This window comes from Lampris incognitus, chromosome 2, assembly GCF_029633865.1.
Source record: "Lampris incognitus isolate fLamInc1 chromosome 2, fLamInc1.hap2, whole genome shotgun sequence".
Lineage (NCBI taxonomy): Eukaryota > Metazoa > Chordata > Actinopteri > Lampriformes > Lampridae > Lampris > Lampris incognitus.
The window spans coordinates 6320203-6392291 of NC_079212.1; the positions used below are offsets into that span (position 1 = coordinate 6320203).

A 72089-nucleotide genomic window follows, 5' to 3' on the forward strand; every position below is an offset into this window, starting at 1 on the left:
AATGTGCGATAATGACATATTTAGGGTAACTGTGGTATAGATATCTAAATGTGCGATAATGACATATTTAGGGTAACTGTGGTATAGATATCTAAACGTGCGACAATGACATATTTAGGGTAACTGTGGTATAGATACCTAAACGTGTGATAATGACATATTTAGGGTAACTGTGGTATAGATACCTAAACATGCGATAATGACATATTTAGGGTAACTGTGGTATAGATACCTAAACGTGTGATAATGACATATTTAGGGTAACTGTGGTATAGATACCTAAACGTGCGATAATGACATATTTAGGGTAACTGTGGTATAGATACCTAAATGTGCGACAATGACATATTTAGGGTAACTGTGGTGTAGATACCTAAATGTGCGATAATGACATATTTAGGGTTACTGTGGTGTAGATACCTAAATGTGCGATAATGACATATTTAGGGTAACTGTGGTGTAGATACCTAAATGTGTGACAATGACATATTTAGGGTAACTGTGGTATAGATACCTAAATGTGTGATAATGACATATTTAGGGTAACTGTGGTATAGATATCTAAATGTTAGATAATGACATATTTAGGGTAACTGTGGTATAGATATCTAAATGTGTGATAATGACATATTTAGGGTAACTGTGGTATAGATATCTAAATGTGTGATAATGACATATTTAGGGTAACTGTGGTATAGATACCTAAATGTGCGATAATGACATATTTAGGGTAACTGTGGTATAGATACCTAAATGTGCGACAATGACATATTTAGGGTAACTGTGGTATAGATACCTAAATGTGCGATAATGACATATTTAGGGTAACTGTGGTGTAGATACCTAAATGTGCGATAATGACATATTTAGGGTAACTGTGGTGTAGATACCTAAATGTGCGACAATGACATATTTAGGGTAACTGTGGTATAGATACCTAAATGTGCGATAATGACATATTTAGGGTAACTGTGGTATAGATATCTAAATGTGAGATAATGACATATTTAGGGTAACTGTGGTATAGATATCTAAATGTGTGATAATGACATATTTAGGGTAACTGTGGTATAGATATCTAAATGTGTGATAATGACATATTTAGGGTAACTGTGGTATAGATACCTAAATGTGTGACAATGACATATTTAGGGTAACTGTGGTATAGATACCTAAATGTGCGATAATGACATATTTAGGGTAACTGTGGTATAGATACCTAAATGTGAGATAATGACATATTTAGGGTAACTGTGGTATAGATACCTAAATGTGAGATAATGACATATTTAGGGTAACTGTGGTATAGATACCTAAATGTGAGATAATGACATATTTAGGGTAACTGTGGTATAGATACCTAAATGTGCGATAATGACATATTTAGGGTAACTGTGGTATAGATACCTTAATGTGCGATAATTACATATTTAGGGTAACTGTGGTATAGATACCTAAATGTGCGATAATTACATATTTAGGGTAACTGTGGTATAGATATCTAAATGTGCGATAATTACATATTTAGGGTAACTGTGGTATAGATATCTAAATGTGCGATAATTACATATTTAGGGTAACTGTGGTATAGATACCTAAATGTGCGATAATGACATATTTAGGGTAACTGTGGTATAGATATCTAAATGTGTGATAATGACATATTTAGGGTAACTGTGGTATGGATACCTAAATGTGCGATAATGACATATTTAGGGTAACTGTGGTATAGATACCTAAATGTGCGACAATGACATATTTAGGGTAACTGTGGTATAGATACCTAAATGTGCGATAATGACATATTTAGGGTAACTGTGGTGTAGATACCTAAATGTGCGATAATGACATATTTAGGGTAACTGTGGTGTAGATACCTAAATGTGTGACAATGACATATTTAGGGTAACTGTGGTATAGATACCTAAATGTGTGATAATGACATATTTAGGGTAACTGTGGTATAGATATCTAAATGTGAGATAATGACATATTTAGGGTAACTGTGGTATAGATATCTAAATGTGTGATAATGACATATTTAGGGTAACTGTGGTATAGATATCTAAATGTGTGATAATGACATATTTAGGGTAACTGTGGTATAGATATCTAAATGTGTGATAATGACATATTTAGGGTAACTGTGGTATAGATACCTAAATGTGTGATAATGACATATTTAGGGTAACTGTGGTATAGATATCTAAATGTGTGATAATGACATATTTAGGGTAACTGTGGTATAGATACCTAAATGTGTGACAATGACATATTTAGGGTAACTGTGGTATAGATACCTAAATGTGAGATAATGACATATTTAGGGTAACTGTGGTATAGATACCTAAATGTGAGATAATGACATATTTAGGGTAACTGTGGTATAGATACCTAAATGTGAGATAATGACATATTTAGGGTAACTGTGGTATAGATACCTAAATGTGCGATAATGACATATTTAGGGTAACTGTGGTATAGATACCTTAATGTGCGATAATTACATATTCAGGGTAACTGTGGTATAGATACCTAAATGTGCGATAATTACATATTTAGGGTAACTGTGGTATAGATATCTAAATGTGCGATAATTACATATTTAGGGTAACTGTGGTATAGATATCTAAATGTGCGATAATTACATATTTAGGGTAACTGTGGTATAGATACCTAAATGTGAGATAAAGACATATTTAGGGTAACTGTGGTATAGATACCTAAACGTGTGATAATGACATATTTAGGGTAACTGTGGTATAGATATCTAAACGTGTGACAATGACATATTTAGGGTAACTGTGGTATAGATACCTAAACGTGTGATAATGACATATTTAGGGTAACTGTGGTATAGATATCTAAACGTGTGACAATGACATATTTAGGGTAACTGTGGTATAGATACCTAAACGTGTGATAATGACATATTTAGGGTAACTGTGGTATAGATATCTAAATGTGTGATAATGACATATTTAGGGTAACTGTGGTATGGATACCTAAATGTGCGATAATGACATATTTAGGGTAACTGTGGTATAGATACCTAAATGTGCGACAATGACATATTTAGGGTAACTGTGGTATAGATACCTAAATGTGTGATAATGACATATTTAGGGTAACTGTGGTGTAGATACCTAAATGTGTGATAATGACATATTTAGGGTAACTGTGGTGTAGATACCTAAATGTGCGACAATGACATATTTAGGGTAACTGTGGTATAGATACCTAAATGTGTGACAATGACATATTTAGGGTAACTGTGGTGTAGATACCTAAATGTGTGATAATGACATATTTAGGGTAACTGTGGTGTAGATACCTAAATGTGTGACAATGACATATTTAGGGTAAGAGTTTGTATTGTGCTGAACTGTTGCGGTTGGACCACCAGGCTGTGTTGGTATTGTGGGATTCTCTTAACTAGCCGACAGGGTGGGACGATACCGGGTCGCATTCCGAATCGTTCGACACGGTCTTCACGGTTCGATACGCCCCCCGTTTCTTCAGATCGTGTGTTATTAATTGGGCGAACGTACTCCACGCTTTGGTGACATTACTGTAACCGGTTATTTTCTTGCCCGATGCGGGATTCGATACGGGGTGTACTGCGCCACAAGGCCACATCCCTGACCGCTCGGCTAAAGGGTCAGACCCGTTAGCTTAGGGGGCTAACCCGTTAGCTAGGGGGCTAACGTGTCTTCTCAGTAGTTTACATTACGTAACCTATTTTGTAGTGACTTGGCGAAAATGCAAAAAAACAAACACCATAAATACAAATAGTACTTTTAAATCTTCCCGAATCATCAATAATCAATAAACACAGCTAGCCTGGTGGACAGGCCACTTCAACAAATTCGTTTGTGGGTGCGGAACCTCCTGACTGTTGGCGCGATTGACGGACGGACGCACGTTCAAGCGTTGCACCGGCTAAATAGATGGTCCGCATGAAGCGAAAAATGGCAAGCTAGACCTTAAGCTTAAGCTACCTACCTTCCTACTCCGGCTAGGCGAGCACATGTATTGTAGTTGTTTTGTGAGAAGGGGTCATTTTCTTGCGTATGAGCAAATGTTCCTTTTACGAAGTCAGAAGACTCGTCGCTAGCCAGTTGCTAATCGCTAGCTAGTTGCTAATCGCTAGCTAAATCGCTAATCGCTAGCTAACTGCTTAATATACTCTACCCATCGTATGTGGCGCTCTAAGTTCCTACACTTGACTAAACGAGAGAAGAAGAAGAAGAAGAAGAAGAGAAGACTTAGCCATGTGTTGCCAGCGCCGAGCCTTGCTTATTGTCAAACCGACGCTCGCTGCCACGTTGATGGACGGGACGGGAAGCGGAGTAGATGACGTCATTCTCCTTGGACGCTGGAGACCGAGTTTGGCCACCATCGGGTGCCCGGGAAGTGTAGCGGTCTATTCCGTTGCCTTACCAATGCGGGATCGCGGGTTCGAATCCCCGTGTTACCTCCGGCTTGGTCGGGCGTCCCTACGGACACAATTGGCCGTGTCTGCGGGTGGGCAGTCGGATGTGGGTATGTGTTGTGACTTCTCTTATGTACACTATTGTAGTGTTACTATTCGTGGGTTACTAACTTAATCACTATTATATATAAGTACACGGAGACGATGATGCGGCACAAGTCTGATCTTTACTGACGGAGACGTCACACACTACTAGGCTCGACCAGTGTATTACAGAACTCAGTAGTGGTGACAGTCCGACACAATCGAGCACCGAGTGCTCGATCCAATACACCACAGAATGTGTCCTGGTCACTGTACTAGCGCCTCCTCTGGTCGGTCGGGGCGCCCACCGGATCGGCGGAGAGGAGGCGGAGCAGCGAACGGGACGGCTCAAGAGGAGCTGGGTGATTGGCCGGATACAAATTGGGGAGAAAAAAGGGGGGAAAAATTGGAAAGGGAAAAAAAAAAGTTTGGCCACCATCACCTACTTGTGTTCTCGAGTATCGGAGAACATATTTCCTTACGCGACAACTTGAGGACGCACCACCGTCTTACGGGTCAGCTGTTTGGGGGCATTGTGGATTTAGTTTTACATTGGGTAAACACTTTTTTTACACGGGGGGGAGGAGGGGGGGGCAAGTGGATAGAAGGGATGCAGTGTGCAGGCAGTGCTCGACACGCGTGTCTTACACGGGCAGGAGCACGACGAACACGTTCGGCGGCGTCCCTCTGTGACGTCAGGCTTAGGCAGCAGCAAAACGACGCAGCCACTTAGTGCAGACAGAGCAAACTCAATCAGTAAAGCATCAGGACGGTTCATAGCCAAGGACACGCAGCCACTCGCAACAGAGGAACGACCGGGATTTCGCTCCCACCTAAAACGACCGTGGGCGGTCAAAATGACGGCCGGCTTTTAAACTCAATATTCTGTCAAGATAAATACCCACGTGAGATATTGATGCACTGCATACGTTAGTATGCCTGTTAGGAAACGACTGACACCAAAATTAACATTTTAACAACTATAAATACTATCTTTAAACAATTCAAATTTCAGAGAGACATGGTTGAAGTTGAATAGTAAAACTGAAAAAGGGAAAATGTGACTTGAAAAACAAAACGGAAAAACACATATTGCTCATCTAACCGATTTAACAAGGCCTATAAAACGTGAAATGCATAGGCGTTTCTAGCCCATTTTTGGGGGTGCTGCAGCACCCCTAAAATTGAAGATATTTTTTATGTTTTACTGTATGCCCATGTTTAATAAGCTGAAGAAATGTCAAAACCATATCCGGTATATGGTTTAAACGTAATATTTTAACAACAAAAATACAGCATCCCCCCATGCTTCGAAAATGGTTTGATCCACCTCCCCCCAAATGTATCTTGCCTGGCCGGCCAGCACTCTGGGTGCTCAGCACCCCTAAAGCTCTGATCCTAGAGTCGCCCCTGGTGAAATGTAAAAAAAAGAACCGAGAATAAACATTGAAATGGTCCCAAACAACGACCGGAACTTAAAAACTACTACAGCGTGGGCCCGGTTTGAATGAACGAGCGAATGCTCTGAATCGTGAGACGTATCGATCCGTGAGACCTGTGAGTCGTCCCACCCCTATTGAGCGGTGGGCCTGGCGGCTGTAAAATGAATTTGATGCCCAAAGAGGCCTAGCCGTAGGTTTGGCTGGTAAAACGTTATTCTAACAATCTGCAGTACATGCGAAATTATCAACGTTCTGTATCAGTTGATGAGACGATGACAGGAACTTGGGGGTGACAGCAGCTCGGGAGGTTCTTGCAAAAATGTTGAGGTGTCCGTGAGCAAAACATCTAACCCCCTAGCTGCTCTCGATGAGCTGGTTGTTACCTTGCATGGCTGACACTGCCATCGGTGTGTGTGTGTGTGGGGGGGCACTCATTAATTGTAAAGTGCTTTCCTAAATAGCAGCCGGATGTGGGCCACTTCAGGCAATGGTGCGGCACTGATGGTCTTCTTCTGGCCGTGACAAAACGGATGTGAGCCTGAAGTGGCCCACATGTATAATAGCAAATATGGCCCAAGTCAAATGTGGGCCTTTTTTGGCAAAGCTGCGGCGCTCTGGGCAACATGTGATCTGGATGTGACCCTGAAGTGGCCCGTGTGGTAAATGGTGAATATGGCCCAAATATCACAAAACAAATATGGGCCACCTTTGGCAAATATGTGGCACATGTTGCATTGCTTTGGCTCGGTTCTGGCCCAGATCTGGCAAACAGGAGTGGACCGCCCAAGTGCCACCATTCCACGCGGTATGTGGGCCGGATGAAAGTGTCGGGTGTGGGACGGGTCCGGGCCACAGCAACTTTGCTATCTAGGCTGGGTGGCTGTTGCAGCTAGAAAAGCACAATATAGATGAAAGGAATATATAACTAGATCAACGGGCTTTGACGGACTAACAGGGGAATGTTTAACACTATAAGTCACACGTCTCACTTTTTTAATCATTCACATTACATGTGTAATCAAAATGTTTCAGCCATGTAACAACATGCCACTGCAGACACAGCAAGCTGTTTTATCATACTCACTAATAATATCCAAAATTAAAGCACACACACTCACACACAGTGATAGTCAGACAGACAGATCTGACTGATAGATGATCAGATAGCTTCTTTATTGTCCGTCTTGAGGGAACTTGTTGTCATAGCCTGTATGTTAAAATACAAAGTTACCTCCAGACATGGTCACATATAAAGTGATACCTACCTCAAACACATCAACCCATTGCTTTGCCCAAATGGGTTGATGTGTTTGAGTCGACTGAGGTAGATGGCTGTAAACTGAATTTCCACTTCTTATTATCAATGCACGAATCGTAGAGGCGTCCGGGTAGTGTGGCGGTCTATCCCATTGCCTACCAACATGGGGATCTCAGGTTCAAATCCCCGTGTTACCTGCGGCTTGGTCTGGCGTCCCTACAAACACAGTTGGCTGTGTCTGTGGGTGGGAAGCCGGATGTGGGTATGTGTCCTGGTCGCTGCACTAGCGCCTCCTCTGATCGGTATGGGCGCCTGTTCAGGGGGAATAGCGTAATCCTCCCACGCGCTACGTCCCCCTGGTGCTGGTGAAACTCCTCACTGTCAGGTGAAAAGAAGCGGCTGGCGACTCCACATGTATCAGAGGAAGCTTGTGGTAGTCTGCAGCCCTCCCTCCCCCACCCCCCGGATCAACGGAGGGGGTGGAGCAGCGACTGGGATGGCTCAGAGAGCGGGATGATTGGCCAGGTACAATTGGGGAGAAAAGGGGGGAAATCCAACAACAACAAAAAATGCATGAATCGTATAAGGACTAGAAAAGTTCTCAACTTAAAGAAAAGAAAAGAAAGGTTGTGATCAAAGAAATTTCAGATCCACAACACAAGTGACCGAGTATTTCCAATCACATTTTGGTTGTCTTTCAGGAGGGAAAATGTCTTTATGTGGTTCTGCTGATGGCCACCTATTGGTGCACCGAGGCTCTTCCTCTGGCTGTCACCGCATTGCTTCCAGTATGCCTCTTTCCAACAATGGGAATTCTTCCATCCAAAAAAGTGTGCCCGCAGTACTTTCTCGACACCAACTTCCTCTTTCTCAGTGGCCTTGTGATGGCTTCGGCTATTGAGGAATGGGGCCTGCATCGCAGAATAGCCCTGAAGGTCCTGAAGATTGTTGGGGTAAAGCCGGCTTGGTGAGAAACCATGCATCTTGCAGCCACATTGGCAGGACATTACTCAAGTTGAAATGTTATAACAATTACAGTCTAATTTCCTCATATGAGACAAGCATTTTTCTGATGAGCAACTGTAGTGCTTTGTGCATTCAAAACTTCATCCATGACTGCTATGTTCCCAGGCTCATATTGGGAATGATGCTCACCACATCCTTCCTGTCCATGTGGCTTAGCAACACTGCTACCACGGCAATGATGCTTCCCATTGGTAACGCCATCCTGGAGAGCCTGTTTGGGGACCTGGAGAGCCTGAAAGCAAGAAGCAAATCCGTTGAGGACTCTGACAATGAAATAATAAACGGTACACCCTTATGGTTCTATCTTTATGACTAATAACAAGTACCAAGAAAGGGTTGCCCTAAGACTGCTACAAGTTCGCACCTTATCACACACACAGTAATCTGAACTCTTATTGCTACCTCGTCTTAATTTCACTTAACTGAAGGAAGATGTCGTTCTTACCTTGGCACAAACTGTTTACCCTTTTGTGTACACTCACAGGCAAAAACAGGAACGAGTCAAACGTGCAAAGTGCATTAGTGCATTGGAATTTCTTTATGAGAAAAACAAATCTTCCGGTCATATTTACTGAAGTGTCTACTCTGACACAAAATCTGTTGTTGTATTATTTTGCCCTCGTCTGCATGAGTCTTTAATATATAACCTGGGAGGTGAACTTTGCACTTCAACTTGTTCCAACATTTAGATTCCAACACAAGTAAGGCAATAATTAAGTGGTAATAGATTGATGATGTCTAGGCTCATTTCAAGTCAAACATTAAAAATCAAAGTTCTGCCAAAAGCCTCCCCTAGGAGAGCAAAATCTGGTAAATTGACCCGTGTTTATATACTATACATACTCTCCCCTTGTTCTACAAACTTCAAGTCTGCATGGAAATCTGACATGGCCTCTTTGCTTTGGTTTCTTACCAGGTCAGTCCAACATGAAGCTGCAGTCAGTGCATTCACTGCCCTCAGAAAAACAAATATTGTCCATAGACGGGTAAGAAATACATGAATAACGCTATAGCTAAAACAGAAATCCACCTACACAATAATTAGTGGCGATGCAAAGCCGCTGCACAATTAGTGTTAACACAGCTCTAAAGCTAACAAAGGTGGGCTGTCATTTATTTAGTTGGCTAGCTTGATGGTGTGTTAGCTAACTTTGATAGGGTTTGATCTTTAAATGATCTTTAAAACTTCCAAAGGCTGGAGGGAATGGATCAGATTAACATCAAAACGGCGGACGAGATTCAATCGGAGGCACAATATCAGATGAAGGTATGGAAAGGATTCTTGATCTGCATCCCATACGCTGCCAGCATCGGAGGGACGGCAACCTTGACAGGCACTGCACCCAACCTCATTCTCATCGGACAGCTTAAAAGGTACTTGCTTCAAAGACTTCTTGACTTTCATTCTAGATATTAACCTGCTCCATGTTTTCTTTTTACTTTTTTTGTTTTTTTTGGGGGGTTTTTCTTTGACAACTGTCCCTTTGTTTTTGTAGCTACTTTCCAGATTGTGACATTCTTAATTTTGGCTCTTGGTTTGCATTCGCTTTCCCCCTCATGGCTCTCTTTCTGTTCCTGGGATGGATATGGATTGCATTTCTCTACGGTGGACTGAACACACGGTACGTCAGTGTCAGATGTCTAGCTGTATAATTTTACAGAGATTTAGGGATCTCATTGGTCACACATCACATACTAGACCTGAATACCCTTATGGTGTTGATTAGATAAATCTACTGATATTCATTACATGGGTATAGCTAAGGGGCATACCCCAAAAGATGAACGGTCCAAGTCATAGCAGTAGCCATAGTAGCCATAGTAGATCAAAGGCTGCCTTTTATAAGGTATGCTTTACTCAGAATACAGTTAAATTTATTTGTATTGCCCAAAATCACAAGGTAGTGTCGAAGGGCCTTACACTTACTACAACATAATGATATAAAACAATATACAACATCCTCTATCCTTGGACTCTAGAAACAAATTATGTAAAACGCCAATAGAAGAACTTATGAGAAAAAACAAATGGGAGCGATCTCAGGAAAAGCAATAGAGGAGGGATCCCTCTTCCAGGATCGACAATGCACAGAATACACAAAAGTAAAAATTATAATGTATCATATTGTATGATTGTCTTTTGAGCAATGGAGTTACTCGAGCCTGCGTAAATGTGTTGGGAACTGTGCCAGTCTTCAGTGGTGTGGTGATGATGTGTGTGAATGAGGGTATAAGAGTGGGAGAGATGATCTGCAGAAGGTGAGAAGGGGTGTGGTTGAGGGGACAGGTAGTAGAGCGGCTAGAGAGGAAGAGATTAGATATGTCAGCATCAGAGAAGAGAAAGAGTGTAGAGTGGTGTTGTGCGCTGGAGGTTTGTGTGTGTCTTTGCCACCTTCTCAAATCATCAGCAGTCAGGGAAGAGGGAAGTGGAGGGGGTGGAGGTTGAGTTTTGAAAGTAGAGAACAGTTTATGTGAGTTAGTAGTTTTGCTAGTTTTGTCGCGATATTAAGCGGTTTTTGCATTAGCACTACTGGATTAAAAAGAGGATAAGAAGGATTGATACTTTCTCCAGACTTGTGCCACTTCCTCTCAGCCGACCTGAGCTTTGTCCAATGTTCTCAAAGAGTGTCTGACAGCCATGGGTTGGAGGGTGCTTCTCGCGCTGGTCTGGAGGATACAGGACAGAATTTGTCAAGACATGAGGTTAGTGTGGAGCAGTGTGTCTGTAGCTTTGTTAACATCAAGTGAGAAAAGATTGTTGGGTGGGGGGAGGGAAGAAGAGACCAGAGAGGAGAATTGATTGGGGAAGAGAGGGGAAAGGTTTTGATGGAAAGAGACACAAGGAGGGGAAACCATTGGACACTGAGGCAGCAATAATGAGAATTAAATAAAAAGTGATATGATGTGTATAGTGGGGTAACAAGAGGGTTATCGGTGAAGTGGAGGAGGAGCAGGTTGAAAGAGGACAGCAGAGTGAGGAAGTCAGCAGCTTGTGGCTTGTCAAGGGGGATGTTGAGGTCGCCCAGGTTAATGAAGAGCCATCCTCTGGGATGGATGAGAGCAGCATGTCCAGCTCCTCCACAAAGCTTCCAAGTTGTCCATATGGTGGACAATAGATGACAACAATGTACATTTTGACAGGATCAGTAATAGATTTTGCATAATAATCAAATGAGGTCTCATTGCAAAGGGAGAGGAGTGGAGTGCATTTCCAGTTCTGAGAGACGAGCAGACTTGTTCCTTCTCCTCATCCACTTGAGCGAGGATTATGGGGGAAGAAGTTGGTTGAAAGGGTTGCAGGGGCTGCTGTGTTCTCTATGCGAATCCAACTTTTGGTGAGTGCCAGAACTTGGAGTGCAGAGTGTGTGGTGAAAGCAGGAATGAAGTCAACCTTGTTGACTGCTAACTGGCAGTTCCACGGTCCCATGGAGGAGTTGGTAGCAGCGACAACCTTCTGAAATTGACAAAGGTTGGCAGGGTTGCAAGTTCTAGTGCGAAAGGAATGCAGTGAACAACAGGAATATACTAAAAGCACATGGTGTGTTTGAATGAACAACATGTGAGAGAAGATTATCTGTATTTAGCTGAGATTCAGTGTCCTTCGGGTCTCTTTGCTTAGTGGACTCATGCAGGTAGACTTGCAGGTCCTATGACTGAATCTTTACGCCACAAGGACTGCTGCATCCATCATTTCACTATAGCGGAGTCTAGATATGCTATCCCTGATAGGTAACAGCTGATACCACCTACTCAATTATCACAACAAATGGCTGGGATTACCCTCATCAACTACTGTGAAACTAATCAAAACAATGCGTGAGCAATTGCGTGACCTGGTGCTAAATTATGGTAAACAATAACAGCAATGTTTTATCCAACCTTCAGCTACCTTACAACAAGCAACTGCTAAACAAGGAAAAAGTTATGACTACTTAGATATTCTGGTGTTGGCTACTCTTAGTCTAATGGGATGCTTTTCCTGTGAATGAGCTCTGTATAATTTGGCCAAGTCTACAGAATCAAATTCTCTGGGATTCGCCGAGACCATTCCAAAGAAAGGGGGCGTGATAAGACAAGGCTCAGCAGCCTGCATGAGAAGGTACATAAGGCTATATAAGATCTGCCAAATATGAAGGGGTAAGCCTATTAAGTATTTTATAGAATAATAGTAGCACTGCCCTGGGATGGCCTGGCGGCCTGTCCAGGGTGTTGCCCTGCCTGCCGCCCAATGACGGCTGAGATAAGGCTCCAGCATCCCCGTGACCCTGAGAGCAGGATAAGCGGTTTGGATAATGGATGGAATGAATAGCAGCACTTTAAAGTCAGATCAAGCGTGAATGGGGAGCCAGTCAAGGGAGGCTAGAATCGGTGTGATATGATCCATTTTTTTATTTTTTACTTAATATTTTAGCGGCATCATTTTGAACCAACTGGAGGTTTTTAGTGCTTGTGTCTGGCAGGCAGGGAAAAAGGACATTCCAGTAATCTAATCTGGATGAAACAAACACATAGATCAGGGTCTCAGCATCAGTTGTGGACTGAATAGACTGAATTTTAGCAATATTTTGTAGGTTAAAAAAGGTGTTCTTTGTGATTTTTCTAATATGAAATCCAAAACACAGGGATTGATCAAAAATAATACCAAGATTTTTGGCTTTGGAACTTTGGGAGATCACACAGTTGTCAAGAGATATTGTTTCTTGGTCATAAAAGTAACTTTGTCTAACAAGGCCAACCAACATTTCATTTTTTTTCAAAATTAAGTAATAAAAGTTATATGACATCCAATTTTTCACTGCATACTTCCAGATATGATTCTGAGACTTATTGTCTGACTTAACAGGTACATACAGCTGAGTATCATCAACATAGCAGTGGAACTCTATTCTGTAGCTCTGTATAATTTGGCCAAGAGGAGATATGTAAAGAGAGAATAGCAAAGGACCAAGAACTGAGTCCTGGGGTACACCATGTTTAACTGCAGAGAATTTAGATGTAATATTACAACAGAAGACGCACTGTGCTCTATCAGATAAGTAAGACTTCAGCCAAGACAGAGCCAGACCTTAAACAGCTATGTAATTCTCAAGGCAGTTAAAAGTATACCATGATCAAAGGTTTCAAAAGCTGCACTAAGATCAAGTAACAGTAACACTGAGATGAAATTTGAATCCATATCAAATAAAAGGTTAGGGAAGCAATAGAGGAACTGGGAGGCCTGCATACATGTCGAGGGAGAGATACAGTTATGATTTGATGAGATGTTTTGTGATACACATTGCCACTGCCATTTTCCAGCGGGTAACGGAGTCCTCTATTACTAGTGTGTGTTGATTAGCAGTGGCCGCAGGGGTAGCAGAGACAGGCTGGCTAGCAGTACTACCAACAGGTCTACCAACATGGCTACCAACAGGAATATCAACAGGGCTGACAAGCACAGAAAAATGGTTTGCAGTCAGGAGGGGTGGCTGCAAACTGGGCTACACAACCTTTGGCCTGCTCATGTTTGTACTTTTCCCCCAGAGGACAAGAATAAACTCTGCATCATCTTCCAATAAGGTTATGCTAATGCTATCGCTAGTAGGCCCACTGTGAGGTCTGGGGTCTAAGCTACCCGGCCATAACACCTAGTGGAGAGAAGAGTGCTCTAGCTCACAGATATGTCGTTCTAATTAAGACACCCGATCTGAACGGACAGCACAGTTAGCACAAGACATAGCGCCACAGCAGGTGTATTAGCACCATTAGGACAGCTAAAAGCTAAGCATACCGCTAGTAGTAGAACAGTGGTTCTCAACCTTTTTGGGGCCAGCGGCCCCCCTATCCATTATCCAGGTCCCTTACCACCCCCCATCAATTAAAATTTAGGCTAATTACTTACCTGAATATTAATGTTGAGTCTGTGTTATATCATTAAAAAAGCTTGTCATTGAATGCCAAATAACAGATTTGATTTAACTGGACAGTTGGAATATCATTATCGTTAATTTCCCAGGGAGCAAAAAAGCCACGTGACTATAAATTATATTTATGCGTATTAAACAAATGCAACGGTTAGAAATTTGTCATTCAAACTGAAATTAGGTCTTGTTATTGATCACAAACAGCAGCCAATCAGAAAGAAGTAATTTTGCACTGGTGCCAGACAAGAAGCATTCTTATTAATTGTTCCAGAGGAAAACAAGCACTGCCTACCAAGGAAAAAGTCTGACGCTACTGGGAAAAAAAGCAGAAGTATATGTAGGCCAGGGCTAGTCAACCACTTTCTTATGAGGGCCAACTTATTCAAATGTAAATGGTAAGGGGGCCAAACTTTTTTCAGAGTAATTTTCGGATCTTAGCACTTACATGTGAACATGAAAAACAACACTAAATAAATACCCTTAATACTGTGTATCAAAAGTGTTTATTAACAATGTGTTTATGTAACATACAAAATAGGGCAGTCATTATGTATGAAATGACTGCTATCCATTCGTTATTAAACTGGCGATTTTCATTGCCAACTTTCCTCTTTTTCAGTGTGGACGGTGACATTTTGAGGTTCTTTTGTTTGCTAGTTAGCAGCAGCAAGCAGGTTGGCGCGGCCCACTCACTAGCTTGGCAGCTGGTGGCGCGCACATAGGGAGTGTCGGGAGCAGTTAGGAGCGGGACAAAGCAGTCTCCCATTGGAGGAGATGGAATGGGAGTGCATTCTTGCCCTAAAACAGATTTTTCTTCGTGGGAAAATGCATTAGGATTTTTAATGTTCTAATAAAAATTGATCAAAGGGCCGGAAAAAATAATACCCGCGGGCCGGATTTGGCCCGCAGGCCGCCAGTTGACTAGGCCTGATGTAGGCTGTCCTATGTTATAGACCTTTTATTTGAACGTTCAAAGGAAATAAGCTAAGTTGTTTGAAAGAGCCCTGCACTTGGTGGTTCTCTGTCAGTTTCTTCACTGCGGGTTGCAGAGAAGTTAGTTTCAGCTGTCGTGTGCCTGAGGCCTTCACGTTCAAGCTACTGTGGTACCTGGACTTCATGTGGAATTGCTGGATTAATCCCTGCTCAACGAAATACAGTGCTGCTTGAAAGTATGTGAACCCCTTGAGCAGTTTAGATTTTTCTGTTGTTCTACCATGATTTTCTTATTTTATCATCACCAGTTTTTATGTATGAAATGTCAGATATATGTTTATCAATTGCATGTACTTGTTTAGTGGGACTTGTTTAAGTAGCCCCAAAACTACATGAAACATGGAATTAGGGTATGTGCAAAAGTAAGTGAACCCCCAGCTGCATTGGTTAAGTCAAGCAGGTAACAGACTGTGGTGAAACACATTTGGGTGCTTAATTAATCATTTAAGCAGACCAATTAAATGAGACATCCTTGGGAAAGGGTTTGGCCTGCACTAATTAAAAGACAGAGGAAACCAACCAAACCACTGTGGTCCCATACAAATCAACAATGGCGACAGCAAAGGAGATATCCGAGGACATGAAGAAGAGGGTAGTGATAGTCCATCAGTCTGGGGAGGGCTATAAGACCATCTCCAAAAGATTCCAGCTCCATCCATCCACTGTAAGACAAATAATTTACAAATGGAGGGCCTTCAACATGACAGCAACTCTGCCTAGAAGTGGACGCCCATCAAAACTATCACCCAGAAGCACCAGAAAAATAATAAATCAGGTAAAGGCCAACCCACACATCACCTCTAGAGAGTTGCAGACCTCTCTGGTAGCATCTGGGACAAATGTGCATGCGTCTACAATCAGACGAAAATTGAATAGCCATGACATTCATGGGAGGGTTGCTAGAAGGAAGCCTCTGCTCTCAAAAAAGAAGAAAGCTGCCCATTTCAACTTTGCCAGAAAGCACTTGGACAAACCAGAGGTCTTCTAGAAGTCCATTCTCTGGACAGACGAGTCCAAAATAGAATTATTTGGTCACAATCAAAACCAACAGGTTTGGAGAAAAGCCAACACTGCATATGAAGAAAAGAACCTCCTCCCAACAGTGAAGCATGGTGGTGCAAATGTGAAGGTCTGGGGCTGCTTTTCTGCTTCTGGACCTGGACGACTCCATATTATCCAAGGAACCATGAATTCTCCGGCATATCAACAAATTCTTGACCAGAATCTCCTGCCATCAGTCAGGGAGTTGAAGCTGGGACGAAAATGGATTATGCAACAAGACAATGACCCAAAGCATTCCAGCAAAACTACAAAGGAATGGCTTCAGAGAAAGAGGATTCGTACTCTGGATAGGCCCAGTCAAAGTCCGGATCTTAATCCAATTGGAATGTTGTGGCGAGACCTGAAGAAGTTGGTACATACCAGATGTCCCTCCAACCTCTCTCAACTGGCTGAGTTCTGCAAGGAGGAGTGGGCAAAAAGCCCCATAAGCAGATGTGAGAGACTGGTTAGTGGTTACAGAAGACGTTTGGTTGAAGTAATGGCCTCAAAAGGAGGAGCCACAAGCTACTAATACAAGGGTTCACATACTTTTGCACATGTTACATTTTCAGTTTTTGTGAAATAAACCACCTTTGTTGAATTAAATAAGGAAAATATATCTCTTTTTGTGTGTGTGTCCATTATTTGGAAGGTGTGCTTTACAAATTGGGATTTGGATGTATGTATAATAAGCTTATTTTAATGTTTTGCTGATCGTCACAAAATTGAGAGAGAGGTCTGTGCTGCTGCTGCATGTGTTTGACATATTCCCCCAAGAACAAAATAAAGTAGCACGTCCCGCAGGCGTCCGGGCGATAATGCATGATGTTGGAAGTCAGAAATAGGTGAGTTCTGAGTTGTCTTGAACACAGCATTGCACTGACCTGCAAAACAAATTAATGTTTTAAAGGTCAAAGGTCACCATGTAGGTTTATATTTAATACCAATAAAAACTTTACCATTAAAAGGCACCAAACAATGCAATATTTAAACTCCTTATGTCTGGTTTCACTTATCTCAGTGTGTAAAATATCTGTTTTGTTTTTGTTGTTGTTGATTTTTGTTTTTTTTTGTTTTTATTTTTTGCAGTTTGTGTATCCAGAAACAGGACTTAAGAGCAGAAGCAGAAGCAAGAGCCAAGGCCGTCATCGATGAAGACTATGAAAAACTAGGGCCCATAAAGTGAGGACTCGTGTATGTCTTGAACTCTCATGCCAGTGATGGTAAACCTGTACATCCCTGCCGCACACCTTTCCACTGACATCTTTTATTTTATATGCCCCCTTTCAGTTTTGCAGAAGGCGCCATCTCTTTCTTTTTTGTACTGTTTGCCGTTCTCCTGTTCACCAGAGACCCCAAGTTCATTACCGGCTGGTCCGTCTTGTTCCTCAAAGGGTAAGACGATGCTCAGCAGCTTCTTCATTTGTTCACTTGACACTTTAACACTATTTGAAATATAGAAAAATGCTGTTGGATGTTCATCTCTATGTTGAGTTGTTGAAGAGAAGGGAGAATCGTTGTATAGTTCTGGGTGCAACGGTATTTAAGAGACCCATGTTTCAGTTCAAAGCCCATAGACACACCCCTCAGATAGGTAATATTCCTTATTATCTGACTCTTCATGCCAGTCACCAACAATACACACAATATAAGCAAAGAGTAAGAAGAAAAACAACAATCAATTGCCTATATTATGATCTACCACGTCACATACAAAACACAAGACAGCCAACAGTCAATTCCCTAAATATGTTGCATGCAGTGAAGAATAAATATCACATATGTCAACTCTCACCGCTTCTGGTGTGGGAAGATGGCGGCGCCATTCACGTTTGCAGCGGCCTTGCCCAGTAACGGTGTGGGACGATGGCGGCACGAACTTGCGTTTGTGGAGGCCTCGGCCAGTACTGTCTATGCAGTGTGTTTGTCCACGTCTAAGTTTGTGTCTTCGTTTGATGGCTGGGAGAGCAAAACATCAATCCAGGAAGGGCTTCTCAAATAAGGCCTGGTTTCCCCATCAAATGAGTAAAGACATATTACGTCCCATAAGGCTAACATTATCAGAGGAAACATCTGAGCTCGAACTCTACACCGGCTCCAGGTGTCAGATAATAAGCCGCATTGAAATTATGTGTCTGTGCTTTCTGTACGTGATTTCGTGGGAAGGCCGAAACATCGGTCTATCTAATACCACTGCATCCATCGCTGTGGACTGTGCGATTCTTTCTTTTCCCAGAATCTGCAGCTGGTGAGACATTCGTTGCACGTGGTCCTTTTTCCCTCCTACACACTGAGTCACCTGTTTGTCTGATTCTCCAGGTATGTTTCTGATGCAGTCACCGGTGTGGTCATCGTCTCCATGCTCTTCTTCTTCCCGTCACAGAGACCTTCTCTCAGCTGGTGGTTGAATCCACAGGGTCAGTAGGTGCAGACTTGACAAATGCTTTCTTCTTGGAGAGCGACATCCATCACAGACAGTTTCATCCATCTAACTGTTAGTGATAACAGTCGTTCAAATGTAGTGATTCCCGGACGTCCGGGTAGCGTGGCGGTCTACTCCATTGCCTACCAACACGGGGATCGGCGGTTCGAACCCCTGTGTTACCTCCGGCTTGGTCGGGCGTCCCTACAGACACAATTGGCCGTGTCTGCGGGTGGGAAGCCGGATGTGTCCTGGTCGCTGCACTAGCGCCTCCTCTGGTCGGCCGGGGCCCCTGTTCAGGAGGGAGGGGGAACTGGGGGGGAATAGCGGGACCCTCCCACGCGCTACGTCCCCCCTGGAGAAACTCCTCACTGTCAGGTGAAAAGAAGCGGCTAGCGACTCCACATGTATGGGAGGAGGCCTGTGGTGGTCTGCAGCCCTCCCCGGATCGGCAGGGGGGGGGGGGTGGAGCAGAGACCGGGCCGGCTCTGGAGAGTACAATTGTGGAGGAAAAAGGGGCAAAAAAGAAGAAGTGATGTCAATGTTCATTTTAGCTGAACAGATCACAGTTTGATTGCAGAACAACTCGTGTTAATAGATTTGTCCTACACTATTTTGATAAAAGAGACAAAAGAAATCATCATATCTGCCGTGACTCATTTTAACCGCTAATTTCAACTGGCACCGTATGAATCCTATCTGGCCAGTCAGAAGTTTCGTGGTGGCTTCCAAACGCCCTCGAAATACAGACGCCATTTAGTCGGTGACTGTTGTGCAGAATCTGCATGGCGGCTATCGAATGTATTGGAATTAAGATGACGAGGAATGTTAACGACCCAGATCAGAGCCTGGGTGAGTTCCCATCAGGACTGTAGTCCCTGTGTTTCTGTGATTATGTTAATCTCTTGAAACTATGTTGCCACATTGTTTTGCCTGTGTTTGTGTGTGTGTGTGTGGGGGGGAGGTCCTGTTTGTGTGTGTGTGTGTGCGTGTGCGCGTGTTATTTCAGCTGATCAAACAAACCGTTGGACTCAATGACAGAGGGAAATAAAAAAACAAATAGCCGGGGTCATTTTTCCCTCGTAGAAACCGAGTCGGGTCTGAACATCAAAAACTCCCCATCAGTCACATTTATTGGACACTCACTGTTGGTAATTACTATGAAAGAAAGTGTGACAGTATAAAAGAAAGTGTGACAGTTCATAGAAGTAAAGGCCGGATTGATTTTCAACCTGTTGGCTTGGGACCAGACAAGACAAGATAGATGAGAGTAATGACCTGCTGTAAACTGTAATTGTGGGCAGTAATCCATTAGAGATGGGTCTGAAATAGAGCTGGAGGTTGATCACTTACTTTTACTTTTGGACTGGCTCAAGTAAGTAAGTGAACAAATAAATAAATGCTTAAGTAATTAATTAGGTAATAGTGAATGAATGATTTATTCAACTTGCTGACTGTGTTAAATTGTCTACACGTGTAGGGCTGTGCAATATGACCAAAACCTCATATTATATAGGTCATTCATATCATGATAACGATACGTATCGCGATAACGATGCATATGATAATGACACATATCATGATATAGGTCATTCATATCATGATAACGATACGTATCGCGATAACGATGCAGATCACAATAACGATGCATATGATAATGACACATATCATGATACATATAACTATACATATCACGATAACGATACATAACGATACATACCACGATAACGATACATATGATATAGGTCATTCATATCACAATTATGATACATATAACTATACATATCACGATAACGATAAATATCACGATACATATCACGATGATATATATATATATATATATATATATATATATATATATATATATATATATATATATATATATATAACAATACGTATCACAATAATGATGCATATGATAACGATACATATCGTAATATGGGTCATTCATATCACAATGACAAAACACTGGGGCGTTGTACTTAATTTCGTTGTACAGCTGTGCAATGACAAATAAAGAAAGGCATTCATTCATTCATGTATTCATTCATTCATTATGTACCGTATGTGTTCCTTAACCACTAGTTGTGTATTTATGGTTAATTCATTGATGGGCAGTGAGCCAAACCCTCCATGTATGTCTTCTCCTCAGCCTCAAACACTCCTTGCGTTCCTCTCCTATCGTGGAAGAAAGCCCAGGAATGTGTCCCATGGAACATCATCCTGCTGCTCGGTGGGGGTTTCGCGATGGCCAAAGGCTGTGAGGTAAAACTGTTTAGACACATTCGGTTTTACACGGGTCCAAGTGAGTCCAGCGAGAGTCCTGTTTCACATGTGCAGCGGTTACTAAAACTCATGTCGTCCCTCTCTTCTGTTCTCTTCTGTTCTGGTTCATCGTGCGACCCTTGACCTACTCCTGTGGCGTACTACAGGAGTCTGGCTTGGCCTCTTGGATCGGAGGCCACCTCCAGCCTTTGGCCCAGGTCCCAGCGGCTGCAGCTGCGATGCTGATTACGGCCTTTGTGGCCTGTTTTACAGAATTTGCCAGCAACACTGCCACAATCATCATCTTCTTGCCCATCATAGCTGAGCTGGTAAGACCACACGCTGGGCCACACAACACAGCCACGGCAGCCGCCGCCGCCGTCCATTACTGCCTGGGGTCCGACCCTACGGCATGACAGGCACCACCTCATGAACACGATGATGCTGTTCGTCCTACTGTTCATCCACATTAACACAGATACACTTGGAAAAAAATAATAAAACGTGCATCTTTTGCTCTCCGTTTTGGCCTTCCATCCACATCTTCTCAAAACCGCTCTCATGGCGGCTAATGGCAACGTGATGCGGACGGCGAAACATGGGAGCTTTTTTTAAAACGCCGCCGTGTGGCCGCTCTGACGGCGGAGCGGAATAAACCGCCGTTCTCGCAGTCCGCTCGTCGTGCGGCTGGGAGGGTCCGTATCCCGGACTCGCCGTAACCGGTCCCGGCCAGAGCGTCCACGGGGTGAGGCCTTCATTAGGCCCCCCTTACCCGAGGGAGAGCGGGCGTAGATCGGTGTAGTGTTGGGGGACTCCTCGTTCTCCAGCGACCCCTCTGGTCCATCGGGGGTGGGAAGCCGGATGTGGGTATGTGTCTTGATCGCTGCACTAGTCGGTCGGGGCACCTGATTGGAGGGACGGGGGGGGAACAGCGTGATCCTCCCACGCGCTACATCCCCCTGGTGAAACTCCTCACTGTCAGGTGAAAAGAAGCGGCTGGCGACTCCACATGTATGGGAGGAGGCGTGTGGTAGTCTGCAGCCCTCCCCGGATCGAGGGGAGGGCAGAGGGGGTGGAGCAGAGACCGGGACGGCTCGGAAGACTTGGGGTACACAATTGGGGAGAAAATGGGGGGAAAAATACAAAAAGAAAAGAAATTTGCATCGTATAACGTGTTGATCTGATCCTGATTTCGCCGTTTGCTGTGCATTTCTGTACACTTTGACAGCCTGATGACGGTACATGTGGCACGTCGCTGGGTATGAAATCAGCACATGTGTGAGGCAAATATGCTTAAATGTGTGCGAGGCCAAACTGGCAGACGGGTGTTAGCGCCCGAGGTGAATCCACTCCAGACAGTGTAAAGCCATGCGGGGCGGGTCAGAGGTCGGCAGGCCCTGTACGTTCAGACATACGTTACGTGATCTCCAAGCCTGTCCAATCATTAGCCGCCTTGTTAAGCTGGGAAATGTTTGTATTCCTGTCGGACATTAACTGCCGCAGTCATTATTCATTATCTGAGGTCATACGTTACGGTGTTGAATATTGTTGCATGTGCTGCAGTTTTGTTAAAGAGAAGCGAGTCCGACCACTTACCGTCCACAGATCCCTAGAGTCGCTGTGTCTATGGCTTTACACGGGTCTGGTCCTAAACATGGGTTGTGTGTCTGTCTCCGCAGGCCATGCGTATTGTGGTGAACCCTCTCTACTTCATGATACCAGCAACAATAGGGTGTTCGTATGCTTTCATGCTACCAGTATCCACTCCTCCCAACTCCATTGCATTCGCCTCAGGACATCTTATGGCCAAAGACATGGTAAGGACCCCCCGTGAACATGTGAAACAACAAAAATAAAGTCCTTTTAGTAAAACTGCCAGAGGCAACGCAACGGCCATGTTGAGTTCTCTGTTCCACATCTTTAGTATGTTTAGTACTTGTATAATTGCTTGTGTATCTACTACTACTACTACTACTACTACTACTTTCGGCTGCTCCCGTTAGGGGGCGCCACAGCGGATCATCCGTCTCCATCTCTTCCTGTCCTCTGCATCTTCCTCTGTCACACCAGCCTGCATGTCCTCCCTCACCACATCCATAAACCTCCTCTTTGGCCTTCCTCTTCTCCTCTTCCCTGGCAGCTCCATATTCAGCATCCTTCTCCCAGTATACCCAGCATCTCTCCTCCACACATGTCCAAACCATCTCAATCTTGTCTCTCTTGCTTTGTCTCCAAACCGTCCAACCTGAGCGGTCCCTCTAATATACTCCTTCCTAATCCTGTCCTTCTTCATCACTCCCAATGAAAATCTTAGCATCTTCAACTCCTCCACCTCCAGCTCCACCTCCTGTCTTTTCATCAGTGCCACTGTCTACAAACCATACAACATAGCTGGTCTCACAACCATCTTGTAAACCTTCCCTTTAACTCTTGCTGGTACCCTTCTGTCACAAATCACTCCCGACACTCTTCTCCACCCACTCCACCCTGCCTGCACTCTCTTCTTCACCTCTCTTCTGCACCCCTCATTACTTTGGACAGTTGACCCCAAGTATTTAAACTCATCCACCTTCATCACCTCCACTCCTCGCATCCTCACCATTCCACTGTCCTCCCTCTCATTCACACATAGGTACTCCGTCTTGCTCCTACCGACTTTCATTCCTCTTCTCTCCAGTGCATACCTCCACCTCTCCAGGCTCTCCTCCACCTGCACCCTACTCTCACTACAGATCACAATGTCATCCACGAACATCATCGTCCATAATTGCTTGTATATAGTTAATACAGTTATCCATACCATCTATACAGTGCATATTTCTTTACACTTGCATTGACATTGCACATAAGTATATTATATAAACAGAAGTATATATATATACTTCTGTTTAGAACATGTATAGCAATATCTATTTGCATATGATGCACATCAGTATACACATTGCACATTGTGTATATATATATATATATACCATTTACAGTAACTTGGAGTATTTTTGGACTCTTTTTATTTAGATTGTATTATTTCTTGATTTCCTTCTTAGTTTGTGCTCTCTCTTATTCTGAGACCTTTTCTTGCTTGACGTGTCAAGTCAACTTTGAACTTTGAACTTGTGTGCAGGTGAAGACGGGCATTGTCATGAACATCCTGGGCATCCTGTCAGTTTCTCTGGCCATGAACACGTGGGGCATCGCCATGTTTAGCTTGAACACTTACCCGGAATGGGCTCACCCCTCAAATCTGTCTGTGTCCGTACGCGCCCCGGTGCTCAATGCTACTGTCTGATTACTACCTCTCCGAACGATGATCCACAAGGTAGAGGGATATTTTTCTTTCCTTTTTTTTTTTAATAAAATTAACACTAAACCTGTTATCAAAAACAATAACAGCCAGTGTCTTTGAATACACCTTTTATGTATCATGCAGAGCAGTGGCTCCCAACCTTTTTCTGAAGGGGCCCCGGTTTTACCATTGTACACGCTGATGACCCCCACCGCCCCCCACCCACATACAATTACAAAAAAAGGGGGGAAAAGCTCCCTGGGGTCGACCCACCTTCTCAGGGTGTTTAGTAGTCTGGTGTCACTGCAGTTTGCCGGGTTTCATACTTTCTGTCGCCAATTTTGTCACCGCAAATGACACATACAGTTCTACTTCTGTCCATCGCCTCTCGGAAGTCCAACTCCGTATGACTTGTCTTCCCTCTTTTTCAGTAATTCGTCAGTCTCTTCCCCCCCCTGACACTTGGCCATTTTCCCATCGGCTCTGTTTTTACTATGTACTTCTGTAATTGGAGGAGCAGGTCATTTAGCCGGCGCGCTCCGCTAGCTTAGCTTAGCGCTGGTGTTCACAGCTACACGCGCCCTTATCGTCACGAGATTTTTTTTCTAAAAGTTTATATCTTTATTTGTTTATTTCCAAATAAAGCAATAAAGATATAGACCTCTAAAATACTCCTTACATTTACTTGCGTTCTTCACAAAAATTCTTACACCCTTAAAATCGAGAGGGCTTCGCGACCGCCCGGTGGAGCTTTGATGACCACTAGCGGGGGTCGGGACCCCCAGGTTGGGAACCACTGATGTAAAGGGTGAACGTCATACCTGTGAATCAGCCTAACTTCACTGTCTCTCATCCTCAACGACGAGGATTGTGACCCATCTGCTCGCGTTGTGAGCTGTTAGTGTTGGCCGAGGCATAGCTCCACTCTCCAACACTGAGTTCAAAAACAAACCGCAGGGGGCCTCATTATTTTACTGTCTGCACCTCCTAAAACCAGGCACGAGGAAGTTGGAGGTGCGACATGTTGACCTCTGCTGGTCATGGAGAGCCCCCTCCATCCAGAATCCTCAGATTAGGAAGGTGGTGTGCCAATGCAGCCGGGCTGACATCTGCTGGCGAGATATAACTGTGCTGTTGTCCTACAACTATTGTGAATAATCCCCAAAACAATATTTGATGAAATCACTGACAGGTCAAACAAGTAAATTGTTATGTTTTGTGTATGTACATTGGATGCTGCTTGTTTAGGAGCCTAGGCCATTGTTCTGGCATATGTATAAATATAGAATATACACTATTCTAAATCGTTTCTGCTGTACTGAATTGTGAACTAAGTCCAATGAATCTGAACTTTTATGATGAGCTGATTGACCTAATTAATACAACACTTCTTATCTTTCAAATAAATTGGGTTATTGCATTGTGTTTGCATGTGTTGACTCCATTTGCCACACAGTAGTTACAGTATGATCTTACAGTAAGTCCTTAATTTAGGTTTGACAGTACGTAAAGGGGCTTATTACTAGCTAGTTAGCACTTTTAAATTAAGTTTATTACTTTTTTGGACACTAATATTTCATCATTCAACCTTCAGTCCTCACATTTGGGTTTACAATAGCTGCTGGTTCAGTTTCACGGCACACACCAGAGGTCCAGCGCAGATCAGTCCGATGTGACTTCATAACCGAAAGTGAGAATGAATGCTACTCGGCTGGCTTCACCCTGGTGTTGAGGCTCCTTTTTTGAAGATCTGTGCACAGCGCTTTAAATTCCTTGCGATTCCTGTTTGGTGTCGCAATTTCTCTGAAGTCACAAGGCCTGCCACAATGGTTAACCTGCAGAACCGATGTAGTTACTCAGTGCTAGACGGGTCAGCTCGGGAGGTCCCACCGTGTTTAAGAGCAAAACTATAAAATTGGAGAACTTGCCCAATACCCACGTGCCATACTGGGTAAGGAAGTGCCGCGTTTCCTTATCCAGAGCCTCTGTATGGTGTTAGAGACCAGAAGCTGCTATTAAGAACTGAATCAAATAAAACAAGAAGAAGGCGGTTGGGTTATTACAAAGTTTCATTTTGAGAAACATGGGGTGAAAACATGACTATCCGTTGTTACTCAGCAGTTTGGTTACACCCAACATAATTTGCTGACATGAATCTCTTGAATTGACAGACCCGTGGAGATGTTTAGGAGAGATGGCAGTGGGGTTTTTAACTAGATTGTTTAACACAATCTTGGAAAGTGAGAGGATGCCTGAGGCGTGGAGAAGAAGCCTACTGGTACCAGTTTTCAAGAACAAGGGTGATGTGCAGAACTGGGGCAACTACAGAGGTATAAAGTTGATCAGCCACAGCATGAAGATATGGGAAAGAGTAATAGAAGCTAGGTTAAGAGGAGAGGTGATGATCAGCGAGCAGCAGTATGGTTTCATGCCAGGAAAGAGCACCACAGATGCGATGTTTGCTTTGAGAACGGTGATGGAGAAGTACAGAGGCGGCCACATTTACATTGTGTCTTTGTGGATTTCCAGAAAGCACACGACAGGGTGCCGAGAGAGGAGGTGTGGTATTGTATGAGGAAGTCGGAAATGGCAGAGAAGTATGTAAGACTTCTTCCCACCCGCTTCCGGTGTGGGAAGATGGCGGCATGAATTCACGTTTGCAGTGGCCTCACCCAGTACCGTCCATGCAGTGTCTTTGTCCACGTCCGCGTCTAAGTTTGTCTTCGTCTGATGGCTGGGAGAGCTGGTGCTGGATCGGCTGGGAGAGCTTGACCTGCCTCATCCTATGGGCCCAGGGACCACGGCCCTGCCTGGAGCTGTGCCCAAAGAGGTAACACCGAAGGCGGTCTGACAGGACACGTAAGCGGGGCAGTTTAAGCTAACTGCTAGCCCATGCAGACCGGTAGTTCGCATAACACCGAGGGCGGTCTGGCAGCGGCCTCGCCTAGCGTTGACTGTTTTTAGTGTTGTTGTGTGGAGTGCAGAGAGGCGTGTCACATGTGTCTGGCTGGGAGAGCTGGCATTGGATCGGCTAAGGGAGCTTGGTCTGCTGCATCCGGTGGTCCCAAGGAGCATGGCCCTAACCAGAGCTGCACCTGAAGAGGTAACACCGAGGGCGGTCTGAACAGATGCAGAACCAGGGCAGGCTAACCTAACTATTAGCCCATGCAAATCGGCAGTTCTGACAGTCATCCTGACAGATGTTCCTTCTATTGGACAGTGATTTTTTCTTTTTGTTTAGTTTGCATATATGTGTTAGTTTGGGTATGTGTGTTCTTGTAGTTTTGGGATGGGTTTTTGTCTTTGTGTTGCACTGCTGTGGGCTGGGGGAAACGATATTTCGTTTCGGATGTGTTCCTGCTTCCTGAAGAGTGGTTCAGGATATGTATGAGGGCAGTGTGACAGTGGTGAGGTGTGCGTTAGCAGCGATGGATGGGTTCAAGGTGGAGGTGGGATTACATCAAGGATCGGCTCTGAGCCCTTTCTTGTTTGCGGTGATGATGGACAGGTTGACAGACGAGATCAGGCAGGAGTCTCCGTGGACTATGATGTTCGTGGATGACATTGTGATCTGTAGCGAGAGTAGGGAGCAGGTGGAGGAGAGCCTGGAGAGGTGGAGGTATGCACTGGAGAGAAGAGGAATGAAAGTCAGTAGGAGCAAGACGGAATACCTATGTGTGGAAGAGGGAGGACAGTGGAATGGTGAGGATGCAAGGAGTGGAGGTGATGAAGGTTAATGAGTTTAAATACTTGAGGTCAACTGTCCAAAGTAACGGGGGGTCCAGTAGAGAGGTGAAGAAGAGAGTGCAGGCAGGGTGGAGTGGGTGGAGAAGAGTGATGGAGGAGTGATCAGGAGTGATGTGTGACAGAAGTGTACCAGCAAGAGTTAAAGGGAAGGTTTACAAGATGGTAGTGAGACCAGCTATGTTGTATGGTCTGGAGACAGTGGGGCTGATGAAAAGACAGGAGGTGGAGCTGGAGGTGGTGGAGGTGAAGATGATAAGATTTTCATTGGGAGTGATGAAGAAGGACAGGATTAGGAACGAGTATATTAGAGGGACAGCTCAGGTTGGACGGTTTGGAGACAAAGCAAGAGAGGTGAGATGGCTTGGACATGTGTGGAGGAGAGATGCTGGGTATATTGGGAGAAGGATGCTGAATATGGAGCTGCCAGGGAAGAGGAGAAGAGGAAGGCCAAAGAGGAGGTTTATGGATGTGGTGAGGGAGGACATGCAGGTGGCTGGTGTGACAGAGGAAGAGGCAGAGAACAGGAAAAGGTGGAAACGGATGAGCTGAAAGAGGAAGAAGAAGAAGACTCTTGAATTCATCAGTTCTAACCTGAGTTGTGATCCTGTATTGTGTGACGTTTTTGTGATCCTACACATCCAAATGTGTTTTCATCTTTCATCTATATTTTCTGTTACGTTCTCTAGAATACCACATCTACGTGTGTGTGTGTGTGTGTGTGTGTGTGTGTGTGTGTGTGTGTGTGTGTGTGTGTGTGTGTGTGTGTGAGAAACAGAGTGAAGTCATACGTGATTTTTCGTGTTCCAGAAAGAGAAACGCGATGGCTAGTGAAGATGGATCGATAGCTAAACTTTAAGTCGTTATTTAAAGTTTTTTAAACGCTTCTTTACAGAGTTTTTTTTTTCCTTTAAAGAAAAAAGTTAAATGTTAAACTTCCCTCTCGTTGTCAACAGTTCAACGGAAACAAACTGGAGTGAGGGTGCAGGTCCCATCCTGCTGCAGATGTTCCCGTATTGAACCTGCCAGTGGCAGTAGTCTTAATGCACGCTGAGATGAAGTCTAAAAAAAAAGAGCAAAAACAAAATTCAACTGGTCACCTTTGCAGTTTAAGTTCATGCAACGTGTGACCATGTTCCCTGAAGGCCGCCATCCTGGGACACAGTGCTTATTGAGTCAAAACCATCGTGACAGATCACTCGCGTCAAAACCACCAAAAATGACTTGCTTTCATTGTGTTGTGGAGCATCACAATCACCTGAGTCACACCGCATGTGCATGTGTGTGTGCATGTGTGACAGCAGTGTCACGCACAAGGACCTTTTTTTTATCCACATGGGAACTCGGCAGCGGCCCAGTCGCTGACTTGATGCTGACTGTTCAGCAAGTTCCTTTTTTTTTTCTTTCTTTCTTTTCTTTTTTTTTTGTTGCACCCAGATTCCCTCCGAGCATTTCTCAAACCTGCTTTATTCAGCTGACATCTTCACAGGCTGCATGAAGTTCACCATGGAGACTCGGCACTCCGTCACCCCGTCCAGGTAAGATCATAAATTCTCCACGATTTGAGTTCTTCTATTTGTGGTTTTCTGAAAATAGAACAGAGTCGAGTCACATTCAGGGGATATAATGCCCAGCAAAGTGTCTACGCTATAAGTTACATTATGAAGTATACAGGTTCGTTTTTGCAGATTTATATTGATAACTATACATATATATATATATATATAGACAGCTGATGATTGCTCACGGCATGAAATAGGCTTGTACTGTCTCATAAAGAATTTACTTGAATCACTGAATTATATTTATATATTTTATGTTTTATTAATATTATTGTATATAATACTTATATTATTATATATTTTTATTATATATATGTGTCTAATTTATTCTCTCTATATTCTGTTATCATTTGAACTAGGGGAATTAAGACGGTCTATTCATAATGCACTTAAAAATATAAATCTTGCAAGCCCAAAACAATAAATGTCTCCATTATGCAACTTGCAGTTTTTCATTTAATAATAATAATAATAATAATAATAATTATTATTATTATTATTATCTGAATATAAAATAAGTACACATAGTGTCATAGATGTGAATCACAGCTGTTGTGTTGTGAACAGAATGATATTGGCTCACTGTCCCAAGTGTGTAATATGAAGTGGGTCTAGTGGTGACTGCAAACAGCATGTAGGCTGACCATGCATCATGGGTTTTGGAGAGAATTATGCCTCTGTCGGCTATATTAGTCACAGTTCACATCTGGAATTATGAAAATAGCCCAGCATCATGTAACACTGTGGTCATATTTGCATCAGTTTGTAGTGTTAGTCCAGTTTTGAAGAGCAGTAAATGCGTACTCAACCAAGCTGAATCTTTTTACACCAAGAACCGATCACCGATGCCAGTGTTCTCATTAAAGTCCAACAAAGTTGTGTTTATTTGTAAGTTATGCATATTTCTAAAAAGTGTGTGCTGTGAATTAAAAATTTCCTTGTACACAGTTTGCGTACTCGGTGTAAAATTAGGGGCGCCACTGCTCACAGACATTTTTAGAGGGGCCGCACCCCCAAACCTCCACAGCTGACACAGCTAAACATTCACATTCAATAATTCAGCAGATGCTTTTATCCAAAATGACTTGCGCAAAAGTGCGCAATTTAGCAGACACATTAAAATATCACCAACTGGCATTATGGCGCTTTGGCAGTGCCAGATGAAGTAGTAGTAGTAGTACATTTGCAACATAGCAATCCTGTGATAGTAGTACTACATTAAGTAGTAATAGTAGAATATTTGCAACATAGTAATTCTATCATAGCCGAGAGTGCATGTCATATCACGTGCATTTAGTGGAAGTCCTTCTGCGAGGTGGTGGAGTGGGTTTAAATTGACACAAGACAGAAAACGGGCAAATGAAGCTGCCAAGTGCAAGGAGAAAAGGACTTCGTAATAGAAACGATAATAGAATAATGGTGTGTTAAAGGTGTTTTTCCACTGGCAACTTTGGCCAAGCCGAGTGAAACCATGCTACGTTGACTTACATTTCCGTTAACAGTTTTTCAAGCTATAAGCAGAAGATGCCAAGCAAAATCCTAACAAAGGCCTGAAAATCTATGATGACCAGCGACTGGCCACCAGCATGATCACCAGTAGCTGGCCACCAGCATGGTGACCAGTAGCTGGCCACCAGCATGATGACCAGCAACTGGCCACCAGCATGATCACCAGCACCTGGCCACTAGCATGATGACCAGCAGCTGGCCACAAGCATGATGACCAGCATGATGACCAGCAACTGGCCACCAGCATGATGACCAGCAGCTGGCCACCAGCATGATGACCAGCATGGTGACCAGCATGATGACCAGCAGCTGGCCACCAGCATGATGGCCAGCAACTGGCCACCAGCCTGATGACCAGCAGCTGGCCACCAGCATGATGACCAGCATGGTGACCAGCAGCTGGCCACCAGCATGGTGACCAGCAGCTGGCCACCAGCATGATGACCAGTAACTGGCCACCAGCATGATGACCAGCAGCTGGCCACCAGCATGATGACCAGCATGATGACCAGCAGCTGGCCACCAGCAACCGCTGCACAGTGCGATAGTAAACAGGGTGCTGCTTTTACATGTCATCAACTCAAGACAAGCATGTCATCAGCTAAAGGATCCAGCTTCAAGCGGGTAGCCCTGTTGTCATGGAAATGCAAATCCAGCCGCGCTGGGTTGACATGCCGAGTCAAACCGAGTCAGGCCAAGCCAGCACACATGAATGGAAAAGGCCTATTAGTAACAGCCAACGTCTATTCAAACTCAAAGTGCCATCATCAGAGACTTCTTTTAAAATGCAAAGTGATTTAAATTGAATTTAAATTTAAATTGAATTAAATTCAAAGTAAATTTTAATTTAATTAACATTATTAATTATTTTATTTCATTGTTTTATTTAGTATTTTAATTTTATTTTGATTATTTTATTGTGTTTTGACTTTTATTATTATTAATTTAATTAATTTAAATTAAATGTAAGGATTTAAAGTGGGCTTTGATGAGGAGAGGCTTTTGGTCTTTCTTAAAAGAAGTCATCTCTGACGGAGACCAGTGACACTGAAAGTCAGGTCGTGAGCGTGTGAGTTCACGAGGCAAATCCAGGTTCATGAGGTGGTTTGCATCTAAAAACACTTTTTCAATCTAAGTTTGATAGTCAGAAAACCCCCATCTGTGTCATGCTCGTATGCTTCCTTCTCAGGAAAGGACCCTGCAGCAAGGCCCTCAAATCTGTCCTACGTTATCTGTGGGACGTTTACTCCGCCCCTGCACCGGCCAGCAAGGAGGTCCTCACGCTGCTGTCTCTGTGTCTCGTGATGGCCATGGTGACCGGTGGCCCCCTGTACTTGTGGCTCTCAGGGACTCTCCGATATGACCGCGAAACCTCCACGAAGACCGCCTGTGTCTACGGCGTGACCGTCTTCTTCCTCTCGTTCCTCTGCCACCCCCTGCGCTGTGTCCTGACCATGGCCCTGCCGACCCTCTGCAGCAAGCAGGGCCGCAAACTCGTCGTCTCCGCCTCCTTCATGGTCCTTGTGCTGAACGTGCTCCCCAACGTGATGGCCAACACGGGGGCGGTGGTGCAAATCTTCAAATGCACCTCCGAGGGCTTCGCCAGGACCCTTCTGAAGTCGTCTGACCTCTGGAACAGGGTCAAAGGAGACCTTGCGAGCGAGTCCATGAAGGTCAAAAGTGATAACATGAATATGGTCACGTATCTGCAGAAGTTTGATCATTTTACCCAAATCGACCTTTCGGAGGTCAGAAGCGTGTTTAGAAATGTCAGTAGACGGATGGAGACCAACTTTTCACACGCCAGGAATTTACTAAAGGAGTACAAGTTGCTGTCCAACCGGATTCTCGCCGCCATTTTTCTCGTTTTGTTGTTGCTTGAATCCGCCTGCTACTTGAAATCCTACCTAACGTCGCTTCAGTTTGACAACGCGCACCTTTCAAAAGAGGTACTGCAAAAAGCAAATGATGCCGAACAACAAATAGCATCCTCTGAACAGGTGATCCGTCCTGCAAACTGCAAGATAACGAATGAAGAATGCTCCTCGTGCTTCATATCTCTGGTTCTCGTGACTCTGAATTTCGCTGCCATGGCCCTCATGATCGTTCTGGATTACGTTGTGTATCACGTCGTTCAGATGAATGTGCCCTTGCTTCTGGATCTTCCCGCAATCTCCGCCAGGATCGGTGTCAGTTTTAAGGTAAAATGTTATTTGGATTTATCCCCAATGATGTAATGACAAGAATCTGGTGAGATTATCCAACATAACTCGCAAAGTACTATGAGGAATTCATAGGCTTTATTAGTGGTCACAAATTACTTTATCAATAGTTAATAACTTATCAATATGTTATAAAACAGCGTCAAGATGCAATAATGCATCAGTTAAAACCAATTTTGGGTTGCCAGGTTGGGAGCCCACATTTGATCAATGAGATTCTCCATAGACATTCTCTCAGAAGCCACGAGACAAGACGACAGCCGAACTACTAACCACTACCGAACCTTAACCCCAAACTTATCTGCTCCCTAACCTTAACCCTAAACTTATCCGCTCCCTAACCTTAACCCCAAACTTATCCGCTCCCTAACCTTAACCCTAAACTTATCCGCTCCCTAACTTTAACCCTAAACTTATCCGCTCCCTAACCTTAACCCTAAACTTATCCGCTCCCTAACCTTAACCCCAAACTTATCCGCTCCCCAACCTTAACCCCAAACTTTCCACTCCCTAACTTTAACCCCAAACTTATCCACTCCCTAACCTTAACCCCAAACTTATCCACTCCCTAACTTTAACCCTAAACTTATCCGCTCCCTAACCTTAACCCCAAACTAATCCACTCCCTAACTTTAACCCCAAACTTATCCACTCCCTAACTTTAACCCCAAACTTATCCACTCCCTAACCTTAACCCCAAACTTATCCACTCCCTAACCTTAACCCCAAACTTATCCACTCCCTAACCTTAACCCCAAACTTATCCACTCCCTAACTTTAACCCTAAACTTATCCGCTCCCTAACCTTAACCCCAAACTAATCCACTCCCTAACTTTAACCCCAAACTTATCCACTCCCTAACTTTAACCCCAAACTTATCCACTCCCTAACCTTAACCCCAAACTTATCCGCTCCCTAACCTTAACCCTAAACTTATCCGCTCCCTAAACTTAACCCTAAACTTATCCGCTCCCTAACCTTAACCCCAAACTTATCCGCTCCCTAACCTTAACCCCAAACTTATCCGCTCCCTAACCTTAACCCCAAACTAATCCACTCCCTAACTTTAACCCCAAACTTATCCACTCCCTAACCTTAACCCCAAACTTATCCACTCCCTAACCTTAACCCCAAACTTATCCGCTCCCTAACCTTAACCCTAAACTTATCCGCTCCCTAACCTTAACCCCTAACTTATCCGCTCCCTAACCTTAACCCCAAACTTATCCGCTCCCTAACCTTAACCCCAAACTTATCCGCTCCCTAACCTTAACCCCTAACTTATCCGCTACTTAACCTTAACCCCAAACTTATCCGCTCCCTAACCTTAACCCCTAACTTATCCGCTACCTAACCTTAACCCCAAACTTATCCACTACCTAACCTTAACCCCTAACTTATCCGCTACCTAACCCTAGCCCCTAACTTATCTGCTACCTAACCTTAACCCCAAACTTATCTGCTCCCTAACCTTCACCCCAAACTTATTCTATGTAATTGTAGTTGTTGTTGCCACTGCATGAAAATTGACGTTTGCATATGAATTGTGCAACATTTTCAAGCTGTTTTGTTTGCAGGCCACTTGCTGATAATGTCTTGATGCATACTCAATAATCCAGACAAGAAAATCAAAGACGGTTGAATCAGTATCCAGATGAACTGGTTCACAGCAGATCATCCATTTCCATTTCTTCCTGTCCTCTGCACCTTCCTCTGCCACCTCCAGCTCCACCTCCTGTCTTATCATCAGTGCCATTGTCTCCAAACCATACAACATAGCTGGTCTCACTACCATCTTGTAAACCTTCCCTCTAACTCTTGCTGGAGCCCTTCTGTCACAAATCACTCCTCACACTCTTCTCCACCCACTCCACCCTGCCTGCACTCTCTTCTTCACCTCTCTACTGCACTCCCCGTTACTTTGGACAGTTGACCCCAAGTATTTAAACTCATACGCCTACATACAATGTGGATATAGTAGATGTTTTTAATTGGATAGGCTGGGGGTTTTTCTTTTTAGTATGTGATTGTTTTCTAAACGGGCTGCACGGTGGCACAGTGGTTAGCGCAGTTGCCTCACAGCAAGGTTCTGGGTTCGAGCCCCGGGGTAGTCCAACCTTGGGGGTCGTCCCGGGTCGTCCTCTGTGTGGAGTTTGCATGTTCTCCCCGTGTCTGCGTGGGTTTCCTCCGAGTGCTCCGGTTTCCTCCCACAGTCCAAAGACATGTAGGTCAGGTGAATCGGCCGTACTAAATTGTCCCTAGGTGTGAATGTGTGTGTGTGGGCCCTGTGATGGCCTGGCAGCCTGTCCAGGGTGTCTCCCCACCTGCCGCACAATGACTGCTGGGATAGGCTCCAGCATTCCCGTGACCCTGAGAGCAGGATAAGTGGTTTGGATAATGGATGGATGGATGGTTTCCTAAATGTAAACTATCACTTTTTTTGCACTGCAGTGTTAAGTCTTCCATTACCAGATTGTATGGCTTAGTCTTACTCATAGCTGTAAAAGTATTTCAGGTTTTTGTTTTTTTTTGTCAGGGAGAGAATTCAGCTGAGGGGGCACAGTGACTTTTTTGGATGGGCCCGGACCCCCAAGGCCCGTCCGTAACGCCGATGCTGGCTCCCAGCCTGGCAACCCAGAAAGTCTATTTACCAATGCCTTATAACATCTTATTACTGATTTATAACACATCGATGAATGAGTTGCTAACCGTTTATGAAGTAATTAGCAACCACTTATGAAGCCTTTGTAAAGTATGCCCTGTTGTAAAGTGGACAACTGCATGGATTTGCTCATGGGGTGTCAGGGCTAGCCCACATAAAGGTGCACATGAAGCAAACCATAGTGTGGCAGTGTAACAACCTGGGATGTGTAGACTCGCTAGCCCTTGGTTAACGGGTCGGACCCTTTGGCTGACTGGTTAGCGCAAACACCCATGGTGCAGGGAACCCAGGTTTGATTCCAGGCTGCCCCCAGGATTCTGGCTATATTGGTGGGAGAGGTGGGATTCCCGAAGGAGGAATGTTGCGAGAATTAAGGGGGCAGCCAGGAATAGAACCTGGGTTCCCCGCACCACGTGCGACTGCACTAACCAGTCAACTAAAGGGTCCGACCCGTTAGTCAAGGGCTAGCGAGTCTAGTCACCCATGGCCGTTCCACTGTTACAAGTTTCTGTGTCACTAACTCGTGTCCTCGTCTCTTCCGATAGGTGTACTCGTTCGTCCCCGCCCTTTGCAACATCCCACAATACTGCGTCAAACATCAGCTGACGGACTTCCATAGGGACTACCTGCTGGCCTTCAGCGCCGAGGCTTCAGGCTGTGATGTGACTCGTTCGGCTCCAAACCTCATGATCCCGGTGCTGCTGGGCTTCCTGTGGCTGCTCAGCTACGGCCTGGTGTTTCTGGAGGTCTACGCCCGACGCGTGCGTCGACAGGTGTGCGCGTCCTTCTTCAAAACGCAGGAAGCGAGGAGAGCCGCGTTCTTGTTGAAGAAAATACGACTGAAGCAACAAGGAAAGGAAGAGGAGATCCTCTCTGTGCAGACTGCTCATGGATGAACAGCTTACGTCACCCTTTCTGCACTGGTTTTTTTTTCCCGCCTAATTTTTAATTAATGCAGTCTCGGAGTTTAAAGATACAATCCTGGAGCGTCCGGGTAGCCTAGCGGTCTATTCTGTTGCCTACCAACACGGGGCTCGCCGGTTCGAATCCCCGTGTTACCTCCGGCTTGGTCAGGCGTCCCTACCGACACAATTGACCGTGTCTGTAGGTGGGAAGCCGGATGTGGGTATGTGTCCTGGTCGCTGCACTAGCGCCTCCTCTGGTCGGTCGGGGCGCCTGTTCGGGGGGAGGAAGGGGGAACTGGGGGGAATGGCATGATCCTCCCATGTGCTACATCCCGCAGGTGAAACTTCTCACTGTCAGGTGAAAAGAAGCGGCTGGGGACTCCACATGTATGGGAGGAGGCATGTGGTAGTCTGCAGCCCTCCACAGATCAGCAGAGGGGGTGGAGCAGAGAGCGGGACGGCTCGGAAGAGTGGGGTAACTGGCCAAGTACCAGCACAATTGGAGAGAACAAACGGGGGGGGGGGGTCATAGGTCAGTGTCAGGAGCTAAAAGAGGTGCAGAACTCACACCAAAGTGAATTTAATAAATCAGTAAAGCCAGCAGATGACACAGAATAGTCTGGAAGTAAACCAATAACGGCGTGCCAGAGAAACCGTTCACTTAAAATCAGGGGCGACAATCTGATATCAACTTTGGAGGGGACAATTACATGACATTTTCTCAGCACAATTCCTGAGGGGGACACCGAAAATAGTGCTGTACATCAGGGGCGAAATATTGGGGGGGGGGATATCATTTTTCCCAGGATGGGGGGGGGGTCATGTCCCCCCGCCCCCTCCCCCCCTGGGATTTCCGCCTTTGCTTAAAATACACAAATATAATTTACCCAAGCCTTTACATGCTATACAACATGGCAGATAAGGGACTTGGATCCTCTGAGAAATCCCAACACACCCTGGTAGACAGCATCCAGGGCAGAAGGTACATGCCTAAATAAAACACCATAATCTGATGGGGTGAAAAGTAGAAACAAGTCTTGGTTAAGAAATGATATACATTGATTTTATTACAATTAATCCTCGCGGGGAAATTCATCCTCTACATTTAACCCATCCTGCTCTATAGGAGCAGCGGCAGCGCCCCGGGACCAGCTCCGGTTTTTCTTTCCGCTGCCTTGCTCAGGGGCCCAGGCAGGAGTGTTAACCCGAACATGCGTGTCTTGTTGATGGTGGGAGGAGACCCACGCAGACACGGGGAGAACATGCAAACTCCACACAGAGAGGACCTGGGACGGCCTGGGGGTTCGAACCCAGGGCCTTCTTGCTGCGAGGCAACAGCGCTGACCACTGGGCCACCGTGGCGCCCAAAACACTTTGTATTATTAGAATAGAAGCCTGATTTTATTCTCATTTTACTAAAAGACAGTGTTCCATCAAGCCCGATACTCCAGTCTCTGTAAGAATCACCCACTTCAATGGTTTTTGCCATTCTGGTTGTAACGGAAGGAGTGGAAAACTGCTTGTCACACAGACCTTCTTCTGCAAACCCACATCCCCCACCCGCTTTCTGCCTTCTCCACCCACTTTCTGCTGCTGCGCTGAAGACGTTCGAGTCCTACCTGACAGTAAACACTGAACTCAGCAACTACAAAATGGTTCATGAGTTACATGTTTGTAGTTCATATGTACTCGGACCACACTTGAAACACTTTTCTAACGTCACTAATGACTTAAATCATCATGTTTTGTCTTGTTTTTTACCGTCTTTTACTAAAAAATAAGTCGGCTCTAGAGGGTAGAATTTCTTTTGTTCTTTGAAGAAGAGCTTTCCCTAGTTCATCTCTTCTCATCTGATCTTTTTCCTGGCTCGTTTACATACTGCCAATCAGATCAACTCATTAAAATACGAAACCCCGCCCACCCTAACTGTTGTCTATACTTGTCACTCAAAGGTCAGCTCATGAATATTAATTAGGACCACACCACTCCCTCTCAGTTCTCGAGACAACTGTAAACAGTTATTTATAAAGGTATTAAAAACCCATATCAGCAAATGAATAAATGTTGCTGAATGTGTAATTATGTTGTGTGCGACCTTTTTATTACACACAAAAAACTGATCTACTGACTCGGGTCCAACTCTAAACCCACATGTCGTACATGTAATGTTGCAGGACTGATCCTCTCCCAGATCGTTCTCCTTTACCGTCCAGCTGTCGTGTCGTGAGTTTCCTTTTCAGGAAGCGACCTGTTGAAGTAAGAACTTCCTGTTTGTGAGTCACGGGACGTTTCCTGTGGAAGCGGCGCACCACTCGCCGGGCCCACTCCACCTCCCGTCAGCGACACACATCACGTCATGTGATTGGAACACAACGGACATCACTTCCCGTTCGACATGCAGCCAGCTCATTTGCGTCATACAAACAAGGTCCATACATGTAACATTACACATGTTGTTGTGATGTTACACATTTTGTTGTGATGTTACACATTTTATAATGTTGAATTGCCAAATTGTGCACTGACATTTGGATTTTTATTGGTATATGATCCTGTGTAGACTTACGTTTGTCAGTAAAAGACACTGCTGGGTGACCTAATAGCTGCAGTAGTGTTCAGCCACCAGCATGTTGAACTGTTTAACCTTGTTGTGTTGTCATCCCTGCTACTGCAAGGTCCACGATGGAAACAAGTTTTTTTTTTTTTACTTTGTGTTATCCACGGCAATGTGAGACTGTGTCTTCCCAAATGTCAAAAACAAATCAACTAACAAGAGGTTTTCAAAAACGAGCTGTGCCAGACACATCTGTTACAGACATTACAGACCAAGGCTGGATTACTGACAGGGCAAAGTGGGAAACTGCCCCGAGGCCTTAGACCCCAACGGGCCCTATAGGCCTAGGTTCCACCATGTGTCAATTGGTTTGTGGTAATCCGATTGAATGCAAATGGATTTGGGAAATATGCACCATTTAAACACATCCATCCATTAGCCAAGCCACTTATCCCAATCGGGGTCACAGGATGCTGGAGCCTATCCCAGCAGCCACTGGGCGGCAGGCGGGGAGACACTCTGGACAGCCCACCAGTCCATCACAGGGCCAACACATTCACACCTAGGGACAATTTAGCACGGCTAATTCACCTGATCTACATGTCTTTGGACTGTGGAAGGAAACTCACACAGACACGGGGAGAACATGCAAACTCCACACAGAGGATGACCCGGGACAACCTCCAAGGCTGGACAACCCCGGGGTTCGAACCCAGGACCTTCTTGTTGTGAGGCGACTGCGCTAACCACTGTGCCACCCATTTAAACACATTATCAAATGAATTGATAGGGGCCTTAAGACGGGCCCATAGCCACTCTTTGTACACACATACAACATATAGAGAATGGACAACTGGTCGTGTTGGAAGGAGCCCGTAGGACATTTTTCCCCCCTTCCCATAGCGAGCTAAAATGGCCATGTTACAAAGTCCGCGGTGGTGTAGCGGTCTAAGCATTGGCTTTGTGTCGATGCAGATGCCCACTGGGGACGGGGGTTCTCGCCCCGGTCTCGTCAGATCCGACTATGGCCGGACTCGATGAAGCAGCAATCACTGGCAACGCTGTCTTCGGGAGGGGGGCGGAGTCGGCTTGTGTTCGTCACGTGAACGCGTCTCCGTGTGTGTCGGAAAAAACAGTGGTTCGACCTGGAGTCGCCTTGTCACGAAAGTGGGGAGGCGTCTCCTTCGAGACTGCCGGCCGGAGAGATGCAGTTGGCGAACGCATGCAGTACGAGGGTGGGTGTTTGAATTAAAATAGGGATCGATTGGCCACTAAATTGGGAGAAATCAGAAATAAATTTTAAAAATGGCCATGTTACAGACATACCTTTTACCTCCAGATTTCACTTCATTCATTGGGAGACTTTGGGAAAGCTTATTTAGCCAGCACTAGCTGCAGTGCGCACCAACAACCACCAGGTGGCAAACGTGAGCAGTCAACAGTGCTGTCTCTATACATGGCGCTGGTTATACACGGCGCTGTTCAAGACTTCTATCTCTCTCTCTCTCTCTCTCTCTCTCTCTCTCTCTCTCTCTCTCTCTCTCTCTCTCTCTCTCTCTCTATGTAAACCCATCCAAGGCCATATTTGACGCACAGACCAACATGTTTCAATGATGAAAAATAAAGATAAAATACACTGTAAATCGGCAAGCATGGGATTATTGGAGTTAATAGAGGTTAGTGTAATCTACTTTATCGCCACTAGATGTCACCAGTGGGCTTTAGAAGCGCAATAAAAGCAGGGTGTATAATTTGTATTTGTTTTTAACACTTGTGTTTCTTCTCTTCGGTGTTTTGAGGGCATGTGTCATGGTCCCTGTAACGGTGTTCCCACCCCTGTAGAGGAAATGAGCAGGTTGCTGAGTCTGACTCCTTGGAGCACTGCTTACCGGCCTGGATAATTTTGGCTGAGGGAATAAAATTGTTCCATAAACTCATCAAGTAACTCAGCAGCCGGTTCCCTTGAACCCATCCGTGCCACCGTGTGAACTTCCTTCCGTTTAAAACCTCCTGTGTGTTTCATCAGAGCGCTCCGGCTTCGACGCCTCCTGAGCCTCAGAACACTATTTTTAAGTCCCCAGCCTGGAATAGACAAGATGCTTCATCTATTTTTAATCTCTCCGTTTTGTCCTCCTCCACGTGTTTATCCCGCAACTCGGCAGGCCGTCTGAAGAGGAGCCACTTTGTGGCGGTTGATCTAGAATCCATGAATTAATCATGCTTCTCTCTCGCGCGCGCGCGCGCGCTCAATCGTCACATCGCCGTGCTGCGCTCCACGTGTTCCACGTGTTCGAGCGGAGGTTTGAAACGCGCCAATTTATCTCCGGTATCTGGCACGCCGCCTCATTTGAAGTCCAATTAATTTAGAAAATCACACAAGTTACAGAGACGATATCTATGTAAAATGAAAGCAACAACTTCTCACATCGGGCGTCCGGGTAGCGTAGCGGTCTACTCCGTTGCCTACCAACACCGAGATCGCCGGTTCGAATCCCCGTGTTACCTCCGGCTTGGTCGGGCGCCCCTACAGACACAATCGGCCGTGTCTGCGGGTGGGAAGCCGGATGTGGGAGTGTGTCCTAGTCGCTGCACCTCTGGTCGGTCGGGGCGCCTGTTCGAGGGGGAGGGGTAACTGGGGGGGAATAGCGGGACCTTCCCACGCGCTACGTCACCCCCGGTGAAACTCCTCACTGTCCGGTGAAAAGAAGCGGCTGGCGACTCCACGTGTATCCTAGGAGGCACGTGGTAGTCTGCAGCCCTCCCCGGATCGGCAGAGGGGGCGGAGCGGCGACCGGGACGGCTCGAAAGAGTGGGGCAATTGGCCAAGTACAATTGCCCCCCCTCCTCCCCCCTTCCAAAAAAACATTTCCACAGTTCTCCTCACTTGGTCTCCCCAGAAATTGCTTTCAAAGTCCGTTAGGTAAGTGCGGGAGTAGGTCCGGCCATCTACAAACCAAATACCGGCTCAACACTTGTGTGCATATTCAAAAATGAATCAGCATAACAACAGAAGATACTGGAATGCCGTCTTATGTGTCCCTCCTGATACAAAACCAAGCCTCCATGCATGCCTGCAGTCCAGCAGCGTGACAGACAAACAAGACTGTCTGAGTCCAGATAAGCAGCTATGTACGTTCCATCCAAACCCCGTATAAAGGAAACACAATAGAAGGCAGTAGAACATTCCCTGGTCTGGTTGACCATACTGCTGCGTACACGCCAGTATCTGCCATGCATTAGTATTCAAACTGACCGCTAGTCGGAGGGGTAAAGAGCTCTCTGGGCTTGAAGTGGTTCATTAGAATGTGTTCTCTTGCTTTGGAGAGATGGTTGGATTAGGTTTTCCCCTGAAAAAAAATTACACTGCCCGAGGAGGAAATGGGGCCTTCGGATTCTGCCTGGACGAGGTGGGCTGGCAGGACGCTGATACTACGAACCCATCAGCCACATCCTCAGCTAGCCGGGAGCAGCAGCTCCTCTCTGCCAACGGAGAAACCTCCCTGTCCCTCTCCGTCCACACAAGACATGAAAACCTTATTCCCCTTTCGCCCATAATAGGACGGAAATATCTCCCATGGCTTAGATTTTGACTCTCCAAATCCCTGAATTACATACCCCTGCCTGTACACGTCTCTCACTCCTGCTCTACATTCCGGTGTGGGAAGATGGCGCGTCTGGGTTTTTGTGTCGGCGCTGGTTCAGCTGGGACAGCTTGGTCTGCTGCGTCCCGTGGGCCCGAAGGCCGCGGCCCCGCCTGGAGCAGTACCCGGAAGCGGGGCAGGCTAGGCTAACTGCTAGCCCATGCAGGCCGGCAGTTCCGGTAACACCGAGGGCGGTCTGGCGGCGGCCTCGCCTGGCGTTGACTGTTTGGTGTCGTCGTGTGGAGTGTGAGGAGGTGTGTCGAGGGTGTCTGGCTGGGGGAGCTGGCGCTGGTTCAGCTGGGACAGCTTGGTCTGCTGCGTCCCGTGGGCCCGAAGGCCGCGGCCCCGCCTGGAGCAATACCCGAAGAGGAAACACCTAGGGCGGTCTGACAGGACGCGGAAGCGGGGCAGGCTACGCTAACTGCTAGCCCATGCAGACCGGCAGTTCCGGTAACACCGAGGGCGGTCTGGCGGCGGCCTCGCCTGGCGTTGACTGTTTGGTGTCGTCATGTGGAGTGTGAGGAGGTGTGTTGAGGGTGTCTGGCTGGGGGAGCTGGCGTTGGGTCGGCTGGGGGAGCCTGGTCTGTTGCGTCCGGTGGTTCCAAAGACCACGGCCCCTGCCTGGAGCTGCGCCTGAAGAGGAAAGACCAAGGGCGGTCTGACAGGACGTGGCAGTGGGGCAGGCTTAGCTAACTGCTAGCCCATGCATGCCGGCGGTTCCGACAGTCATCCTGGCTGGCGTTCACTCTCTTGGACAGTGATTTTCATTTATTTCATTTTTTGGGGGGATATATGTGTTTTTGTAGTTTTTGCAGTTTTGTGTAGTTTGGATATATTTGTTCTTATAGGTTTTGAATATGTGTTTTTGTCTTTGTGTTGCACTGCTGTGGGCTGTGGGGAAACAATGTGACAAATAAATGTTCCTGATTCCTGACACTGCACCATGTACACAGACTAGTAGAGTAATGTCAATAGTGTTAGCTAGTTTCAAGCCATGAGACTGTTTGTACTGACCTTACCCTGTATATACATCCCTCTTTACTCTTGTATCATGTACTCTATTACTACGGCTAAACATATAGTATTAGTAGTATCAGTAGTTTTGTTTTTCTTTAATCTGTGCTGTCAGCAGGCTTGGCATACAACACAGGGAATTTGCATGCCAGTGTGTCCTAGACACAGTTAACCTGCAGGTGGCGTTCAGGTTCTCCACCTGCAAAGGCAATCTTTACTAATGATCAAGAACCACTTATAAAAGCCTCGCGTGATCTGTGGGATGACAAATGCAGTATTATTAGTAGCATTAGCAGTACATAATGGCTCCTTGGTTCTCTGATTGTCAGAGACTCCTCCACCAAAAAACGACCCCACAGGTCGTTTGTACGAGCAGCTTATTAGAGCCTACAGTTGGGTTTTAATCTACTTCCTCGCGGTCCTCCGTAATTATAACACGTCACTTTCCCTGTAACGTAAGCATCTCCTTCCATAAGCTGTGGTGAGGATGAATATTAATAAAAGCAAAGTTTAATGTCACATAGCGGTTATAATGTCCACGCTAGCTGACTTGCTAACTTGTGGCTAACGTTAAGCTAGCTCTTATAACGTCATTCATAGGTACACATACTGCCATTAGCATCTTAGCTACTATACAAGATGGCGAAACACAAAAACGCAGTGACTACATATTCTATTGTTCTCACGTTGTTTTACAAACCCACAATGCACAGAGGCAAAAAGTATCTGTGGCATATCTCCTGCCGCCGGTAGGGGGCGCTAATTTAGGAAACGCGCCTGTGGGTCGTATTAGAGGACAGACGACCTATGTGATTGTATGGGCTGCTGGAGGACTTGTTGGATTTTCGCTTACAGGACCAAATCTGCACGATGCTCAGGGGTACACAACTCCACTTTTCATTGTTTAATGTCCATGCACACCGAGCAAGGGCAGTGTGGTTGAACTGAACTGGAGTGAAGTGAAATGTCCACAGCAGTACAATTATCCTGGGCAAAATACACATGTTAAGTATAATGCCATTCCTGGTGAATGCCCGGTCGATGAAAGCGGCGACGTGCTTAATTGCAGGCTCCGTCTCCACGTGGCTGCAGTAATTACTGAGTTTATCATCACAATCAGGTTGGCTGCCAGGCTCCACGCCTGGACAGAGAGCACAAATTGATTTTGAAGTAGGTGGTCCAACGTACTGTACATAGGATACCGTGGTGCCTCGTATCCGTGGACGAGAGGGAGGGGTGCTGGTGTGTGTGTGTGTGCGTGTGACAGAGAGAGAGGGAGAGAAAGGGAGAGGGAGAGAGAGAGAGAGGGAGGGAGAGAGAGAGAGGGAGAGAGAGAGGGAGAGAAAGGGAGAGGGAGAGAGAGAGAGAGGGGAGAGAGAGAGAGGGAGGGAGGAGAGAGAGAGAGAGAGGGAGAGAGGGAGAGAGAGAGTGAGAGAGGGAGCTAGAGAGAGAGGGAGATAGAGGGAGAGAGAGAGAGAGAGAGAGGGGGGAGAGAGATAGAGAGGGAGAGAGGGAGAGAAAGGGGGAGAGTGAGAGAGGGGGAGAGAGAGAGAGGGAGGGGGAGAGAGAGAGAGAGAGAGAAAGAGAGAGAGGGGGAGAGAGAGAGGGAGAGAGTGAGAGAAAGGGAGATAGAGAGAGAAAGGGAGAGAGAGAAAGGGAGAGAGAGAGAGAGAGAGAGAGAGAGAGAGAGAGAGAGAGAGAGAGAACGGGAGAGAGAGAAAGGGCGAGAGAGTGAGCGAGAGAGTGAGCGAGAGAGAGAGAAAGGGCGAGAGAGAGGGAGAGAGAGAGAGAGAAAGGGCGAGAGAGAGGGAGAGAGAGAGAGAGAGAGAGAGAGAGAGAGAGAGAGAGAGAGAACGGGAGAGAGAGAAAGGGCGAGAGAGTGAGCGAGAGAGTGAGCGAGAGAGAGAGAAAGGGCGAGAGAGAGGGAGAGAGAGAGAGAGAAAGGGCGAGAGAGAGGGAGAGAGAGAGAGAGAGAGAGAGAGAGAGAGAGAGAGAGAGAAAGGGCGAGAGAGAAAGGGAGAGAGAGAGAAAGGGCGAGAGAGAGAAAGGGAGAGAGAGAGAGAGTGAGCGAGAGAGAGAGAGAGAGAGAGAGAGAGGGAGAGAGAGAGAGAGAAAGGGCGAGAGAGAGTGCAAGACAGATGTGCATGAGTAGAGCCGACCAGGCAGCTCCGGTTTTCTTCTTTCTCCTGGTCAGTTCCTTCTGGATCTGCACAGCGCTGCTACAACCGCATCCTCCACCCGGTCCTGCTGACCCACGCCCGCTGCCAACTATGGTGAGCCATCTCTCAGGACACATTTGCACATCATTTATATTGTGCTCTCCTGCATCTCCTACCTTCCTGACCGAGCAGAAGGAAAACATGTAAACCACTGCTCCTTCCCGGTGTTTGATGGGAACCTTGTTATATCACACAGATGTGAAATATACAGAAATGAGAAATCCTGCAATACACGGTGGACACTTTGGGGGGTCTAACGAGATCTTTTGTCCTGCGTCTCCTGTTTTTTCTCTAGGGCTCTTGTTCGAGGATCAACTGAGGTGTGCCGACGGGACTTTCGACACGATGGAAAATCACACAACCCCCGATCAGAACGACAGTCTCGCCCACGTTGTGAATTTGACGGAGATGCCGCTGAACCCCGTCGAGGAGCAGGTCATCACCATACTGCTGACGACGGTCATCTGCGGGGTCGGGATAGCCGGGAACGTCATGGTGGTGCTGGTGGTCCTCCGCACCAAGCACATGGTGACCCCGACCAACTGCTACCTCGTCAGCCTGGCCATAGCGGACCTCATCGTGCTCCTGGCCGCCGGTTTACCCAACATCTCCGACGCCGTGTCCTTCTGGATATACGGCTACACCGGCTGCCTGTGCATAACCTACCTTCAGTACCTGGGCATCAACGTGTCCTCTTGCTCCATCACCGCGTTCACCATCGAGCGCTACATCGCCATATGCCACTCCATCAAGGCCCAGTTCATATGCACCATCTCCCGGGCCAAGAGGATCATCGCCGGCGTCTGGATCTTCACCTCGCTGTACTGCATCATGTGGTTCTTTCTGGTGGACACGGACGAGACCGTCTACGCCAACGGCGTGGTGGTCACCTGTGGCTACCGGGTGTCCAGGAACCTCTACATGCCCATTTATTTCCTGGACTTCACTTTGTTTTACGTGGTCCCCCTCGTCGTGGCCACCGCGCTGTACGGGCTCATCGCCAGGATTCTGTTCATGAGCCCCCTGCCGTCGCATCTGAGCGAGCGGGCCGGCGGAGGGGGCTTGGTCCACCGGGGGCATTCGCACGGCCCCGTCACCTCCAACAAGGGCGCAGTCTCGGCACGAAAACAGGTAAAGACTGGAAAACGAGAACAACACCAATGATAACAGTAATAAAATATGACCCTTTAACCTTTCATACATGAGTGGCAGCTCAAAAGGGCTAATTTACATCAGGGCGTCGGGGTGGCGGGGCGGTCTAGTCCGCTGCCTACCAACACGGGGATCTCCGGTTCGAATCCCCGTGTTGTCTCCGGCCTGGTCGGGCGTCCCCACAGACACAATTGGCCGTGTCTGTGGGTGGGAAGCCGGATGTGGGGATGTGTCGCCTCGGTTGGGGCGCCTGTTCGGGGGGGGGGGGGGGTGGCGTGATCCTCCCACGCTCTACGTCCCCCTGGGGAAACTCCTCACTGGCTGGCGACTCCACATGTATGGGAGGAGGCACGTGGTAGTCTGCAGCCCTCCCCGGATGGGCAGAGGGGGTGGAGCAGCGACTGAGACGGCTCGGGAGAGTCGGGTAATTGGCCGGATTCAATTGGGGGAGAAAAGGGGGGGAGGGGGTGCATTACATTATGAAGAATCAGACAAATGAAAACAGAAATCCGCGACTTTTCTTCGCTCGTAAACTTGTTATTTAACCGTCTGTAACGTGGAGCCAGGCTCCATAACACCACCGGTCATCTTTGCCAAGGTTGGAGACGCTCTCCGCCCACCCGGCATCACAACGAAGCGCGTAATACACCCGCCGGTCTAACCCGCCGGCGCCACGGTTTGCCTCGCTCAGGCGGGAAAAGTACACGCGTGTATGAAGGTGCAGTGCCAGCAGGGGGCGATGATTAAGAGGTGAAGGCAGGTTAGGGTTAGGGGAGGGATTTTGGAAAATGCTGTACTGCTTCTTCTCCTCCTTCGGGAAGTTGCCGGCGTTGAGTTAATCATCGCCCCCTGCTGGCACTGCACCTTCATACACGCGTGTACTTTTCCCGCCTGAGCGAGGCAAAGCGTGGCGCTGACAGGTGGGACCGGCGGGCGCACTACCCATCTTGGCGTGATACCGGGCCGTCCGTGTACCGCTGTTGAAATGTTTTGATCGGGTAGGACGAACACTGGCGCAGCGGCAAACCCGTTCCGACTGAAACGGGAAACAAGATGAAACGTGATGCTGATGTCTCCATGACAACCAATATGACTGTACAACGGTGTTCCCATATGGTGTGCTGTAGTATGTAATACATCAGACAGTCTGTGTTGGCTTTGGTCCCAGGGTTAGGGTTAGGGTTTTACAAGGGTGGGAACTGTTTACTGCTGAGCTGACGGCACACCACCCACAATGGCCGCTGCACCCGGTTTGTAGTCCCAGAAAATCAGTGTCAAAATGCTGAATGGACTGCATTTTATATTGCGCTTTTCCAGCTGCAACAGCCACTCAAAGCTCTTTACAACCAATGAATGCCTCACATTCACCGCCCACCCCCCCACCCCCACACATAACAATGCTGGTGTCAACCACGCAAGGTAACCACCAGCTCATCAGGAGCAGATTAGGTGTCTTGCTGAGGTGCACCTCCGCATTTTTGGCAGGAGGAGCCGAGGATCAAACTGGCAACCCTCCAGTAAGCGGATGACCTGCTCTTCCTCATGAGATACTGCCATCAAGAGGTCTGTTTCCCTCTGCCTCCTACATCCACTATATCGCAACGCTGTTCTGCTGGAATACTGACTGTCTGTCCAACACAACCGCCACATCATCATCATCACGTTTCAAATGGATCAGCTATAAACTTATTAAATGGGAAAAATCACTGATTGCAGCTTTAAAATAATCATAAAACTACAGTAAGAAGTGGCGCCCTTAACAACAGAGAATGATAATTACAAAAATTAAGAGCCTATAAAGTCATATGCATATAATATAATATGAACTACAGAGGTATAAAGTTGATCAGCCACAGCATGAAGATATGGGAAAGAGTAATAGAAGCTAGGTTAAGAGGAGAGGTGGTGATCAGCAGCAGCAGTATGGGTTCATGCCAGGAAAGAGCACCACAGATGTGATGTTTGCTTTGAGAATGTTGATGGAGAAGTATAGAGGAGGCCAGAAGGAGGTACATTGTGTCTTTGTGGATTTAGAGAAAGCATACGACAGGGTGCCGAGAGAGGAGATGTGGTATTGTATGAGGAAGTCGGGAGTGGCTGAGAAGTATGTAGGAGTGGTGCAGGATATGTATGAGGGAAGTGTGACACTGGTGAGGTGTGTGGTAGGAATGACAGATGGGTTCAAGGTGGAGGTGGGATTACATCAAGGATCGGCTCTGAGCCCTTTCTTGTTTGCGGTGGTGATGGACAGGTTGACGGACAAGATCAGGCAGGAGTCTCCGTGGACTATGATGTTTGCGGATGACATTGTGATCTGTAGCGAGAGTAGGGAGCAGGTGGAGGAGAGCCTGGAGAGGTGGAGGTATGCATCGGAGAGAAGAGGAATGAAAGTCAGTAGGAGCAAGACGGAATACCTATGCGTGAATGAGAGGGAGGACAGTGGAATGGTGAGGATGCAAGGAATAGAGGTGACGAAGGCGTATGAGTTTAAATACTTGGGGTCAACTGTCCAAAGTAACGGGGAGTGCAGGAGAGAGGTGAAGAAGAGAGTGCAGGCAGGGTGGAGAGGGTGGAGAAGAGTGTCAGGAGTGATGTGTGACAGAAGGGTACCAGCAAGAGTTAAAGGGAAGGTTTACAAGATGGTTGTGAGACCAGCTATGTTGTATGGTTTGGAGACAGTGGCACTGATGAAAAGACAGGAGGAGGAGCTGGAGGTGGCAGAGGTGAAGATGATAAGATTTTCCCTGGGGGTGATGAAGAAGGACAGGATTAGGAACGAGTATATTAGAGGGACGGCTCAGGTTGGGGGGGGGGCAGTTGGGAACTGCCGCAGCCGGACGCGAACCCGGGTCTCCCGCACCACGGGCGACTACATTAACCAATCAACTAAAGGGTCTGACCCGTTAGCCAAGGGCTAGCGAGTCTGCACATCCGTGGTCCGTTACACCACAACCTTCCTTCGGGAAGTGCTTCAGCCTATCAGCTCCCTCACGCCTCTGGACGCACGCGCTTCCGACGGCCTCACGGTTTTACCATCCCACGTCTGACACCAGTGTAGCGAATTCGGGGGGCAGCGGGGAACCGCCGCAGCCGGGACGCAAACCCAGGTCGCACTAACCAGTCAACTAAATGGTCCGAGCCGTTAACCAAGGGCTAGCGAGTCTACACATCCGTGGTCGAGTCTACACATCTGTGGTTGTTACAGTATGATTTCAAAATGTTGTAACGTCCACTGATAAATAGACTCGCTAGTCCTTGGCTAACGGCTCGGACCCTTTAGTCAACTGGTTGACGTATAATCGCCTGTGGTGCGGAAGACACGGGTTCGCGTCATGGCTGCGGCGGTTCCCGGGCTGCCCCCCGAATTCGCAACAATATAGCAACCTTTTGCTAACTTCTGTCCAGAATGTTACCACCACTTTAAGGAACCATGCTGTGTTGCCCCAATTAATGATCACAATGAATAAGTGTATCATTTGCATGAACTCACTAGGATATTTATAACTTCTATCCATTTGAATATCGCCGGATAACCACATATGTGTCCCTCTCTTTTCTCCGCATGTTGCTGTGTTTTTTGCAAAAATGTCAGGTCACAAAGATGCTAGCTGTGGTGGTGGCCCTCTTCGCCCTGCTCTGGATGCCGTACCGGACTCTGGTGGTGGTCAACTCGCTTACAGACCCACCTTACCACAACACCTGGTTCCTGCTCTTCTGCCGGATGTGCATCTACACCAACAGCGCCATCAACCCCATCGTGTACAACCTCATGTCCCAGAAGTTTCGTTTGGCTTTCAAGAGGCTGTGCCGGTGCAAAGGGGAGCACAAGGAGAAGGTGACCAGCCAGCGAGCGGCGGTGTATTACAGCGTCATCAAGGACTCGTCCCACGAGAGCCACGAGACTGCGGCGGGGCCCAAAGATGACCCGGACCACAGGAAGTTCGACTTCACAGAAAATGACACGCGCACGGCGTTTAGCGTCGCCTGACGGAAGACCGCGACGAGTTATCGGGGTCAGAGCCCGATTCATCGCCGAGCACATTTCCACCACAAGGGGATTTCCTCGGTTTGGTTCACATGGATCCTCACCGTACAATGCAAACATTACATATACAGATTACAAAGGATTTGAACCAAGGTTAATGTTGCACTATAGCACGCACACGCACACGCCCAGTATAGCTACAGTATATCAGAAATTTGGGGAGGGAGGAAGGAGAGGAAAGAAAAATACGCAAGATACAACAAAGTGGAACAAGAGAGCTGCTTTGCAATGTTTTCATTTCATTTCCTTGTTATTTCTTCGGCTCGTGGCACCTCGCAGCTCCAGACAGAAACAAGTGACTCGTGATCAAACACAACTCCACTTACACACCCCGTGATTGAAAAGGAGCAGGGGGAAGGAAAGCAGAAGTGAAGTTTAACGATGAAGAAAGACTTAAACAGAAAACCACTTATGTAGCACGGCCGCGATTCCACTCCTGCCTAAAACGACCGTGGGCGGTCAAAACGACCGCCGGTGTTTAAACTCTCTATTCTGTCAAGGTAAACACCCAGCTGAGATATCAATGCGCTACATATGTTAGTGTGTCTGTTATGAACTGACACCAAAATTAACATTTTAACAACTTTTAATACTATTTTTAAACAATTTAAAATGGCCGCTGTGCAACGCCTGTAAATACTGCAGCGCCTCGGTGGTAGTCGTGGTGCGTCTGTACGCTGACAACGATCAGAAGTCAAGTTTAGACTATTTCTCTCCACTGGAGGGCGCTAGTGTGTTTCTAGGACAGAGCAACGGACTTCACGGAGGAAACGACGCCACCAACACGCGTCATAAATACTGACGTGACGCGCACCATCACGCGCAAATTACACGGCGGTCATTTTGACCGCTCCTGGTCGATTTAGGTAGATCCTCTCTGACTTTTTTGTGCGTGCCACTGATCTAAAACTCATTTTAAATGCAAATATATGCAATTTTAGGGGAATTCGAGGAGCGGCAGGTGTGTATCTTTTTTTTTCTTCCTCATAGTTATGAAACTATACTAAGAATGGCCTTCTGTTTGAGCCTTACTTCAGCAATAAACCTCACACAGATGCCAATCAGTTTCTTTTTTTCCATTTTATTATAGATAAGTACAATACAGCATTGCCATTATAAAGCTGCAAGTATTAATGTAGTACAGTGAAAGTAATTCATGCAGTAGCGCCCGTGTGAGGGCGACCTGGGCTGCCATCAGCGGCGCCATCTTGGATCTCTGGCAGGATAGACGATCTAACCTTTGTGTTTAATGGAATATTGTGTGTAAAAGGCTTCATTTCAACGGAATTTAATAGTTACTGTACCTATGCCAAATGTGGCAGATATTCATTAAACTGTAGATATTACTATTGTTCTTCATGGCATGGGTCTTACTTGTGCTGTAGCCTTTACGGTGTGCAATGCAATGTGCAAGGACTGTTGTGTCGGTCTTATAACTGTTGTAGATACGTTACATACTGATTTTTCTGCAGATGTTGAAGCGACTTAACTAAGCACAGTGACCTTTTATCGTTTGTTCACTTTCACCTTTACGCGTACAAGACTTTTATAGATAATATGAAGACATAAAACATTCACCCCTACAAGAAAAAAGAGCAATTGCCATCAGAGATTTTGCAATTACAAGTTCAGTGTTCATGTACACCTGGACAATTACAGACGGAGAAGACAAAGTTTGTTTTTTATTGAGCACTGCTGCTTTGTGGGGCATGTTGTGAGTGTTGTGATGCTGTTCGCACCCTGTGATAAAAAATAGGTGTCCAGGAGGGAGCATTAGTGATGTGGGCCTGCAACAACTGCAAAATTCATTAAAATATTGATTGTCTAAAGAGTCAAATGGCTCGGTGCCTTCTTGATTTAAGAGATGAAGAAAAAACAGAGACTCTTAAAGTAAACTTGTTGCATCCATTGTGTAGGCATTTTAAAGCTACTATTGAATTGATGAGCCACATTTACTTGGGTATAGGAACATTTTCAGGGCTTGATGACGACACAGCATCCATTTCCTTTAACACACCCTGACCTAAGCCATGGCTTAAAGCCCGAGTAGGCAACTTTCTTTTAGCGTTATTTCTGACAATTCTCGTGTCCCTCTTATGTTGTGTTCACACCAAACGCGAAGCAATTTTTTGCGCGATGAGATTACATATAAAGTCAATGCAAAGATGCGAATGGCGCGAATACTGCCTCATTCACGTATTCGCGAGAGTTGAAAATATTCAACTTGAGCGAGAAATTCGCGGGACGCTGTGTCGCGAAAGCCTTCTAGCGTTGCGATTCTCCTGACGTCCGGTTGAGTCAGAATCTGGAGGACAAGCTGATCATCGCGGGTTCGCGTACTGGATCCTGCGGCCAAACTTGTACGAGTAATGCGAATAAATGATCCCGCGATCAAAATCGTGCAAGTGGTGGGAACACAACTTTACAGCTATGAATAATTCAAATAGTCTGAAAGAAAGTCATGCCCCTGTGTTTAAATCTGAGTCTGTATTCAGGATCTCAAAATCTCACCTTAGCAGTTGAGGTTTTACCGCTCCTGGTACTCCTCAACCAATAAGGGGAGCTCTATGCGACAGCCTGTCCAATCATTTGCCTGCCTGTCTGGTTGGGCAGAGATTGTCATACACCGTGTTGGTGCTTCAGACAAAGTGATATTTATAGTTGTTGACGTCTCTCGTGTCCGAGGATCCATTCCACGAGATTAAGGTGTGTGCTTGAGACGAAGATGGCTTGACAGTCCAAGGTGAGATTAGAAGAGACTGGGACAGCGTGGACAGGGGATAGTAGGGGGTGGACCCAATTCTGCGGCTCTCTGCTCTTGGTGGATTTTTCAGCGGCGGCGCTTTTCTTCCGCATGCGTTCGTTTGTCAGTTTCGGCCTTGATGGGACCAGCCAGGTAGGTAGCTTTCCAGTGTTTTCGATTTTCCGCTACTTTTTCCCAGTTCTTAGGGTCGATGTTGAAGATAATCAGCATTCCCTTGATACAGTCCTTGTAGCGTTTTTTGGGAGCTCCTCTTTTTCTTTGACCTTCAGTCAGTTCGGAGTATAAAATTTGTTTCGGAAGTCTGGTGTTTGGCATCTTCTGGATGTGGCTAAGCCACCGCAGCTGGTGATGTTCAATTGTCGTCTCAATGGAAAGGAGATCGGCTCTTTCGAGAACTTGATTGTTGGTGACTCGTTCTTGCCAGGAAATTCCCAGAATACTTCTCAGTTTTTGCTGGTGGAAGCGTTCTAGTTTATGGATTTGGTACTTGTAGAGGGTCCAAGCTACACAACCGTACAGGAGGGTTGAAAGAACCACTGCACGGTAAACCATGATTTTGGTTGATTTCTTGAGATCACAATCATAGAAAACATGGTGAGAAAGTCGGCCAAAGGCAGTGTGGGCAACTTTCAGTCTGTTGGTGATATCCGGTTCTAGACTGCATGTTTCTTCAAGGATACTTCCAAGGTACTGAAAGGATTGAACTTGTTCTATAGGTTGGCCATGGATGGTGATTTGAAGTGGAACTCCTGGAGTATCCTGAGGCACAACAGCAAGCGTTTCGGTTTTCTTGATGTTCACAGAAAAGCCAAAAGTTTCATAGGCCTGAACAAAGGGGTTGGTGATCGACCGAAGACCTTCTGGAGTCATGGCAGGAGCAGCATTATCATCGGCATATTGAAGCTCAATGATGACGTTGGTGGATGTCTTGTTCTTAGACTTCAAGCGCTGGAGATTGAACAGGCTGCCATCGAAGCGGTAATGGATGTTGACTTTACCGTCGAATGACCGATCTGTCTTCTGCAAGAGAGCAGCAAGGTATATGGAAAATAACGTAGGCGCTAGAACACAGCCTTGCTTTACTCCACAACCCATGGGGAAAGGCTCGGAAAGGGTTCCACGGAAACAGACAGAGCCTTTCATGTCATCATGGAGGGCGCGAATCATCGGGATGAAGTGGTCAGGGCATCCAGATTTGGATAGCACGTCCCACAAAATGGCTTTCGGGAAGAGAATCAAATGCTTTCTCAAGGTCGAAAAAGATGAAAAACATTGTCTTCTGTTGTTCTCTTGCCTTCTCCATGAGCTGTCGTGCCGCAAAGATCACATCGGTGGTCCCTCCGTGGGATCAAAAACCGCTTTGGGATTCGGGGAGAACTTCTTGAGCCAGGGTGGTGAGACAATTCAAAAGGATCTGTGACAGAATATTCCCAGCTGTTGAGAGAAGGGAAGTTCCTCTGTAATTGCCGCACAACCCTCGATCCCCTTTGATATTTATTTATTTATAAATACTACCCTTATAAGTACAAAAGTGCCTCACAGCATCGATGTAGGTGTTACTAAACGATTCCATGAAAAAGATAACTTTTACTTGCACAGATTATCAACGAAAATATGAGTTTTGTCAGTTACAACAGCCAAACTCATCATACATGTATGAAGCTGGTTTGGAGGGAGGGGTTACTGGACAGAATGTGGAAGCAGCATGGGGCGACTATATTTTTTTTTTTTTGCCACTGGATTTTTTTTTTGGGGGGGGGGGTTGTGTCAAAATTGCTCACTTCTCTACCTACCTTTAAACTAGAACACATTATAACCATCTTGGATTTTCTCAGTTTAATAACTTTTTGGGGGGGATACAGACCTGCTGCTCCCCAAATTATCCTAAAATTGCATAAATTTGAATTTAGAATTAGTTTTAGCTCAAAACGACCATGGGCGGTCAACATGACCATCTCGCAATTTGCGCGTGATCGTGCGCATCATGTCAGTATTTTGACGTGTGCTGGTTACATCATTTTCTTCGTGAAGTTCGTTGCTCTGCCCTAGAAACACACTAGCGTCCTCCGGTGGAGAGTCTAAACTTGATTTTTGCCAACATGTCTGGTTACAGACGCACCACGACTACCACCGAGGTGCTGCAGTTTTTACAGGCATTGGACAGCGGCCATTTTAAATTGTTTGAAAAATAGTATTAAAAGTTGTTAAAATGTTAATTTTGGTGCCAATTAGTTTCCTAACAGACATACTAACATAGTATGTAATGCATTAATAATTTAATATCTCAATTGGGTATTTATCTTGACAGAATATAGAGTTTAAAAACCGGCGGTCATTTTGACCGCCCACGGTCATTTTAGGTAGGAGTGAAATCCCGGTCGTTCCTTAAAGAAATCCTACCGGGGGGAAATGTCACCGTGGCTCAACTCAAGTGTGGTGAAGAAAATGACCCAAGTGAAACGTACATTCCCACACAGCAGCCCAGCGCCACGCCATCTCCACCCTCCAGTCCATTTGTTTGACAGCGATGCTGTGGTGTCGACTCTCAACGGGGACTTGTCAGATCACAGATTTCTGCACTCGGCTGTAGAAGATGATGTCTATCGGTATTTGCAGTCCTGTCATGAAACCACTCATTTTAGCCATTGGTAAACACCACAGGAAGTGTAACGAGCGTCCGTTCACATCATGTGAGGCTCCGCCAATGAATATTTATGGTCATGTCTGCATCGACCCACCAACAATTCTTCTTTTGCCTTCAGTTGTTTTTTTTTTTATTTTGTTTTTCTGTTTTTTTTGCAAGCGTCTTCGACTGAGATGTCTCAGTGTAAACAGTGTAAATATGCATTAGCCTCCCACTCGGCTGCTAACGCGGGCTGTGCTTTTTTGGAATATTCACTGCTTTCAGTCCTACTTCGTATCCTTGTGTGTGTTGGGATTGTGTTTTTGATTTTCAACTCTTTACCATGCTGGAAGACTCTGGTCGCATACCCTTTGTGAACTGGTTGGGTTTTGACCAGAGCCGAGACAAAGCTGCTAAGCATCATATTCAAGTCAGGAAATGCCCCAAGAGAACGTCCGGGTGGCGTGGCGGTCTATTCTGTTGCCTACCAACTCGGGGATCGCCAGTTCGAATCCCCGTGTTACCTCCGACTTGGTCGGGAGTCCCTACAGACACAACTGGCCGTGTCTGCGGGTGGGAAGCCAGATGTGGGTGTGTGTCCTGGTCGCTACACTAGCGCCTCCTCTGGTCGGTTGGAGCGCCTGTTCAGGGGGGACGGGGAACTGGGGGGAATAGCGTGATCCTCCCACGCGCTACGTCCCCCTGACGACACTCCTCATTGTCAGGTGAAAAGAAACGGCTGGCGACTCCACATGGATCAGACACATTTGGGCCTAATCTGGGGCACTTTTGGTACTTACGGCTCAGTTACGGCACTGGCAACTGTTGTGTGGGCCAGATGTGGCCCAAATGTAATGAACCGGGCTTGACTTGGGTTACAGCACATAGTATGTGGGCCAGATGTGGCCCAAATGTAATGATCCGGGCTTGACTTGGGTTACAGCACATAGTATGTGGGCCAGATGTGGCCCAAATGTAATGAACAGGGCTTGACTTGGGTTACAGCACATAGTATGTGGGCCAGATGTGGCCCAAATGTAATGAACCGGGCTTGACTTGGGTTACAGCACATAGTATGTGGGCCAGATGTGGCCCAAATGTAATGAACCGGGCTTGACTTGGGTTACAGCACATAGTATGTGGGCCAGACGTGGCCCAAATGTGGCCCAAGTGCAGCTAAGTTGAGGCAGCCACACTCACCCTGAGTTAACGCCGTCATTCAAGGCCAAATGTGGGCTGTAAGATAACTGCAGATGTGGATCATATTTGGGCCAAAGATTCTTTGCCATCTGAGGTGGTAGAACTGCAGCCCTCCGCGGATTAGCAGAGGGGGTGGAGCAGCGACCGGGACGGCTCGGAAGAGTGGCGTAATTGGCTGGATACAATTGGGGAGAAAAAGGGGGGGGAAATCCCAAAAGAAAGGAAGAAAGAAAGAAAATGGAGGGACTACATGTCCAATCTGGCCTGGGAAGGCCTTGAGATCCCCCAGGAGGAGCTGGAGGGCATTTGTGGAGAGGGACGTCTGGAGTGCCCTACTTAGCTCGCTGCCACTGCGAGCCCACCCCGGAGAAGTGGCTGAAGATGAGATGAGAAAGAAAAATAAGTGAAACATTCTGGTATATTCTGGACTCATGATGTGTACTCTCACACAGCTCTTGGTGAGTAAATGATTGTTGAAACTAGACGGTAAGAGATCTCTGTGTGATCCTGAGACTGTCAGTCTTGTTCAGACCGACCTTCTTTCTGCAGAGCAGAACAGGAAAAGAAGTGAGTAAAATTAAATTGCCGCAGTTTTGCATCCTTTTATGTGTCGTGCACTTCATGTACCTTTTGGGGCTCCATGGGAAATGTGCACGTCAGCGACAGAAGAGTGCCGCCTGTTTGTATTAAAAATAACAGTAATAAAAATAATTTATGGCTCATATCACAAATTGTACTGTAGACACCCGTAGCACGCAGTGCCGGAGATGAACCAGGGGAGGATAAAACAGATGGGAGGATGTCCTGTCTGTGAGGACCCACATGACATTTACAGCGGGCCCAGTTACATCTGAAACTTGTTGTATTTGAAGTATTCTCAACATTCAAGAGCCCTCGAAAAAACACACCGGGGGCGATGGACCTTTTAGCTGGGAAAAAAAAAAAAGCTCGTCAACATCTCAACAACAGGCAACAGTGCAGAAACCAAATTCGAGTTATAATTTACGCCAAAACAATCCCATGTTTTTCTATGAATAACAAATGTTTATTACGCATGTTATGTATTTCAGAATATAAATGGTGCTTATTGATTTTTTCTCAATAAATTAATTTTTCCTCTCAATAGTTTGTCAATGCTGATAAATTCTACACGTGGGTTTGTCTCAAACTATGTGATTTATAATCTGAATTACAGTGCTAAGAATTAGGGACTTGTTTTATTCACCGCCACCCACACAATTTTCAGTTCGAATAGATAAAGCGTATTCGCTGAAAGGGTCACACTGGATTTTTGTCATGTACACATCAGTCAGACGAATCTGACGTTCTAGTCCAGCGGTTTTCAACCCGTGGGTGGCGGCCCACGAGCAGGTCACAGCAGGCGGCTGGCTGGGTCACTATATTGCCACAACAAACACATTTTGTTTAGACACAGAGGAGGGGGGAAAAAAAGCGTATTTAATTATTTTTTTGTGATTAGATATTTTTTTTAATTTAAATTAATTTTAGTTTTTGAGTCAATGAATACAACGCAATGATTGAACTATATTCCTAAATATCATAGAAGTAATGTGTTATGTCGACATGTCTCATTTGTTTCATGTGAGTATGTGAGTTTTAGTAGACCGTGACTGAAGACTGAAGAGGGGAGTACCACACTGACGAACAACGTAGAGAGGATGTCAATTACCCCACTTTTTGACAGGGATGACATGTGCACATGTGTTGGTTTCCTTCCACTCCTGACTTAATACCCCGGTACTCTCTGTCTTGCATCCCAAAAAGTTGAATCAGTTCATCTTGTGCTTGGGGCGGCATGGCTCAGGAGGTAGAACGGGTCGTGTAGTAATCAGAAGGGTCGCTGGTTCAATCCCCGGCTCCTCCAAAGAGTGTGTCGAGGTGTCCTTGAGAAAGACAGTGAACCCCTAACTGCTCCTGATGAGCAGGTTGGTGCCTTGCATGGCAGCCTCCGCCATCAGTGTCTGACTGTGTGTGTGAATGGGTGAATGTGAGGCGCACACTGTAAAGCGCTTTGAGTGGTCAGTAGACCAGAGAAGTGTTGTATCAAAGCAGTCCATTCATCTGGACACAGCACTGTTAGATGACTGACAGTCATCTAAGTCAGTGTTTCCCAACCCAGTCCTCAAGGACCCCCTATCCTGCAGATTTTCATTGTAACCCTGCATAGGTAGCCCTGTTTGTACTTACTCAACCAATCATCTCATAGCACTTAATTATGCAAGGGGTGCAAAATCTGACATTCATAGCTGATTGGCTGAATAACTAAACAGGTACCTAGTCAGGGGTGCAAAGAAAATCTGCAGGATAGGGGGTCCCTGAGGACTGGGTTGGGGAAACACTGTAAGTGACCGTCCGTCTCAGCTGACTGCAGGTATCCCCAACCTCATAAACAGCCCAGTTGCATAGCAACCGACACTGGCATTGTTGCATCATAGCTGAAACTAACGATCGATTTCATATGTAAATTGCCGTGACCATTAACTAGAGTTACAATGGTCATGTGTACTCTTCGACAGGTGACAGATGTACTCTTAGCCCCCCCCCCCCCCTCGGCCCAGGGATGGTCGTTCCCTCTTCACATAGACGGCCTCTTTGACTCCCCATTAAAACCAGCGTTGCTCCCTATCAAGGATGTGCACCTCCTCACCCCTGAAAGAGTGGCCGCTGGCCTGTAGACGGTGTAGACCGCAGAGTCCTGGCCTGACGAGGTAGCTCTTCTTAATTGGGCTCCCCGAAATTTGTTCCCGTTTGCATTTTGATGGAAAAACTGAGGCTCGCTCTTGTATCTTCTAACAAATTGGCTCTATCCAAAATATTTAAATAGTCATGGGATCACTTTCAGTTCAGGCATTCTACTCTCGACGCTGAGCTTGACTACGGTTTCAGCAGCTCAGATGCGAACCGTAAGCTACCATGAGGTGCGAGCCAGCCGACAGGTGTGTTGCTGACCGATCTGAACCCTTAAATTCGCCCACAATTGCCAATTTGAGACTTGCAAGTGACTGAAACTTAAACATGGCAGTGTACGTACAGGCTAAAGTTGTACTGAGGGCTCCTGTTAGAAGCAGGCCTGCTGTCTCAAGCTGCAGCTCCCCGTACAGAACAGTTTTGTGCACTGCTAGATTTGTTTGAGGTAGTGTGTTGGAGTTACCCCGAGGACCACTTAGGTTTGTTGTTTGACTGACATCGACTTTACACCAACCAGCGATCATTTTCATGTAATTAACCATATTTCTGGTTAATTATAGTCATTAACCATTAGTGGTTAGGCAGCAGCATTGTCAGCGATGCTGTCATGGTGGTGCGGTTTACGCCGCTCTCTGTAAAGCGCTCAATAAATCTTGATAGTCTAATGGAAATCTAATGAGGTTTACTCGTGCCTGTGGACGATATAAAGAGGTTTCATTTGACAAATACTAAAAAGCTGTTGAGTTTTGTAGATTTGAACGTACAGATTTTGCTTTGTGACAAACTACATAACCCCTCTATCCATCCCTGTTCTTATGTTTGGGGCGATCAGCTTTACTCAGATGCCTTCTGATGACGTGGCTCCATTATCACTTTTACCAGTTTCTCACCGAATTAGCTTTGCTTCTGGAACCGGTTCCGTTCTAGATTCTCGGGTCCTCGGTGGTATCTAGCGAACCAGCCCGTGTTTCCACCAGTTCTGAGCGGAACCCCTGTCATAACGAATGCGGCATTAACCGAGGGCATTGCAGAGTGTGCATAGTTAACATCTTTTTAATATTGCTTCTAGAAGCATATTAAAAAGATTTCCTTGGTTGTGCAGTTTTTACATCAGTTTGATGACGATTTTAAAATGTGATTTTTTTTCCCCCCAATTGTACTTGGTAAATCACCCCACTCTTCCGAGCCGTCCCGGTCTCCGCTCCACCCCCTCTGCTGATCCGGGGAGGGCTGCAGACTACCACATGCCTCCTCCCATACATGTGGAGTCACCAGCCGCTTCTTTTCACCTGACAGTGAGGAGTTTCACCAGGGGGACGTAGCGCGTGGGAGGATCACACTATTCCCCCCAGTTCCCCCTCCCCCCGAACAGGTTCCCCGACCGACCAGAGGAGGCGCTAGTGCAGCAACCAGGACACATACCCACATCCGGCTTCCCACCCGCAGACACGGCCAACTGTATGTGTAGGGGCGCCCAACCAAGCCGGAGGTAACACGGGGATTCGAACTGGTGATCCCTGTGTTGGTAGGCAACAGAACAGACTGCTACACTGCCTGGACGAGCCCTTTTTTGAAACAACTTTTTTAAACATATTTATTCAGATTAGCACCCCATCCCACATAAAACACAGTTTTTGGTACACCTGCATCTGAGAGAACTTTGTAGTTTGTTTATAATTTGTTCCTGCGGTCGAGTGCACCCAGTCTTTGCCATCAGCTAGTTCGGTACACAGCGTACCCTTTCTCATGCTACTTCCTGGCTTTTCCTGAACCTCAGGAGATGACCAAATCGTCACCAAGCGTTGGGTTTCATCCGCAGACTACTGCAAACGTCCCCCCTTGACTTCTCTTCCCCTGCTGCCTTCTCATCTCTCTTTCCAACCTAGAATAGGACATACCCACAGATGTCGTCACGGTTCCCACTTCAGGTCCTACTATTTTTTGGTTCCAGCTAGGAACCAACTTTTTGGGTTCCGAACCCATTTGGTTTTGGTTGAAATGCTCCAAACGGTTGAAAATTAGGTGCGCGAACCGGAATGGAACCCGTTACGTGTAGGTGGAAAAGGGGCATCAGTGATGTTTCGATTAAAGGGATTAATCTTAAATACCCTATTTCCCAGACTGGAGTATAAGTCGCACTCAAAAAAACAAAAAAAGAAGCATTGTTGTGAGAAAAAAAAACAAAACATATAATTTGCTTCAGAGTATAAGTCTCATTTATATGGCGGTAAAGTATTTTCAATTGACTCACTATATTAAACAGCGCCATCTAGTGGCCATATTTTAATGCGTTGTATTCGTCCGACAAATCACTGCGGAATATAAGTCGCAGGACCAGCCACATGGGTAAAAAAAAAACGCGCCTTATAGTCCGTCTATTCTCCCTTACGTGGCCGTTCACAGCTTGGAGTTCTGAAAGCGCTTTGGCGACGGTTAGCAGCTAGAGTTGCATGTCATTATTCAGGGATTGTGTTCATATCCTTTGATAATGAATGGAGAGTGTCTTTGTAAGTGTTCTCCCTGACCTCATCTGTAAAGATTCGCTCTCCTCCTCAGCAACAACATGAATAATCAGAGGCCCGGCGGAGTGGGACAATAGCCTTCCCATGTCGAGACGTGAATTAAGTGCCCTGTTGATTTTACCATGCTCATTATCCCGAATTAAAGTGCCTGGTTATTTGCTGTTTGTGAATCCTTTCTATCCTTTCATATGAATTATTCATATTTTGAAGTCCCCACCATTGAAACCACACAGAGGCGGTGAGCAGACTTACTTCCCCCTCAAAGAAAGACGGCAAAATGGATTAAAAACATAAAGGATCAAGTTCAATCCATAACTTCACAGTTACTAAAGACGGGTAATTACTAAGAATTAGAGTATCAAAGGGAACTCTTTGGCATAGCTGACAAAATTATGCATAACTGCCTTTTAATGGTTACATGCAAGTGATTTACAAGTTAACAGTACAAAGGATTATCACCATCTTTACCCGTACTGTAATGACAGCGCTTCGCCAGTGTGCTGCAAATAAAATAGAAACCACTAGTAACGGTGCGCAAAAAGCTCCACGTTGACTGCTGAAGAAAGTAGTTCATGAGCATCAGTAAGCCTGCGTCTGAACCTTTGTAAAAGCTGGGATGGGTGTAAGCTAAAAATTTTTGTCATTAACATTTTTTTCCCAAAACACCAACATTACAGTACAAACAAAAACACAAAACAGAAGCAAGCTTAACAGCACAGCATGACAGGCCACAACAACCCCCCCCCACTCTCAACAACACCCCATATGATATACATCAGGGCTCTCTTTTACATACTGCCACCTCATGATCCATAGCACTGAGAAATCTGAGAAAGCCGCCCCACATCTCAGTGAATTTAGACAGAATCTCTCACTTCAGCTATCACCAACTCATATGAGGCTGTAGCCGTCGTGAGTTCGATCCTGTCCTGATAGCACAGTGTGCTTGTATCTTTCCAGTTCCTTCACATAACCCTGGCTGCATTAAGGAAGCCCGCAAGGGCTAACCCAGACTGTGCTTTGGCGAGTCAGGCTGGTAGAGCAGATTTGTCTCCAAGAAGGCATAGATGTGGCGAGCTCGGCGAGGGCTGGTCCAACCACTCGTGTCCAAATGGGGATACCAGCGGACAGTCCCACATGAGGTGTACAAAAGTACCCATAGCACTTTTACATTTCCAGCATTCAGGTATAGCTAACCATTGAATAAGCATCTCTTACCCCCCATCTTAAAACCGCCCTGGTAATTTCCTAAGCCTTATCAATAATAACGCATGTATACTAAACAGAGCATGCAGGCAGTCTATCAGACTACCACAGTAAAGATGGAGCAACGCCACGAAGCAAGGCTCTTGACTGATCAAGCTGTCTTTACTCCAGCCCTCACCTGCGTTTGGACCACACACAAAAAAACCCCCAGATCTCGTGTATAAGCGGTGGAAAGCAGGTTTCTCTGCAGGTCAGGTCATCCCACCACCTGACTACTGCAACGCTCCACTGGCTGGTCTACAGTGGGTGCTGTTAAACCTCTGCAGAGGATTCAGAATGCCGCAGTGCAACCTGGGCTTCACCCAGCCAAAGCGTGCACGTCTCACGCCTCTCTTTATCTCTCTCCGCCGGCTCCCTGTAGCTGCCCACATCAAGTTCAGATCGTTGATGCCGGCCTTCGGCGCAGCCCGTGGATCGGCTCCCGCACACATTGCATCACTTGTCAGGCCACATAACCCCCGACCCGCTCCCCGAGGTCTGCAAATGAGCAGTGGCAGGCGGTGCCTCCGCTGCATTGGAACGAGTTTTCCATCCAGAATTCCTCTCATGCGTGGTGCCCAAAATGGTGGAACGAGCCACCCAGCTCGTTACGGTCTGCAGAGACACTCACCACTGTCCAAAAGAACCCAAAGACCCTGCTCCCTCGGGAAAACCCTAAAACCTGACTCCAGCAGAGCTGTGGCTATTATTCTTGCTAACGTTGACCCAATTAGATCTAAATTATTGTACTGACATATTGCACTAACAACATATGAGTACTTATTAAAATGCACTAACAACATGAGTACTTATCATACTGCACTAACATGAGCACTTATCATACTGCACTAACAACATATGAGTACTTATTAAAATGCACTAACAACATCAGTACTTATCGTACTGCACTAACATGAGTACTTATCATACTGCACTAAGAACATATGAGTACTTATCATAATGCACTAACAACATGAGTACTTATCATACTGCACTAACAACATATGAGTACTTATCATATTACACTAACAACATGAGCACTTATCATACTGCACTAACATGAGTACTTATCATACTGCACTAACAACATATGAGTACTTCTCATACTAAACTAACAACATGAATACTTACCATACTGCACTAACATGAGTACTTCTCATACTGCACTAACAACATGAGTACTTATCATACTACACTAACAACATATGAGTACTTATCATACTGCACTAACAACATATGAGTACTTATCATACAGCACTAACAACACAACATATGAGTACTTCTCATACTGCACTAACAACATGAGTACTTCTCATACTACACTAACAACATATGAGTACTTATCATACTACACTAACAACATATGAGTACTTACCATACTGCACTAACATATGAGTACTTATCATACTGCACTAACAACATGAGTACTTATCATACTGCACTAACAACATGAGTACTTACCATACTGCACCAACAACATATGAGTACTTATCATACTGCACTAACATGAGTACTTCTCATACTGCACTAACAACATGAGTACTTCTCATACTGCACTCACAACATGAGTACTTCTCATACTGCACTAACAACACGAGTACTTATCATACTGCACTAACAACATGAGTACTTATCATACTGCACTAACATGAGTACTTCTCATACTGCACTAACAACACGAGTACTTATCATACTGCACTAACAACATGAGTACTTACCATACTGCACCAACAACATATGAGTACTTCTCATACTGCACTAACAACATGAGTACTTCTCATACTGCACTAACAACATGAGTACTTACCATACTGCACCAACAACATATGAGTACTTATCATACTGCACTAACAGATCAACTAATATCAAAACACAACTTCTACTTTTACTTCTTTCATTTCCATCCCGTTTCCTCAGGGCTATCTTGCCCTCGTGTCGGGGTAAATGTAGAAACAGGAGGCTGGGGGTTAGGGTTAGGCTCGGTTAGGGTTAGGCTCGGTTAGGGTTAGGGTTAGGGTTAGGCTCGGTTAGGGTTAGGGTTAGGGTTAGGCTCGGTTGGGCTCAGGCACATCAGTTGGAGGTTGCTCCAGCGGTCGATGTGTGCTCTGGTTGTTTCTCGTCTCTCGTGTAAGTCTCTTTGGACAGAAGCGTCTGCTAAGTGAATAAATGTAAATGTGGGCTTGCAGAGCTCAGCAGAGGAGGCAGAGCAGAAAGGCACCTCTCTTTAAAAGGTGTACTGGGAAAAAAACAACTGGAAAGAAGGAAAGAGACCCCAGGCCAGACTAGGGATGCGCTGAAGGGGTCGTATAACCATCATCCGGTATAGATCCCACCTGGCCTGGGAATGTTTTAGTTTGATTTTTTATCAGGATATAGCTTCTGGATACCCCCCGGATATATGCTCTTTTTTATTTATTGTATTTTATCTTATTCTCATTCTATTGCTGCTGTTGTTCCATTTCTTTTGTTGCAGTTTCGGAGTTCGCCATAAAAAATCATTTCGCAGTTTGTTTTTTTTACTTGTACATGACGTATGTCACGAATAAACTTTTGAATCTTGACTGTTTGAGTGACTTCGGATGAGGCAGGGGCGGCTGGCGTCTCCGCTGACCCCGTCACTGTTACGAGTTTGACCCACAACAGTGTTCAGCTTCATTGTATGGAACCGTAAAGAACTTTTACCACAAAGGATGTGTGATGATATGACTGCTTCCAGACTGATGTGTGTATTCAATGGTGTACAGTGTGCTACTATAGCAAATACACTACAGGAGCCTCTTCTGCGTTACTTAGTTCACAATAACGTGCGGTCAGGGTAGGCAGGGTAGGCACTGCCTACCCTGTGATAATTTCCTCGAAATAACCAAACAACAAATTCATAACAACATATCAAAATCTCACTCTAGTTACAAGTATGTTGTGCTACGTATTTTTAATGATATTTTTATGTCCTTGTCCTTTTTAAGTCCTTAAACTTCCAAGAGCGAAATGTTGTTTGGCGCACAAGCTCGCCTACTTTTCAATGGGAAGGGTAGGCTCTGCTTTGTTCAGGATTGCCTGTCACATTGTTGTGTGTTGTTGTTTAATGCTGTTGTGGTTTAAGGATTATTTAACGTTGTTTAACACTGTTGTTGTTTAACGTTGTTGTTGCTTCAGAGTTGTAATTGCGGAGTTTGTGCAAGCTTATTGCGTAGCTTAAGGCGAAATCAACGGATGAGGAAAGGCACTGCTTATGGCGGGGGTGCGAACCAATCAGAGCCATCGAGGTCAGGTCACGTGACGTCGTGGAGCGATTGGTGGAGAAAGACTGGTGAGTGGACTTCATCTTCAAGGGAAGGTAAGCCATTGATTTTGTGCTTTTATGCTCGTGGCAGTGTTAAATTAATCTGTAAACGTGTTTTCCACGGAGTGTGGCTGTGCTGGACAAGTTAACATATAAATATGATTTTTAATTTGATTTTATTCACTAAATTTTGGTTTTTTTATAGAACGCTGTCCTGCATCAGACAACCATCACTGAAATGCCTCCCCTATCGGCTGCACACCCTCCTTATTTTACATCCTTATTATTAATAATAGCTCTTTATACAATTATTTTTTCGATGTTTCCAAGTTACATCGTTCATTTTTACAAATCTATACAAATGTAGAGTTCACAAAGGTATGCAACTTTGTGTAGCTGAACTGAAGTGTTTGGTAATGGATTTTACAAATCTGTACAACATTTGAATTTATATTTATTGTTCATTTTTAGACCTCTAGTCTGCATTGATATTTATTGTTCATTTTTACAAACCTATACAATGTCTACTACTACTTTCGGCTGCTCCCGTTAGGGGGCGCCACAGCGGATCATCCGTCTCCATCTCTTCCTGTCTTCTGCGTCTTCCTCTGTCACACCAGCCACCTGCATGTCCTCCCTCACCACATCCATAAACCTCCTCTTTGGACTTCCTCTTCTCCTCTTCCCTGGCAGCTCCATATTCAGCATCCTTCTCCCAATATACCCAGCATCTCTCCTCCACACATGTCCAAACCATCTCAATCTTGCCTCTCTTGCTTTGTCTCCAAACCGTCCAACTTGAGTGGTCCCTCTAATATAATCCTATACAATACAACCCTATACAATGTAGAGTCCACAAAGGCCTGCCACTGTTCTTACATTCACGCACTTTTGCAGTTGTGTAGCTGAACTGTAGTGTGTAGCTGCAGTGGGTGCTTGCATGCATGCTTTGCAGCCAGCATCATTTATTATGCTTTTGTCACTTTGTGTTTTCTAAGATACTGGCTAGATGTGAAACTGAGTACTGTGAATGACATGACTACATGAGTCATATATGGCTTCCCAAGTCACACTTTTCTCTTTTTTACCTGTAGTTTTGCCATGTTTTTTTTTCTTTTTTTGGGTTGGCTCAAGGCATCATGCCACATTTTCTTTTCATTGATTGACAATTCATCGCCCACTAACACATGAAAAACAGCCCTCAAAGTTGTCAACCATTTTCAAATGTACAGATTTGTGCAAGTCATCTGTTTGTCTTCCAGTTCTACAAATCGGCGCAATTACTCGTAAATAATATTTGCTGTTCACTTTCACTACGCAATTTTTGTGATTATGCTGATTCGCTTTTTAAAATGTTTACAAGTTGTTATATGATGTAGCTGAACTGGACTGGGATCTAACTGCACAGGAGACGCACTGATGATGGGATACACGCCTTCTCGCCATTTGTCACCCAATATGCTGATGACACTTTGTATCTTATGAGTTTGCTTCTAAATCGTTTGGGTAAAAGCATGAGCTAAGTGACTAACTGCTATTTTCACATGTATTGCCCCAAAACCGGTATTTCTAATTGATCTATATGTGACCTGGCTGGAAGATACATCCTTGGATGCACTGGGACACACCATCAGTGATGTTTTCTGAGGTCCTCGGGTGTTTTGGGTCTTTCACCATCATACACCCTCACTCAGGCGACCCAGTCAGGGTTGATCAGGCCCTGGCTTGTGTCCCAGCAGCACTGGCCCACAGATCACTCCTTCTGATCCAAAGCCATGTGAAGGCCCTCTCTGCAGCCTCCATACATACAGTCTCAGTGTTCTGTCACCTCAGCACCCAGTTTATTTGCATGAATTCACTCTCAGTTCTGCTATCAGGCATTTTATTGTAATCTTAATACTGGAAATGAATTAATGGAATGGTACATAATTTAAATATATGTATTTTACATATATTAAACTACATATTTTTTACCACAAATGTTGTTTCTTTGTGTTGTGTTTGTGTTCTTCTTTTCAGGTAAAGTTTCAACAATATTTACAAATGGTATCTCATAACTGTTGTTTGTAGTGACTGCAACGAAATCCCCAATGGTTTGGGAACAGCGCTAAGGAAAGGCAATGGTGTTACCTCGTCATTTCACAGCTATCAAAATCCATATAAAGCAAGAAAAAAGTACTTCTATATATATAAAGCAAGAGTGTATGTATGTTCACTTAAAACTCCAGAAATACTCATTGTAGAACAAAAACAAAGGTGTCTTTAGAATCAGCACTTTCCAAGGATTGCACAGTTTGAAAAATATTTCAAAAACCAAATAAAAATTTTGATTTATTTGCGAAAGAGACATTCCAACGATGCTTTGTGGAGACTTCCACTACATCCTCCCAGTGGTCAAGCGAGGCACTACACCTAACATTGTCAATGCTAGCCTGAAGGCACGCAACGTGGTTTACCCTGAGGCCCTTGATCACTGACCGACTAATACACACATTGGCAAAGAAGCTTGATGAATGGATTTAAAATTATGACATTTGATAATTTTCGTTTATTTATCACATGTATCATATCATAAATTATCCTACATTTCACCATCGATTATATCGTCAAGATCAGATCGTGTTGGTTGTTTTGGTGAGAACATTTTCCCTGGGCAACGCCGGATACCTCTGCTAGTCATATATAATTTGACAATATTTTTGTTTAGGTTTTCATTTGGGGTGTAGTTCAGCCAGGGGGACACAATATTCTATAATTCTGTGGCAGTTGGAAGACCGAAGAGGGATCAGATTGTCATAAAACATTAGAGAGCACAAAAGGATGTAATTTGCGAATGCCCACTGACTACCCAGCCACTGACGTCACCGCACCTCACTGTACAGTAATTAATTATCAGGAGCATATCAGCTTGTCATCATGTGCTTTTCCATCAGTCTGCAATTAATAACATGCATAAAGTACGTTGATGACAGAGTATTAACAAAAATAGCGCAGAAATCCCTTTTTTAACAATGCCATATGCAATGCAGCATGTCATGCAACATAAAGTAAATTAGAATAGATACAGCCGGTAGCGAAGCCTGTTATCTGTAGCGGATTAAAGCGGGGAAGTAATTACATTACAACATATTCAATGGTCTGGAAAAATAAAGGGCTTCCCAAAATTAATCAGTAAACATTGGTGTCTAAACCGACTAATGTCGAAGCCAAACACGACTAAAGACTTCCCAAACTATCATCTGTAATTTCTGTTATTTATTTCTTTAAATGAATTATCTTCACCTTTATAACCTTCCGACAATCTAAAGTGTATAAGCCAGAGCAGGGTAACATTAAGGGTTTTGCAGTATCAGTACAGCAGCAGTGTTTGAATACTGTATTATTCGCTGTCATTTCACAGGAAAGACTAACATTTGAACTGACAGATGTGTCCCCTTTTGGATGAGCGGCCCAGGTGAACTATCACCATACTAGCAGGCCGTAGTCATACCCACATACTTTTGTTTAGAATAGATTTAAATTATTGTGTGTGGTGGATACATATGATTGATATGACTACTGCTCATCCCATCTGATCTGCATTGAAAATCAGCTGCAGGGGGCACCCGGGTAGTGTAGCGGTCTATTCTGTTGCCTACCAATACAGGAAGCACCGGATCGAATCCCCGTGTTACCTCCAGCTTGGTCGGGCGTCCCTGCAGACACAATTCGCCGTGTCTTCAGGTGGGAAGCCGGATGTGGGTATGTGTCCTAGTCGCTACACTGGCGCATCTTCTCAGGGCGCCTGTTAGGAGGAAAGGGGGAACTGGGGGGAATAGCATAATCCTCCCACGCGCTACGTCCACCTGGTGAAACTCCTCACTGTCAGGTGAAAAGAAGCAGCTGGCGACTCCACATGTATCAGAGGAGACATGTGGTAGTCTGCAGCCCTCCCCGGATCAGCAGAGGGGGTTGAGCAGCGACCGGGACGGCTAAGAGAACAGGGTGATTGGCCAGGTACAACTGGGGAGAAGGGGGAAGAAAATCAGCTGCAAATAAACAATGTAAAATAGGAATCTTGGGATTCTTGTTCTGTGTCAATAGCCATACCAACATGTACCCTTGCTCTGCCAAATGACAGAAGCTAAGCAAGTATGGGCTTGGCTAGTACTTGGATGGGAGACCTCCCGGGAAAACTGAGTTGCTGCCGGAAGTGGTGTTGGTGGGCCAGTAGAGGGCAGTCTTCCCTCTGGTCCTAATAAAAACAACAAATATCAAATCCCAATGCCCCAGTGCAGTGACGGGGACACTGTGCTGTGGGAGATGCCGTCCTTCAGATGAGACGTTAAACCGAGGTTCTGACTCACTGTGGTCATTAAAGA

General features: G+C 45.6%; 3 protein-coding genes across 3 annotated transcripts; all 3 read left to right on the forward strand.

Annotated features, from left to right (window-relative positions):
* The first annotated feature begins 7935 nt into the window (after positions 1 to 7935).
* On the forward strand, positions 7936 to 24155 carry slc13a3 (solute carrier family 13 member 3). The gene is made up of 12 exons (XM_056274976.1): positions 7936 to 8186; positions 8351 to 8529; positions 9162 to 9231; positions 9440 to 9619; positions 9742 to 9867; positions 17272 to 17364; positions 17473 to 17577; positions 18502 to 18599; positions 20757 to 20869; positions 21037 to 21198; positions 22549 to 22686; positions 23991 to 24155. The coding sequence occupies exons 1-12, from the start codon at positions 7951 to 7953 to the stop codon at positions 24153 to 24155; spliced, it is 1665 nt and encodes a 554-aa protein (XP_056130951.1). The 5' UTR covers positions 7936 to 7950.
* Positions 24156 to 30817: 6662 nt separating this feature from the next.
* ocstamp (osteoclast stimulatory transmembrane protein) lies at positions 30818 to 36748 on the forward strand. Its single transcript, XM_056274978.1, has 3 exons — positions 30818 to 30877; positions 32176 to 33168; positions 36398 to 36748. Exons 1-3 carry the CDS (start codon positions 30818 to 30820, stop codon positions 36746 to 36748), a joined length of 1404 nt encoding a protein of 467 aa, XP_056130953.1.
* A 9782-nt stretch (positions 36749 to 46530) lies between these two features.
* LOC130108133 (thyrotropin-releasing hormone receptor-like) lies at positions 46531 to 51325 on the forward strand. Its single transcript, XM_056274985.1, has 2 exons — positions 46531 to 47316; positions 50930 to 51325. Exons 1-2 carry the CDS (start codon positions 46531 to 46533, stop codon positions 51323 to 51325), a joined length of 1182 nt encoding a protein of 393 aa, XP_056130960.1.
* The last annotated feature ends 20764 nt before the right edge of the window (positions 51326 to 72089 follow it).

Coding starts and splice junctions, on each gene's coding strand:
- ocstamp (XM_056274978.1), top strand. CDS start 30,818: ATGAAGCTGCCAAGTGCAAGGAGAAAAGGACTTCGTAATAGAAACGAT. Junction 30,878..32,175: donor GAAACGATAATAGAATAATG/GTGTGTTAAAGG, acceptor CCCTGCAGCAAG/GCCCTCAAATCTGTCCTACG. Junction 33,169..36,397: donor GGATCGGTGTCAGTTTTAAG/GTAAAATGTTAT, acceptor CTCTTCCGATAG/GTGTACTCGTTCGTCCCCGC.
- LOC130108133 (XM_056274985.1), top strand. CDS start 46,531: ATGGAAAATCACACAACCCCCGATCAGAACGACAGTCTCGCCCACGTT. Junction 47,317..50,929: donor CAGTCTCGGCACGAAAACAG/GTAAAGACTGGA, acceptor CAAAAATGTCAG/GTCACAAAGATGCTAGCTGT.
- slc13a3 (XM_056274976.1), top strand. CDS start 7,951: ATGGCCACCTATTGGTGCACCGAGGCTCTTCCTCTGGCTGTCACCGCA. Junction 9,620..9,741: donor CTCATCGGACAGCTTAAAAG/GTACTTGCTTCA, acceptor TTGTTTTTGTAG/CTACTTTCCAGATTGTGACA. Junction 20,870..21,036: donor CGATGGCCAAAGGCTGTGAG/GTAAAACTGTTT, acceptor GGCGTACTACAG/GAGTCTGGCTTGGCCTCTTG.